Genomic DNA, 72089 nt, shown 5'->3' with positions numbered 1-72089 from the left:
AGGTTATTACATCAAGGAAACATTTCACAATATTTATTCCAATGATAAAATTTCAGATTTCTAGCAAAAATTAGAATTTTAGAAACCTTGTACATGGCACTGAGTTTGACAGCTCCTCAACAATTTAAGGCTTATATGATGAAATTAGTAGGTGGTATTAATAAACATGATTTTTTGATACTGTAGAATGAGGTATGTCAACATTTTGGAGGATTTGCATAACTCCAATATTTTTTACATAATAAAAACACAATGTTACAAAAATATGCATGAATAAAAGGTACCTTGAAAATGCAAGCAAGACCAATGCATTCTTTTGTAAAAGAATATGAAAATTTCATTGATAATGATTTCAGATTCCATAATGCAGCTAATGTTAAAGAACTACCATTTGTTAGCTTTTAGTGTCATGTAGTATAAAAGAAGAGCATCAGCATTTAATGTGTGAATGTTGGTTTTTCTTTTGGTTACCTGTGCTTTGGTCTTATGCCTAACACCAATATGAGGTCATAAAGAGTTACAATTAGTTTTCTTCTAAGAGCATACTAGCTTTTATATTTAAGTCTGATTCATTTTGTTTTCCTTTTTGTATATTATGTAAGGTAACTCAATAATTTTAAGGGCATAGGGATGTCCTGGGAGCTAAATGATTCAGAATTACTGATTGACATTCTCTGAGACTGTTTTTCTCATCTTTAAATTTAAGGGTGCCTGTATTTGACTTACCACCTTATATAACAAATATGAAGTCAAAAGATGAGATCTGAATGACCAGACAAAATAAATAAATTAAAGCACTATTCTAATGAAATTACCATTACTGTCTTCATCTCCTATGTGTCTGTTTTCTTTTCACTTGTTACAAAATCCTTACATTCTTTCTTTTATTCTCTACAGCAGCTGCCTCATACTAAACACATAGCAGATCCTCACTAAATACTTGTGTACTGTCTGACAGAGCATAGCTATCTTTCCTGTGCTCTTGAGGAGGCAGAAATAAAAACATTGATGTTTTTGGCAGTCACTCTCTAGCCACTTCCTTCAAGTTAAGCTGAGTTCTTGCCCATTGTATGTTTGTGAAATTGATCTTTTGGACTTATACATGGTATTAAGAGTATTCCCAATAAATTTCATTTATTTATTCATTTTTGGAACTTTTCAGAGCTTTTGAATCTTAATGCTTTCTTCAAACATGTTAACTATCCCTTCTAGGTTTGATTAAGCAAAAATAGGATAAGCATGTTTTCTATTGCTTCTTGGCTTTTTGTCTAAGATTGAGTACATGCCTTCTCTCTTACAGATAAGAGGGATGTCAAGCTGAGAGAGAAAGAGAAAATGAAATGTGTTTTGAACTAATTTGAAATTATACATTTGTCTCCAATGAGTAATGGGTGATGAATGGATGACCACACCCAATCTACCAGCATAACTCCCTTTTGTCCTCCAAACAGTTCCCTTATATATGTTATGAATCAGCCTCATACTGAGAGCCAATAGAATAGTTAGTGAAGAAAAGGGGAAAATATTCCAGGATTTGGCAGATATATGATAATACTGTATAAATTAACCACAGTCAATACTACCTCTCCCTTAAATCCCCAGGGAAGGGAAGACAGTGAGATGAAAGGTGACAAAGGGCTGTTGCCCAACTGTTAAACTTAACCCATGTGAATTCCGCCTGAGGCAGATAAACCCAGGGACTTTCCAGTCTCTAGATGAGGAGAAAACTAGAGAAAGAGAGGTTCATTGAAAATCAAGGATTTGGAACCAGCATAATCAGTAGAACATAAGGAAAAGAAAACACATGAGGATTAAGTCGGCTTACTTTTGATACTTGGGATCTTGGTACACAATCCTTAAATTCCCCAGAGAGACGTAGTCTATGGACCATGGACTAAATTTAACCCAAGGCTCCTTACACAAATCTGGTAGAGAAAACCCCAGAAGCATTCAGTGTCTCCCTTTCTTCTCCTATATAGCACTCTTGTTTTTGGGTACTGGGGTGTGGTAAGTTAGGGTTGGAGAAGGTGGTGAGATAATTTCATAAGAGACTGGGGAAGGGGTGTCCATTGGGCTGCTTTCACTTGAAAAGTCTTTGTTTTTTCTTTTTATTTTGTTCTTATTTTATACTGAAGTTATACTTATACAGAATTTAAAGAATGAAGTACTTTCATAAAGCTTATTTTGAAAAGAGTAGTATCTTTATGCTGTGCCCCTTACCATCTTCTGTTCCTTAGAGGTATCCATTTTTAATTCTCTTCAGCTGACTCTGGCATTCCCTCTGTATCTCTAAATGACATTCTTATTTTGACACTTATTAATTTAAACTTTTATATATACAATTGACTTCTCACTTGGAAGAAGAAAATTTTGTTTTTCACCATCATCACTGCTATGGCCACCACATACTCCCTCATTCACAAGGCACCCACATCCATCACTTTCTCCATCCTATCAATATATTTGTATCATAATTTTGGTTATACCAGTAGTCAGTGTTTATATTACTATTACTATTACTATTACTATTACTATGTAAATAAGGTCCACACAGTGAACAATGCTATAAACTGCATGAGTGGCTATGCTATGAAACCATGATTTCCCTCTTGCACACTCTTTGCTTCTTCAGAACTAACCACTGGGTTTTTTTGTTTAGTTTTCTAGTCAACCCAACCTCCCCACCAACTGTCTATATCTCTTCACAATCCATTTGGGCACATCATGTATTCTATCAACATACTCACTTGCTCTGACCTGAGTGAGCGTTCTCTGTTACACAGTTCTTCTCCTGGAATTCTCAGCTGCATGATTCTAGTGAAGCTGTTTTCTCCTGTTGGGCCATCTGCTCCTGAGTTCTGTGTGGTCCACTGGCTCGATCCATGCCATTGTTTTGAAATACATTCTTTATTAGTCTCATGAGAAACAGAATGTGTTTAAGATAGCTCTGTGTCTTCAGTTTTCCCACATTTCATGATGATGTGCCTTGGTATCAATCCATTTCCATGCATTATCAATGACATCAACTGACTCTCATATCTAGAAAAGCTTGTCCTTCCCTTCTAAACATTTAAAAAAAATTAATTGGTAAGTTGCTCCTCATCTTCCAAATTTTGTGTTTTCTGGAGTCTCCAAAATGGATTCTTGATTTTAAAATTTCTTTCCTCTTTTATTTTCATTTTTCTTTAAATTTGTTAAAGAACATGTGCTGGGACCGTCTTAGGCAGGATGACAACAAAAGTCCTGGACTTCTAGTCATAAATAAGTTTGCTTCCTTAATATAACAGGCTTCTTCAATTTTCAGGACAAACAAATTCTCATTAACTTTCTTTCTGGGAACCTTTGTCTATGAACCCTGTCAAGGGTCCACATTGGTGGAATTATAAGTGTGAAGCACCATACCCACTTTAAGAGAAGATTTTGAAGAACCTAAAAAGACTGATGTTGCTGAGTGTGGAATTGATGGGAACTTAAGATCACTGGTATTTGATTATATATTATGTACATACTTTTCATTCCAAACTTGAAAATATTTTCCAGAAGATATTGACTATTTATAAATTGTGTTCTTAAATAAACTTTAAAAGAGTTAATTTTAGGGCTAGGGATGTAGCTCAGTGGTTAAGTGTTTGACTAGCATGCACAAAGCCCTAGGTTCAATCCCCAGTACCATGAAAAAATAAATAAATAAAAGAGCTCATTTTAATGTTCCAGAGATTGAACTTATAAATTAGAGAATAAAATTGAACCTGGAACTGAAACACAGAGAGAATGAGAAAGAGAGAGAGAGAGAAAGAGAGATTGAAAGCAAAACCTTGCTCCTTGCTCCTTGCTCCTTGCCCATGTGAAGACAAAGAAAAAGATGACTGTCCATGAACCAGGAGGTAGGTCCTCATCAGACCAAATCTATTGGTGCTTTGATCCATACTTCCAGCCTCAAGAACTGTGACTAATAAATTTCTATACATTTCTATTGTAAATGCCCCACAATCTATAGTAGTTTCTGTAGCATACCAAATGGCCTAGGATGAAGAAGAAACTTATAATTGGAAAAGGAATTAAGCAGAACAGACACTGAAAAGATTAACCTAAGACTAGCCATATATAAAGACCTGTTTTCCACAAAAGGCCCTCCTGAACAATAGTCAGGTAAGCTGTCCTATGACAACATCTAGTCTCACTCAGCACTTTTGCACTGGCTGGAGAGCCAGAGTTGGAATTTCCAGTCACTGGCAAACTTCTGTCATCCTCCAATGTAGTACCAAGTATCTCTGTTCCTGAGCAGCTAGTCATTTCCCAGAACTCCTTATCGTTTCCTCTTCCCAGATCAGGATGGGGGCATGGAAACTGATTGAGTAAGTACATAGCCTGCCTGGCTCCAACAATCCTGCTGGGCTAGCACAGGCCCAGACATAATGGGGTCATGAAGAATAGGATCCTTAGTTCAGCTCAGTTCATGGTCCTAAGCCATAAAAGTTAAAGCAAAATGGACATTCTAATTATGCTGTCTCAGGTATATTAGAATCTCAGGTTTCCAAAAGAAAGTGTTCTGTTTGGAGATCTATCTGCTTCCTTAAAGTCTCTGTTTGACTATGTGGCTTTGAGCATGAGTGACTCCATTTTGGCTTGTTCTGGTCTGTTGGGGACTAGTGAAGGAGCTCAGCCCAAAGCAATGGCTTCCCATAACTTTTGTTTAACAATTCTCTTCTTTTGAGTAGGCTCACACAAACTGAGAATGTAATGAAAATTTGGGGCACTAGCACCTCTGTCATTTGGGGTTTCTGGTTTCTACATCACATTCATAGGTCATGGTACCCTCGTGATCATGCATTTCTTTGAATGTTTGTTCATCTTTTATAGCAGATTTTGGAACCCAGGCCCAAACTTCCAGGTTTTATAGGTCATGCCCAAGTCACTTCCCCCAATCTGCCAAATAAAGACACAAAACATGGTAAAGGGCAGAGAAGGTTTTTTATATGGCATGGGCTACTGTGGGAAGAGGCAACAAAGCATTTCAACCCAACTTCCCCATACAGACATTTGCTTTAGGTTTAGATAAAAGAGAGAATTGAGGTAGGGAAAGGTATGCATAATTATTGAATTGTCCCAATAACAACTGAATAATAAGCAATAACAACAAAAAAGACATGTAGCAAAAGGGCGGGGCACCCTGAGTGCTGAAGAGGGGGGGAGGGGAAATCCCTCACAACAAGCCAGCTGAAGAAGGCAGGAGTGGCAGCACACGCCCAGCAACCAGGAGCAGGAAAGCTTGTAAAAGTGGCGGTGGAAGGAAAACTCCACTGGAGAGGGGGGAAGGCCCACTTCCCACGTGACCTGTAAATAAACACACAGGCCTGAGAAAGCGGGTGCAGTGTCATCTCCCCCAGTGTGCTTGGAAAGGGGAAAGCTTGTACCAGTGGCTCGCGCCAAGGAGAACTCTAAGTAAACAAAGCCTGTGGGGCTAGGTGGGTGTTAAGCTCACTCTGAGATCTGCATTAAATAAACCCTCCAGCAACAGCAGGCTGACAGCAGCAGGCAGGCAAGCCACAGTCTCAGATAGCCATTCACAGAACTGTCTCCAGACTCTTTCTTTCTCCCTACCTTTGATGAGACAACAACCAAACTACACCTGCATGCTAAAAAACTTACCAAAATTGTATTGCATTTGAACTTGGAACACTTTGTGGGTTTTTTTGGTTTTGTTTTGTTTTGGTTTGGTTTGGTTTGGTTTTTTTTCCCCTTTGATGAGCCAATGACACAACGACTTCTGAGACACCATCTCCAGGATTGGAGGCTGGGGGGACTAACACCAAAATTATTAAGACTGAAACTTTATTGCACTTGAACTTGGAGATTTATTTATTTTATTTCATTTTTTTATTTTTTATTTTTATTTTTTCTCAATCCTCTCTCTGTCTTTCTAATGCCTGTTCAGCTTACTGTTGACTAGTACACTATCTCTCCCTGTTTATATCTTTGAAACTTTTGTTTGTTTGGTTTGGTTTTTTTGTTTGTTTACTTGTTTTTCCCTGTTTCTTTAACTTCTTTGCTTTCCCTCTCCTCTCACCCTTCCATTCTAAATATCACCATTGTTATTATTACAAGCTAGAAAATACTTAATTGCACACAGTACAGGGACAATAACAACACCAAGGGCAATGACGAGAAGACAGAAAAAACAGGGAAACCAGTTTCCCCACAGGAAAAATATTAGAACAGGAACCAGAGGGAAATGAAGAAAACAGATACTCAGATCCAGACTCCAAGAAAATGAAGATAAACTATGCCAAAGAACCAATGAATCCCACGAGAAAAATCTAAAAGAAGAAATACCACAGATAATCAATGAGAATTTTATAGAGATGATACTGGATATGGTCAACCAAAATGTACAGGAGACACTCAAGAAATTCCAAGACAACAAAAATAGAGAATTTGAAGAAGCACAAGAAGAAATAAAAGAAACCATAGAAGCACTGTATAAACACCAAGTGAAACAAAGAATACGTTCAATAAAGAGATAAATGAACTCAGGACAAAAATAGACACATTAAGAAGAAATGACTCAAGATATGGAAAACCTCAGAAAAAAGAATGAAACAGAATTGCAAAACAAAATGGAAGGCCAATCCAGCAGAATAGAACAAACACAAGACAGAATCTCAGAACTCGAAGATGAAATGGTAATTAAAGGAAAAACCAAAGAACAATTAGTTAAACAACTCAAGACCTGTGAAAAGAAAATGCAAGAACTCACTGACTCCATCAAAAGACCAAACCTGAGAATCATGGGCATTGAAGAAGGAGAAGAGGTGCAAGCAAAGGGAATGCATAATATACTCAACAAAATAATAACAGAAAATTTCATAAATCTAGAGAAAGTTATTCCCATACAGATGGAAGAGGCCTCCAGAACACCAAACAGACCAGACCAAAATAGATCTACCCCATATTATCATTAAAACAACAAATACAGAGACCCAAGAAAGAATATTGAAGGCTGTAAGAGAGAAAAAATAAATAACATACAAAGGTAAACCCATCAAAATCACAGCAGACTTCTCAACAGAAACATTAAAAGCAAGAAGAGCTTGTGGTGAGATCTTCCAGTCACTGAATGAAAATAACATCAACCCCAGATACTCTACCCAGCAAAACTATCATTCAAAATAGATGGAGCAATAAAAGTCTTCCTGATAAGCAGAAACTAAAACAATATGTGACCACAAAGCCACCAACACAAAAGATTCTTCAAGGAATTCTGCACACAGAAAGGGAAACCCAACATAACCATGAAAAGGCAGGCAGCCCTTTTCCTACAGGAAAAGAAAAAGCAAGAAAGTAGAGAGTAACCTCAACTTAAGTACACACAATCAAACCTTCAAACAACTAAAACAACTAAATGACAGGAATCACCACATACCTATCAGTACTAACACTTAATGTTAATGGACTTAATTCCCCCATCAAAAGGCACTGTTTGACCAAATGGATTAAAAAGGAAGATCCAACAATTTGTTGCTTACAGGAGACCCATCTCACCAACAGAAATAAGCATACACTTAGGATGAAAGACTGGAAGAAGATTTACCAAGCCAATGGCCCCTGAAAACAGGCAGGAGTAGCAATACTTATCTCTGACAAAGTACACTTCAAACTGACATTGATCAAATGAGATAAAGAAGGACATTCCATACTAATAAAAGGGGAAATAGACCAAAAGGAAATAACAATTATCAACATATATGCACCCAATGTCAACACACCCGATTTCATCAAACATACCCTGAAGGACCTAAAAGCATATATTAACTCCAACACAATGGTTGTGGGAGACTTTAACACCCCATTATCATCAATAGATAGGTCATCCAAACAAAAAATTAATAAAGAAATCCTAGATCTAAAATACAATAGATCAAATGAACCTACTTGATGTCTATAGAACATTTCATCCAACTTCTACACAATATACATTCTTCTCAGCAGCCCATGCAACCTTCTCCAAAATAGATCATATCCTAGGGCACAAAGCAAGCCTCAACAAATATAAGAAAATAGAAATTATACCATGCATTCTATCTGATCACAATGCAATAAAACTAGAACTCAACAATAAAAGTAACGACAAAAAACATGCAAACAGCTAGAAACTGAATAACTCATTGCTTAATGAACAATGGGTCCTGATGAAATAAAAGAGGAAATTAAAAAGTTCCTGGAAGTCAATGAAAATGAAAACACAACCTACCAGAACCTGTGGGACACAGCAAAGGCAGTCCTGAGAGAAAAGTTTATAGCCATGAGTGCATATATTAAAAGACTGAAAGATCCCAAATAAATGACCTAATGATACATCTCAAACTCCTAGAAAAACAAGAACAAGCAAATCCAAAAACAAATAGAAGGAGAGAAATAATAAAAATAAGAGCTGAAATCAATGGAATAGAAACCAAAAAAACCATACAAAGAATTAATGACATGAAAAGTTGGTTTTTTGAAAAAATAAACAAGATTGACAGACCCCTGGCAAACCTGACTAAAACAAGGAGAGAAAAAAACAAAATTAGTAGAATCAGGAATGCAAAAGGGGAGGTAACAACAAACACCATGGAAGTCCAGGAAATCATCAGAGACTACTTTGAGAACCTATATTCAAACAAATTCAAAAATCTTAAAGAAATGGACAGATTTCTAGATACATATGATCATCCAAAACTGAACCAAGAGGAAATTAATCACCTGAATAGATCTATAACACGAAATGAAATTGAAGCAGCAATCAAAGGTCTCCCCAAAAAGAAAAGTCCAGGACCTGATGGATTCTCTGCTGAATTCTATCAGACCGTTAAAGAAGAACTGATACCAACTGTCCTTAAACTGTTCCACAAAATAGAAAGGGAAGGAAAACTGCCTAATACATTTTATGAAGCCGGAATTACACTTATCCCAAAACCAGGCAAAGACACCTCCTAAAAGGAGAACTATAGGCCAATCTCCTTAATGAACATTGATGCAAAAATCCTCAATAAAATAATGGCAAACCGAATTCAACAATACATCAAAAAGATCATTCAGCACGACCAAGTAGGCTTCATCCCAGGGATGCAGGGGTGGTTCAACATACGAAAATCAATAAATGTAATAAACCACATTAACAGAAGCAAAGACAAAAACCACGTGATCATCTCAATAGATGCAGAAAAAGCCTTTGATAAGATCCAACACCATTTCATAATAAAAGCTCTAAGAAAACTAGGAATAGAAGGAAAGTACCTCAACAGTATAAAAGCTATATATGACAAACCTACAGCCAGCATTATACTCAACGGAGAAAAACTGAAACCATTCCCTCTAAAATCAGGAACTAGACAAGGATGCCCGCTATCTCCACTCCTATTCAATGTAGTACTGGAATTCCTAGCCAGAGCAATTAGGCAAGAAGAAGGAACAAAAGGAATGCAAATAGGTAAAGAAACTGTCAAAATATCCCTATTTTCAGATGACATGATCCTATACCTTAAAGACCCAAAAAACTCTACTCAAAAGCTCCTAGACACCATCAATAGCTATAGCAAGGTAGCAGGATATAAAATTAACATAGAAAAATCACTAGCATTTCTATACACTAATAATGAACAAACTGAGAAAGAATGTATGAAGGGCTGGCAGAGTGACTCAAGTGGTAGAGCACTTGACTTGCAAGTATGAGGCCCTGAGTTCAAACCCTGGTACCATCACCACCAAAAAAAAATCAAAAAAGAATATATGAAAACAATTCCATTTACAATAGCCTAAAAAAAAAATCAAATACCTAGGTGTAACCCTAACAAAGGATGTGAATGACCTCTACAAGGAAAACTATAAACTTCTGAAGAAAGAGATTGAGGAAGACTATAGAAAGTGGAGAGATCTCCCATGCTCATGGATTGGTAGAATCAACATAGTAAAAATGTTTATATTCCCAAAAGTAATCTACATGTTTAATGTAATTTCCATCAAAATTCCAATCACACTCATTAAAGAGATTGAAAAATCTGCTGTTAAATTTATATGGAAACACAAGAGGCCACGAATAGCCATGGCAATACTCAGTCAAAAGAACAATGCTGGAGGTATCATGATACCCGACTTCAAACTATATTACAAAGCAATAACAAGAAAAACAGCATGGTACTGGCACAAAAACAGACACGAAGACCAGTGGAACAGAATAGAGGACCCAGATATGAAGCCACACAACTATAACCAACTTGTCTTTGACAAAGGTGCTAAAAATACACAATGGAAAAAAGACAGCTTCTTCAACAAAAACTGCTGGGAAAACTGATTAGCAGTCTGCAAAAAACTGAAACTAGATCCATGTATATTACCCTATACCAATATTAACTCAAAGTGGATAAAGGTTCTTAATATCAGACTCCAAACTCTAAAGTTGGTACAGGAAAGAGTAGGAAATACTCTGGTATTAATAGGTATAGGCAAGAACTTTCTCAATGGAACCCCAGCAGCACAGCAACTAAGAGATACCATAGATAAATGGGACTTCATAAAACTAAAAAGCTTCTGCTCATCAAAAGAAATGGTCTCTAAACTGGAGAGACCACCCAAAGAGTGGGAGAAAATATTTGCCAGCTACACATCAGACAAAGGACTGATAACCAGAATATATAGGGAACTTAAAAAACTAAACTCTCTCAAAATTAATGAACCAATGAAGAAATGGGCAAGTGAACTAAACAGAACTTTCTCAAAAGAAGAAATTCAAATGGCCAAAAAAACACATGAAAAAATGTTCACCATTTCTAGCAATAAAGGAAATGCAAATTAAAACTACGCTAAGATTCCACCTCACCCGTGTTAGAATAGCCATCATTAGCAACACCACTAACAAAAGGTGTTGGCAAGGATGTGGGGAAAAGGGAACCCTCTTGCACTGCTGGTGGGAATATAAACTAGTACAACCACTCTGGAAAAAAATTTGGAGGCTACATAAAAATCTAAACATTGATCTACCATATGATCCTGCAATACCACTCTTGGGGATATACCCAAAAGACTGCCCAGAGGCACCTGCACACCCATGTTTATTGCAGCACTATTCACAATAGCCAAGTTATGGAAACAGCCAAGATGCCCCACTACTGACAAATGGATTAAGAAAATGTGGTATTTATACACAATGGAATTTTATGCAACCATGAAGAAGAACGAAATGTTATCATTAACAGGTAAATGGATGGAATTGGAGAACATCATTCTGAGTGAGGTTAGCCTTGCCCAAAAGACCAAAAATCTTATGTTCTTCCTCATATGCAGACATTAGATCAAGGGCAAACACAACAAGGGGATTGGACTGATCACACGATAAAGCGAGAACACACAAAGGAGATATGAGGATAGGTAAGACACCTAAGAAACTAGATGGCATTTGTTGCCCTCAATGCAGAGAAACTAAAGCAGATACTTTGGGGCAACTGATGCCAATGGGAGAGGGGGACCAGGAACTAGAGAAAAGGTTAGTTCAAGAAGAATTAACTTAGGAGGTAACACACACAGGAAATCAATGCGAGTCAACTCCCTATATAGCTATCCTTATCTCAACTGGCAAAAACCCTTGGTCCTTCCTATTATTGCTTATACTCTCTCTTCAACAAAATTAGAGATAAGGGCAAAATAGTTTCTGCAGGGTAGTGAGGGGGTGGAGGAGAGAAGGATGGGGTGTGGGGTTAAGGGAGGGGATGGGGGAAGGGGGGAGAAATGATCCAAACATTTATGCACATATGAATAAAATAAAAAAAATAAATTAAATAAAAATAAAGCAGAATACAAGAGGGAATAAAAATTAGAAGACATTCGATCAAATTAATTGTGTGGAGGATCCCCTTTTAAATAACTCCATGAGCATGGGCTACTAAAAAGATATGTTTGGGAGTCCTTACTCTCATTTCCTACATGGGGAACAGGAAATGTTTCTCCCTTCCACCTCCCCATGCCCACTCATTAATTTATTCTGTCACACTAAAAATAAATAAATAAATAAATAAATCCTTGCTTTAAAAAATGCAAAAAAAATAGACAATGATATGTTTGGAGTCAGTAGAAAGTCAATTTTGTCCCTACTTAAGTAGAAGACCTTGGCCAAAAATATGGAGGCTTTGTCCAAAAACATATCAAAGGTGCCTGGAAAGGCTTCAGTGTCAGAGGTAGGCATGCTTAGAAACCCATTCTTCACAACCTCTCATTATTTTTGGAAGTGTTAGCACAAGTGACTCCATTTAGAGTCTGAAAACTCCTCTTCTGAGCATTTTTTTCAAACTGTTTCTGAGCAGATTTCTCTGAAAAATACCTGGCAATAAACCACTTTGTGGTTTGGTTTTAATGATCCCTCATCATCAGGATGAGCTTTTCCCCACATGGTTTGGTCTGATCCCATGTCAAAGGGGAAGTAACAGATAGGTCAATTGGGAATAGGTTCCAATAAGATCAAATTTAAGCAACTAAGATGTTTAGAGGGAGTAGCTCTTAAGCTGGGCTTACCTGGAGTATGATCTTTACTCTACTTCTATCTGTTCTGTAGGGGATGTTATAGTATTAAGAAGTTGTACTTTTACAGAATGTTAACAGACAATAGGTATAAAATTTTGCAAGGAAAATACAAAGCAAAACCAACAAAATCAAATACTTAAAAAGCTAACTCATAACAGGTCACTTCATTAGCAACTTCTGGGTGGTTTTTAACAAGACTATGTACATTTTTAATTATTCCCATAGTGACAGAAGGGAACAGGACCAAACTACTGACTCTGTGGATTTACAAATTCCTTTAAAGGGAAGATAAAAGCCAAGTTCATAAAGTAGAAGACTGTTTAGCATCTGAGAAGAATGCTTTTCTAGGCCTGTACATTTTGGGGGATTTATTTAATTTTGGTTTTTTATTATTTGTTGTACTAAGGGTATGCTGTGACATTTACAAAAGTTGTCACAATATATCATAGCTGAATTCATCCCCTCCCTCCTATTCCTGCAATAGTTTCAACAAGTCTCATTTTTCCATTTACATACCTGCATGCATAATATTTCCACTATATTCATCCTCCTACATCCTTTTCTTATATCTTTCCCCCATATACACTGGTACTGAAGAGGAAGATAGCCTTGAAACAGGGTTGTAAAACATGGTAAGCTGTCAATTAAAAGCTGTAACCTTGGACAGAGCTGTGAGGAATTGCCCATTAGAGCCATGCAAAACTTTGGGACTGAGATGAAAGGCACCATGCAGAGATAAGCACCCATTCCTGCCTTCCTTTTTCTCCACTTGTAAATAAACTTTCCAAAGCAAGACTCCCCTGCTGTTCTTATCTAAGCCTTAGGTCTCTAACCCCCTACTGGCCCTACTTTATGGGAGAGCACATTCCTTGTAAGCTGATACCCTGCACTGCCTTTCAAATATCCTGTGAATCCTTTGTTAGGGCTCAGACACAGGTACATGTCTGGGCCCACTAGCGTAAAAATTAAAATCTGAGTTCTCCACTCTTCTGAGAGTCACTTGGTTTCTCTTCTGACTATATTGCCACAACAAATGGAGGCCCCAGCAAGATTCCAACCGACTGGCCCCTTGTGCCACCAGCTGGCGGCTGGGCTGCATCAGAGTAGGGAGGGACACGGGACTGAACGAGGTGCACCCGATGGTATTCCAGGTCCTCCTTCACCCTGGTGCCCCAACTCTCTGAGCAGTCTTGACCCAGCTTGGACTCCAAGGAGAAGTGGACCAACTCATCTGGCAGTCTCATCCGGACTCGGTAAGCACCACCCCCGGAAAATCAGTCCTAAATCAGGTCCCGTCCCACTGGACAGAAGGGGAGCTTGATCCACTCCCAGGAACCTCCGAGAGGAGTTCCACAGGTCAGGCACTTCTCCCAGAGGGGGAAAGGAAAGTGTCATAACTTCCGTGTGAATGTGTGTGTGTGTGTGTGTGTGTGAATTTGTTTAAAGCATGGGCAAAATTTAATCTGCTCCTGGAATTCCAGCTTATTTTATGTGCACTTAAGTTGACATTTGTTCTGGCATGCTTAATTTATAAAACTTTTTAGTGTGTGTATGTAAATATCTTTAAAATGGTTCTTAAATTGCTATTATAAGGTTAATATGATACTCAAGGTAACAAAACCAGGATATTTGTTTTAAAGATCTTTGTTATAAACTGCTTAGGCTTTTACATTTAAATATGTAAACATCTTAAGGACAATTCTTATTATAGAGTAAATGTAAAAGTTATTACTCTGTTCTACTGCTACCTTAAACAACAACAACAACAAAAACAGGTTTTCAAACTTATTTCAGTCAGGCCTCACTAGGATGTAGACACTCAAGGGTTAACACTCTGGCTTAGCCAGGAAGGAAAAAAAAGGAGGCTACAGTCTGCAACAAAATCTTGGAATTTAGGTAGTTAAAATGACCTTAGCCTGTTTCATTCTGTCATAAATAAAATCTGGGATTTAATTCTCTCTTATAATATATGGGTCTATTAATAAATGAGCTTTCTATAAATTGTTTTTATACAAAAAAATAATTTCAGGGTTGCTTTCTTTCTTTTTTTCATGAAAATGTAAGGCTCTAAGTTAAAAGATTTTATGAGTTATTTTCAACAAGTAACAAAATATATAAAAGGTATTAAGGATGTGGTTTTTTTTTAAATAAATAAAGGGTTAAAAGAATACTTTTAGATAAAGAGGAGGATAAAGACCAGCTCCCCAGAGGATATGAAATAAATTGTCACAAAGATACAGAGTAAATTGTCATAAAATGATACAGCTTATAGATGGTATATAACTAGTTAAAGTTAACTAAAATCCAGTTACATTAAAGGTTTTATAACTTCAAAATTTAATGTACTGATGTTAAACTAAAACTTAAGTCTCTAAGCTCATAACAACAAGGCTACCTTAAAAATATTATATTGGTCTAGATAACATTTACAAAAATTGTCTTATAATGGTTTTGTTTTGTCAAGATAACTCAGAAATTTTTGATACTACAGGTTAATCCATAAATTTGTCAAGATAACAAGAGTTTATTAAAACAAAGAGACAAGAGGCAGCTGAACACAGGTAGTACTGCTGCACTGATATGAGGGTTAAGACAGATTTACTTATGTAAAGCCAAAGGGCACCCTCCAGATAGGAGAAAAGTAAATAAATAAATAAATAAATACTCCAAAAGGAGCACTACAGTGGAAGTCAAGATCTCCAGTTTTTATTAGACATAAAAGAGTAGAGGTATTAGTCCTACTCCTTCCACATGGCAGGTGGAGGGAATTTTTCCCTGAGATGACCAGATTGGGGCTGTTATTTTAGGAGGGGTTCCATTGACTGCAGGTTGATGGGATTCTGCTATATGTCAAGAGCCATCTGTTAATGTCAGCAATCTGGGATGTGATCGCTTATCAACATCTGAGCCATGGTTCTTGGCCACTATGTTTCCTAACTTCACACTTAGTTCCCATAAATATTTACCTGTGTTCTCTGGTGGTTTTTGTCAGGGTTTTAACTATTAAGGTAACTGAGTCATGTTCATTTAAGAGTTGGGTTATGTTGGGGTTAACAATGAGGACAGCCATGTTAGGACTAGACCCCTCCCCCTTGCAGCTGGCTCACCTTTGTCATCCTGGATATATACCAGGGACAGCTGGGCAGACAGTGACTTTCCTGGTACTTTTCCACTAGCCCCCTATGTCTAGCCCAAGCCTATATATGGCAATGGGCTCTTGCTGTCTTGCTGGTGTCCCCCTCCACAGGGCTCCTGCCTAAATAATAAACCCTGTACCAGTGTTTCAGCTGTCTCTGTGCCTATTCCATGCCTCTTATTTTGTAACAATTATATAAAACTTTCTAGATGTCCTCATGGTTAAACAACTGTTGTCTTGGATGAGTCTAATACAGTTTGTACCCTATGCTAGTTTGTGACTGGGCTGTTTGGGTTTGCTAAAATTGTTCTTTCCCCTACAACTGATAAAAATCTAAAGTTTTACTTCAAGAGCAATAACTAAATTAATATGTGTATTAACTTCTATAGAGTTGTGATGCTATTGCTGGTTCCTGTGTATTAAATATGTGTATTTTTTTCAGTATATCAAGCCTCCTACAATACAAAATTTAGATAAACATGGTAACATAAAGTTAGTGGTACTCACGTACTGCTCTGTTAGTTGCTAAATTGTACATCAAAATTTTAACCATGGCTCTTTTAAGTTTTTGTCATTTCAGTTCTGATCCTCCTGGGACATTTATAATCAAGTCCATAAAAATGACTCTAATAAGTGCTTATGTGTCAACCAAGCTAACTACTTTGACATCTGCTTTTGTTAGATTTTGTTTTGTGTTGTCCTTGTCTAAAAGACCACTGCCTAAGAGCCATTCCTTCTAAGCCTCTTTGTTGCTTAAATTTGGCCAAAAGGTTCTAGTTGGCACTGACTCCCACCTGATCTGCTCGTTATTCCCTCCCAACGTGGGACTGAAACCAAACAAACAGAATCCAGGAAAAAGCAGCCAATCAAGAAAGATCTTCAGTCTGCAGCCATACCACCCTGAATGCACCCGATCTAGTCTGATCTTGGAAGCTAAACAGGGTCAGGCCTGGTTAGTACTTGGATAGAAGACAGATCTTCAGAAGAGACTGTTCGGAGACTAACAATTTGGAGACAAAGGGGGGAATGCCATCAAAGTTCCAATGGAGTCATTGGTGCCAGACCTCTCAAAGATAACCAAGGCCAAGAGGATTAAAGAAATGGTTCTTATGCATGTGTGGCTATCTGACATTAAAGCTTTTCCAGACACAAACTCACATTTTTAGACAGGGTCTTCTACTTAAATAGAGACAAAATAACTATTTTTACTGGATCTAAACATGTCCTTTAATACTTAAAGATGGTTTTTTTAACTTTAAAGAAAAAAGGTTTTCTTGGATATATATACTGACAGTATATTGTTGCCAAGGTAATTCTACTCAGTTAAAAAAAAGAGAGATATGATACACAAAAAATTAAAAAGAAACTACTCCAACCCAGTTGTACGGGTCCCCATCTAGTAATGTTGGCAGCTCTTAGGGCTGTTGAAGTTACAGGTGTCACTCCCGGGACTCATCACTCCTGGATAAAAGGACAGCCGCCCCTGCAGAGCCCAACGTCTGACAAGCTCTCCGTGATTCAACTAACACCCCTCAGATTAAGGTTCCAGAGAACTTTACAACAGCATGCCATCACTGGAGAGATCTCCACCCTACCCCAGCCACATCCCGGAAGCTGGTTGGTCAACGCACAGCAGAAGCCTGAGGATTCATTCACCAGGACACAGATGTATCCTCTTCTCTGTCACCCATACCTTATCCTGCTGATTAGCATTGTGCAATCTGTTTGCACTAGGACTGGCTGTCACTGCTCCCCAAGATTGGAATATAAACCAGAGATTACTGCTGGCCTCCTGTAATCTCCTCATAGTAGGAAGCCTTACTGCTGTTTGGTGTCATCTGTAGCCCAGACTCCAGTCTCAGGCATGAGGTCTCTGATGTGTTATTGCCTTCTGACTCTGCTACATTTTGAGGTTGTCCAATTGGGAGGCTGGGATGACTGCTCAGCCTGCATAAGGCTGCTTTCCTTCCAGGGAAAACTGAAGTATGCCTTCACCTTTTATCAGTATCTGTCACTCGTGTGCAGCATATCAATCTCTGAATGCACCAGGAGAGGGACAATTTACTATAAAGAAAGCTGATAGGCCTAACTGGATTACAAAAACAAAGGCACTATAGGGCAGATGGTTTGATGGTAGAAAGACAGGGACTCCTTAAAGTCATAAAACAGTGGAGGAAATAAACCTCCTTGTGTCACCCTACCCTTCATATCATTTTACTAATCACCCCACTCCCATATCAGTTTACTAAAGGGAGAGCTGCAGATCTAGAGAGGCTACCCAGAGGTGATTACCTAGGTGGACCTGGGCCAGTAAAAGACATTGATCTGCCACCACCATGACCTCCATTAAGGCTTCCTTCTAGGACAGGAAACCTTAACTTGGAATCTCAACTGTACAGCTACTGCCATTAGATGTACAGTTGACAGGCTATGGTGCACCAGCCTGGGAATCTTCCTTGTCTGAGGGACCCTTGCTTATCAGTACTTGCCAGCTGACTGGAAGGGCATTTGCACATTAGCATTCCTCACCCTAGATAAACATAGTGCCTAACAATCAGACGCCCCCACCTTTAATGGCTCATATGCGGTTGAAGAGAGCTATCCAATTCATACCTTTAAATCGGACTGGGGATAATGACTGGGAAAGGAACAGGCATAGGAGGGACTGCCTTATCAGTCACCTACTATAATCAATTATCTGTGGACCTAACAAATGACATAGAACAAGTAGCTTGGTCTATAGTGACCATGCAGGACCAGCTGAACTCTCTAGCATCAGTGGTCCTCCAGAACCAGACAGGGTTGAATTTACTCACTACCAGAAAGGAGGGCTTTGACTTTTCTTAAACACTGAGTGTTGTTTTATGTAAAGCAGATGGCAATAGGCAGAGATACAGCTGACTTTATCTGGCCCTCTCCTTATGCTTCCATTGGCACTTGTGTTTGTATGTGCCTTCTTAACGCCATAACTAACTTCATCAGCTCGCAAATGGAGGTGATAAAGTTACAGCTCCTGGTAACACAATATAGGTCTTTGGGACAAGAAAAACCTTATAAGATTTCTAAGTCTAGTGTTGATGCTTGTCCACAAGTGGAAAAAGCATCAAAAGGGGGGAATGAAGAGGAAGATAGCCTTGAAACAGGGTTGTAAAACATGGTAAACTGTCAATTAAAAGCTGTAACCTTGGACAGAGCTGTGAGGAATTGCCCATTAGAGCCATGCAAAACTTTGGGACCGAGATGAGATGAAAGGCACCATGCAGAGATAAGCACCCATTCCTGCCTTCCTTTGTCTCCACTTGTAAATAAACTTTCCAAAGCTGGACTCCCCTGCTTTCTTATCTAAGATAAGACCTAAGGTTCTTATCTAAACCTTAGGTCTCTAACCCCCTACTGGCCCTACTTTATGGGAGAGCACATTCCTTGTAACCTGATACCCTGCACTGCCTTTTAAATATCCTGTGAATCCTTTGTTCAGGGCTCAGACACAAGTACACGTCTGGGCCCACTAGCGTAAAAATTAAAATCTGAGTTCTCCACTCCTTTGAGACTCGCTTGGTTTCTCCTCTGACTATATTGCCACAACAGTACCAGCCCCCCAGACAGGAATTGCTTTGCCTTTCTGCTGGGCACTCCCTGTAGCCCTCGTTCAGTTCCAAGGTTGACCAGACTGCTCTGCAGCTACACTCAGAAATGTGCAGATGCCAAAATGCCACCCCAGAGCCAAGGATATGCTCAATATGGTGCACTACCTTTGGGGGTGTACTGTGACTTTGAAAGAAATGTGATACACAGCTCCTGGATGGTGAGTTATTTTACTCCTGTCCTCGGCTATTTGACAGGAGGCCAGGCTGACAGAATGACCATTGTGCAATATGGATTTCCATACTATTCTGTCTTAAGGAACAAGAAGGGCACAGGTCTCAGCTTGGGCATCTCCTCCCACCTGTAGACTTTCTGAACTTTTCTTGTTTCATCCCAAAGTAAAGTACAAGATTTGCAACTAGTTATGATAGCATCATTTTCTTGACTTGGCAATTTTTAGAAGGTTCTCTCTCAGTTTGGAGCTTCACAGGAGAGCCTCCAGGCAAGGCCTAAGAGATACTTCTGGCGTCATTGCAAGCAGCACACTTGTCAGGTCAAAACTATGAGGTGTTTAATCCTTCTGTGGGGGAATGATAACAAGCCTTTTCTGGGGGATGGAGAATGAATCTAAGTAACCAGCCTTGTAGCTGACAGACTACAGGTACAGATAGAACAGGCACCAAGAATGCCTGGGTTCTTCTTTCAATTTCCATTAAAATGGGATTGAATATGCTTTCAGAGCCAATACCATCAAGAAACAAATGCAGATAGTTCTGTGGTTCTCTTCTGAGAACTTCAGCTTTGCCCAGAGCCCTTTTTTTCCTTTTGGTGAGCTGAGGCTGGGGGCGGGGCATACTAACTCCATTGTGGTTTTTTTAGGTACAGGTGTAGTCAGATGCTGTCTGTAGGAAGAGCTTAATCACCACTTGGCCATAGGCCAAAAATTACCTGGACTCTAAATCCCGGCTCTGAAGACATGTGGGAACTAAGAATACTGATGGAGGAACAGTAGAGAAGTGGGTGAGGGGAGAGGAAGAGACTGTTTAGTAGTCTGTTTCTCTGGCTGCAGAAGAGCACAGGACAGCTTAAACATGGCGTTGCCTCCCACTGCAAGTAAGTTCTAACCACTGAGAAGCCATTGTTTCCAGCTGCCCCCTGGGACTAAGACATAATTAACATTTTCTCCCAAGGTCTCAGCCGCTCCCTCCTAGTACTGCTTAACTGAAGAAAAGATGGGTATACCCGGGACTCTTTTCTCCATTAGAGATGATGTGTGGCATTTCCTTAGCCTACAGGCCTTCAGCAGGGTGAGGCAGGAAGATAGCAAGGTGTTTCATTACCAGGAAGTGGATGGTAGAGCTTGAATCTGAACTGATCCTTGACAGACAATCTAGCTGCAAACCATGGCTGCACCTTTACTAGACCTGTGTCTTTGGATAAACACAGCCTCTCACTTCATATAGTTCCTCACCTATTCATGTAGTATTAATATCACTGCCTTGTTCAAGGTTTATAGTAGATATGACAATATCTACTATATATAATACAAATACAAATTTAATTATATTTAATTTAATATAATACAAATTATTTTTTGTAGCTAAAAGTCATGAAGGACTTTAATCGTTGAACAAACAAACCTTTAATAGCGGCTGCACCAACATCGAGGTCGTAAACCCTATTGTCGATATGAACTCTAGAATAGGATTGCGCTGTTATCTCTAGGGTAACTTGGTCCATTGCTCAAGTGATGGGTCAATTTATGATTTTTTTTCTGTATTTTGACTTGTTAGTCTAGATTTAAATCATTCGGAGGTTGTTTTGTGCTCCGAGGTCACCACAACCAAAATTATTAAACCAGAAATTATAAGGTTAGGCCAATTAGGGGTAGGTGTGTTTTGTATAATTGTGGTTGAAAAATTAAAGCTCCATAGGGTCTTCTCGTCTTATTGGTTTATTCCCGCCTCTTCACAGGAAGGTCAATTTCACTGATCAAAAGTAAGAGACAGATAAACCCTCGTCAAGCCATTCATACAAGTCCCTATTTAGGGAACAAATGATTATGCTACCTTTGCACGGTCAGGATACCGTGGCCGCTTAACGATTGTCACTGGGCAGGCGGTGCCTCTAATAGTTGTAATGCTAGAGTTGATGTTTTTGGTAAACAGGCGGGGTTTTTGTTTGCCGAGTTCCTTTTACTTTTTTTAATCTTTCCTTACAGCACTCCTGTGTCAGGTTAACATTATGTTTTATAGGTTGGGCCTGTGTTTGTTTTTTTCTATATATGTTAACTATCAGTGATTCATTCGGTCTGATATAAGTTTGTGCTCGGAGAATTTTTTCTTGTTACTAATATTAACATTAGCTCATCTATTGGGGAATAGATTAACCCAGTTTGTAGTATAGGAGGTCATGTTGGTTCTTGTAATTTAGGGGTGGATGTGGTTGAGCTTGAACGCTTTCTTAATTGGTGGCTGCTTTTAGGCCAATATGGCTGTGTAGGTGATTTTACTCTCTATATAAGGTTGTAACCGTATCTAAAGGGCTGTCCCTCTTTAGACTAACATTAAAATTTACATTTTGGAGTATTATTTCTTGTGGTAAATTTTAAGTGGAACTGAAATTTGGTTCTGAGTAACCAGCTATCATCAGGCTCGGTAGGCTTTTCACCTCTACCTAGAGATCTCACTATTTTGCCACATAGATGAGTGTGTTCATAGATAACTGTCTTTAGGTAGCTCGTCTGATTTCGGGGTGCTTAGCGAAGTTCTCTGTGTTAAGCTCTTTCTAGTTAAATCATTATGCAAAAGGTACAAGGTGCAATCTTTGCTTTTTAGTGCTTTGAATTAGTCTTTCATCTTTCCCTTGCGGTACTGGCTCTATAGCTCCTGGTGCGTATTTCTATCACCTATACTTTACGGATTAGTGAATGGTTTATTTTACAGGTTTGGTGTAGTTGTGGTTGTTGGTTTTTGGGCTAGAATCAGCTCAAAATGTTCATTGTGTGAAATCTTCTGGTATAAGCCAGATGCTTTATAGTTAAGCTACATTGTGATGTTCCAAGCACACTTTCCAGTATGCTTACCTTGTTACGACTTATCTCCTCTTAATTTTTGTGGCAGTAGTTTATGTAAGTTTTGTAATAAAAATGTTGAGGAGGGTGATGGGTGGTGTGTGCATGCTTCATTGCTCGGTTCAATTGAGCTTTCTAAATTCAATTTACTGCTAAATCCTCCTTATCCTCTTCAGTTTCATAAGAGCTTCCGTTGATTTTCTTAAGGTAAGAAAATGTAGCCCATTTCTTCCCATCTCATTGGCTACACCTTGACCTAACGTTTTTATGTTGTATGTTTTAGCTTACTTTAAGTGCCTTAAGTAGGGTTTGCTGAAGATGGTGGTATATAGGCTGATTTAGCAAGAGATGGTGAGGTGAATCGGGGTTTATCGATTATAGAACAGGCTCCTCTTGATGGCTATAAAGCACCGCCAAGTCCTTTGAGTTTTAAGCTGTTGCTAGTAGTTCTCTGGCGAATATGTTTGTTGGGTTTGCATATTTAGGTTTATGGCTAAGCATAGTGGGGTATCTAATCCCAGTTTGGGTCTTAGCTGTCGTGTTATCAGATTTGTTAAGATTACTTTCGTAAGTTATTTTTTCTCTAGCTGTAACTTTTTACGGCCTAGGTAAAGTTTATTCTTATTGAGGATTAGAAATTCTTAAACACGCTTTATGCCGGGGTTTATTAGTTTGGGTCTATCGTGTGACCGCGGTGGCTGGCACGAGATTTACCAACCCTTATAGTCAGCGTAACTTAGTCAAACTTTCGTTTATTGCTTAATTGTTATCACTGCTGTGTCCCGTGGGCGTGTGGTGAAGCAAAGCGTCTTTAGCTACAAATTTTGTGGCTTGAGCCACTGTGTAGATACATCAGTGTGCAGAGCTAACTGTTCCTCATATGTCCTCTCTGTCTTCAACAATACTGAAGTATTGGTGTACCAGTTGGCAGATAGTCACTCCTCTGTGTCCTATAAGTGTTCTCTGCCACTTGAGACTCCTTCAATTGAACAGTGCTAGACTTCTCTGGCTGCTATTTTCAGAACACCTTCACCTATGGATCCTAATCTCTGGGCAGAGGAAGGTAGTATGCTGTCCTAAACACCTTAGAGAATGTCAGACAAAGGTCAACAAAGATAGGCCCTGGAATAAGGCCTCTGCAGAGTGACAATAACAAATGGCCCAATGATGAGAGCCTATTCTGACTTTCCCGTCCTCAGTTCCTTGGACCCTATTCCTGGGAAAGACTAGGTTGTATCAGTATTTTTTTTCAAGAAATAAAAGTTATGAGGCCTCAGAGACCAAGGCATCTCAAAAACAGATAGGACCCAATGCAAGAAGACAGAAGCAAATTAACTCATGCACCCTTAGCCTGATATCAGCTAAAAGCATGTTTGCATCCACATCACCTGCGTGCTCTTCCAGCAGCTGCTGCAGCTTAAGCTCCTGAAGTCCTTCAGACAAGATGATGGGGACCCCACTGTTAGCCACCCCCAGAAAATCCATAAAAGCTTGCCTCTGCATTTGATCAGAGTACAGGCTGGTCCTCTCCCTGGTCAGTGTTAACTTCTGTCCACTTGTAGGCGAAAGCCCCATGCAAACCTTGCCTGTGTTCCTACACAGTTGATTCAGGCTCATTTCTATCCTTTCCATGTCCAAAGATCCCACCTTCAGTAACATTCCTAAGGGTCAGGGGACAGCTGACCCTCACCCCAGGCCTAAAAAAAGACAGAGACTATGGTCAGGAAAGTGACCTGGACATGCTTTCCCAAACGGAACTTGTCTCTTGGAGACTCCCCCACTGTTGTGTCCTGCAGTATATTTGTGCTATTTATTCAGTGGCCTGGGCATCACAGCAGGGGCTCATCGCATGTGGAGCCACCGGACTTACAAAGGATGGCTGCCCCTGCGGGTCTTCCTCGTCATCGCCAACACCATGGCATCCAGGTAAGAAGTTGGCACAACCCAGCTCTTGTTTCTCCACCTTATCAATGATATAGAGTAGACTGGAGATGATTGGCACCTAGAGCAGAACAGCCCTGGATCTTTCCAGTCTCTGTGGTCATCTCAAGTGGAGGCTCAGAACTAAGGCTTATTAAGCCTGGGGATTTCAGCCACTGGAAAGGGAAGCAGGAGGTAAATGGGAAAAGGTCTCCAGGTATGTGGTAATTTTTCATCACAAGGTCCCTGTGGTATCACACAGTATAGTTGTTGTGGTCCTTCACCATAGAGGGCCATGATGCAAAAGCCAGGTACTGACCTGGTTTCCTGAACAGATAGTGGACATTAAACTCATGCATTAATGTGGTTATTGTGGCTCCAACAAATGACATTAAAGTGATGTGGCACAGACTCAGAAACTCTGTTGTTTCAGATAATAAGAGCAAAAGTTTCTACAGAGTGAGTATGAGATGAGGACTATGATAAGCAGTTGACATAGATTAATTCATTAAGTCTTCATACCAAGAAGTAGATATTATCCCCATTATACATATGAGGAACTGAGTCAATGAGAGGTTGGAATAGGCCAATGATGTAGTCATATTATCTGGGATGGCCTATACTGTTAAAGTCAGCTATTCAGGTTTGAGGCACAAGTTTATAATAGTGACAGAATGAAGAATTGGAGAAGGGAACTCTCATAGCTATTGAGTTGTAGCAGTGAGCACCCAATAGTTGTAGTCTGGAGCTAATCATGGAGAAAGAGGAAAAGAGGACCCTTAAATTACTCCCCTCTGGATGGTAATATCAGATGTGCATAATCATCTCTAGCAACATATGCCCAAAGACATCTGATGCTGTGCTTGTAGGGCAAAGGGAAAGAAGAAAATTATTAATACATTTTGGATGGGATAGATAGAGTCCCAAACAAGTGTAAAGCTCCTTGCAAATGTGCTGATGGTCATGACTGCCTTGCTGACATTGGTATTGGGTTTGGTGGCCTGTCACTAGGGGAGGCATCAGGATAGAGCTCCTGAAGCTTTATCTACAGACAAGCACCCTAGGGCCAAGGCCGCCTACTTCATACTCCACTGTACAGGGATTTCAAACATCAGGAGGACCTTGTCCCACATTCCCTGATGAAGAGCACTGTGCTTTACTCCCTTCTCCCCACCATACAACCTTCAGGAAGCAGCAGTTATTCCTGTGCTCTGGGACTACAAGTTGCTTTTCCACATATGATCAAGGCCAAGTGCTCAGAAAAAGGCAGGTACCCATTCCTCCTTTAGAGACAGAGTTCTGGGGACTGTGAGGTTGGACTGAGACCCCTGGACCCTTGCAAATACCCATCTGGGCATTGGACTCCTCCCTAGATGGAATCTCTACTTGGGCCTGAGTTCCTCTTCTCTTTCCCTCCAGAACGATGTGTATGAATGGGCCAGAGACTGCCCACCATAAGTTCTCAGAAACACATGCTGATCCTCACAACTCCAGTCGTGGCTTTTTCTTTTGTCACGTGGGTTGGCTGCTGGTGCGCAAACACCCAGCTCTCAAGGAGAAGGGTGGTTTGCTGGACATGTCTGACCTCAAAGCTGAGAAACTGATGATGTTCCAGAGGAGGTGAGTGAAGGGAAAATGGAGCTGAGGATGAGACACTGAGAATGTAGGATTGGGGACCCTGCTTCTCTCAGAACTTATAAAATAATTCTTCAGGAAGTTATTGAATTCTCATGTTGAAAATCATAATTTCAAACACCATTTTTTAATGGTTTGGAGAGTGGCAGGCAATTCTATTGTTTTGTTCCTTTCTGTCTGAGCTATTTTAATGAAACCAATTAAATGCAACAAATGTTATCTGACCTGGCACTGTGATAGACACAAAAACCAAAGTGGCTGAGTTGTTCCCTTATGAGGAGTTTTAGCCTATTTAGGTGGAGGGATAGGGCAAATACCTAAATAAACATCATATAAGTCAGAATATGGTCTATGTCACAGAGGTAGAAAGAGGAGGGAGATGGCTTAGTGAGGATATCCATAGAAGGGCTGAAAACAAAGTATCATTGGAATTCACCCATGTATAGAGCCTCTTGCAAGTATGAGTGGGCAGGGACCATGCAAACAGAAAGCATGGAGTGAGCTAAAGCATGCAGCATATTCCTGAAACACAGTCCTTCTGCTTGAAGTACACGGTGTGATTGGAGGATGGACTGCAAAGATAGACTGATGTGGTTCCTGTGGAATCCTCGATGTAGACTCAGGGGTAATTCAGTAGACAACAGGGAACCACTAAGTGTTTCTCTAGCACCATCTGGCACAGTCAAAGGTATACTTCAGAGAAGCCACTCTCAGGACAGGTGAAAACAATCATGCAGTCAGAGATGAGAGGCAGGGACACAAGTTAGATGGTAGGAAATGCACCAGCTAAGAAGCAGTGGCAGGAATGGGAAGGAGTTGGATGCATGGAATGTCAGTGACTGAAGAGCTGACGATGTAACTGCTGAGGGGTGAAGGTGACAATCCCTTAGAATGTCAATGTCCTGGTGTACATGGAAATGAAGAGAGGGACAGGATATCCAGATAGACATGAAGATTGTCAAAGACACTGGGTGTGCCTCCTAAAGGAAGGGCAGAATCAAAGAACTAGGGTGTAGTAGCAGGAAATGGAGGCATGAAACTTAGCACACTCTGAGGCAAAGCCCAGATGGGCAAGAGAAAGGAGCTCAAAGGCAGAAGAACAAGAGCACAGGAAGCCAACCTCAAATGATGAGGTTCTGATTTAACCCTAACATTTGTGACCAACATGGCCTTATGCCAATGTGAAAAAGAACCATGTATTTAGAATCAGGAGATCGTGTTTTGATGCTTGCTCCACTTATTGCTAGCGGGTGAACCCAGGAAAGACATTTAATGTGTCCATATTGCCTCATTTGAAAGTTGATATAACAACAGTATGTGCCCATATGAATTTCCACTCCATTCCCTCCTGCTTCTTTTTGTCTTGTGAGAGTGGGCAGTCCAGGTGCCTGTGAATGTCCTCTTTCCACAGTCTCAGTGTGTCATCTCTCATGTAGGTACTACACACCTGCTACACAGTTGATATGCTTCATCCTGCCCACATTGGTGCCCTGGTATTTTGGGATGAAACTTTTCTACACAACTTGTATGTTGGTGCTTTCCTGAGATATGCCATAGTGCTCAATGCCACCTGGCTGGTGAACAGTGCTGCCTACTTCTATGGATATTGCCTTTATGACAAGAATATTGACCCCTGAGAGAACATGCTGGTTTCACAGGAGCTTTGAGTAAGTCAGCAGCATGCAGCATGACCACATCTAGGGATTTGCTGATTAAGGTATTTAACTAGGAGCTAAGAGAACAGGTAAGTCTGTTTTTAGGATCACTTTGTCTCAGTTTTTCTACCTTGAACCTTGGGCTACTATATTAGAACAAAATTTGAACTATATTAGAGAGCAGGTAATATGTAATAGGAATGAGTGAAAAAAAATAACACTGCATTTAATGCCAGTATCCCAAACCATCTACAAATGCTATGTACATTGAGCCCCTTTAAGTTTCCTTTCTCCAGTCACTGCTAGGCTGAGCTGCAGTCTTCCTTGGGCCAGAAGAAGCATAAATAAAATAGTGGGATCAATAGAGAGGACAGTAGCCTAGTGTTTTATAATTAACTATGCTGTACAAGATTTGGAAAAAATAACTATGCCTTGATCAATTAACTTCAAGTATTTTTTTTATCACCCTACTGTGGTTTCATTTATTGCACCCCTCCACACCTCTCAGGGACCTTTCACCATTGTGCATGTACTTACGTGGCCCATGTTTGAAATAAATCACCTACATTCCACAATTCTGAAATTTTCACCAAAGTACAATAATCTGGACTGAAATATGTCCTGTAATTAAATGAAACTATGATTAGCTTTCTCCATTCTAACTAACCTCTTTACACTACAGTTCAAAGTGTTTGCTACCCTCTTACTCTGTCCCTGTTGTCATTCTCTTCATCTTACCTGCTCTTTCCTCCCACCACCTTGCCATTTGCTCTCCTCCAGCTGTTTCTCGCCAGTCTAAACTTTTTTGCTTCTTGAATTACCTTCCCCACAGTCATATGCTCATCTTCTGTCTGATCACCATGACCTTCCCCTAAGCCTGCCTCACGATATCTTTTGCTGCACCAGTTGTCACATATAAGCCTTGTCTTCATTCTTCTCTCCCTTACCTATTTCTGTGTCTCATTCCATTTTCAATCTGACACCTATAGGTCTGGTGAATGCTCACTCAGAACCTCACTGTAAAAGCCTGAGTAGAAATTAGCAACCTCTATCAACACCCTTAGCCTTGCTTTTATCCCATCACCTTCTGAGTTCACACTGTGAACAACCCAGTGTGCAGATGAGAAGGCTCAGTTGTAGTCATATCCTTGGCAGAAAATTCTTCCTGTGCTTGTATTCATATAATTTAGGCTCTGTCTGGGGGAGGGGGGGCAGGGTAATTTTATCCTTAAAGGTGGAATGGATTCACTTATTTGTTGTTCTTTACACTAACCAGATAATGTTCAGTATTAAAACTGTGGGAAGAATTAGAAAGAAGAGTCCTGCCAAGAGTTAGCAAACAGCAGAGTTTCCAAACATTTACCTACTATCATATTGTCCTGAATCCAGGATAGGTTTAATTTTCTTTCACTCAAAGTGAAATGCCCATCCCAAGAGTTCTCAGAATCTCAGAGGTTAGAGGAAATCTCTAAGCCTTTTCAGAAGGGCTCCTCTCCACCCTCATGGTCAAAGCTAAGAGAATTAGAAGCCAGAGTGTTGCAGGAGGTTGCTAGCTGAGATACGGGACTCTGAGGCAATTAGCAGAAAACAATGTTTTATTGTGCCAGCACAGACCCAGCGGACTCATGTCCAAAGGCTGAGCCCCGAGAACACAGGGGTCTCACCTTATACACCCTTGCAAGCAGGTTACAGAATTAAAATGCAAGGTCTAATCCATATATGGTTATATTTAATTTTATTGGCTACTTTACCCTAGTGCTATGTGACTTTTCCCCTCCTCAGTGCTACGTGACCTTCCTCATGTTCAGATTTCTCAGGTTTTATCTCTCTGCTATGCCATCCCTACCTCCTTGCTACTTTCTCAGGACTCAGGCCTAGTCTGTTTTCTTCTGATCCTCCTCCCCACTACATTGTTCCCCCCTTTGATGCTCGGACCCACCTAGGGTCAAAGAGCATCATCTTGATCTAGGGGTTTGCATTTTCATAGCATCATTACATGTGTGGCTGTTTTTGTTTTTATAACAGCCTTTATGATAGTTTTGATAAACCACACCACCAGGGGAACCAGACAGGGTAATGCATGTTTTTAGAATAAGGCCCATTGCCCCTATCAGGGTTTTGAATCCACCTAAGGCAGAAAACCATCTTTTAAACAGGTCATTGGGATCCCATCCTCTCCAAGTCTGGATGGGGATATGGGCAAGCTTTTATATTTTGTCTGTGATCTCTTTTATAACCTTTTTTTAAATCATTAATTTGTAAGCAGCAGTTGTTTAGGTTAAATTTGTTACAAACTTTTTTCTTTTTTTTGTTAGAAGCAAGCAAATAGTCTAAAGCCGAGCAGTTTTGATAGCTGGCACTGCACATCTTAGTGCTTTGTTTTGCCAGCAAATTGAGGGCTCTTGCAGTTTCATTAGTTATAATTTCAACAACAGCCTGCAGCCTGATGATGCAGTTGAGCATATATTTAGGGGTGCGAGAGCCCCAGGACCATCTTTTGCCCAGGTGGCAGGACCATGGTAGTGGATGATTTACTCAGGAGGCCATTTGTCATCTTTTTTTCCAAGCCCAATGGTCTTCCATGTTGGCCCCCCCACAAACAGATCATGAAGTGACATCTAGTGTCTGGGCTACAGATTCAGCTAGTGAGAGGAACAAGTTTTTAGCTTTCACAGTGATGGAAAATTCCCTCTTTATCGCCTTATAAAAGAAGTGAAAAACTTGGTATGAGGAACTCTTATGGGTAATAGTTACTAATTTGAGGAGTATCAGACTCTCAGGGTGAAGACCCTTTTTATCTCTTTTTATACTAATTATTTTTCCCATGTTTAATCAGATGGCTTAAGTACAGTGAAATTTACAGGGTTACAGGTGCAACAGGTGCAGTTAGGGGCAGTTTTTCCCTTGTGAAAGAGGGCTGCATATTTAGCCCTCTGTTAAAGCAGATCAGTAGCACTAAATAGTAATTATGCATCCTAGAAGAGAGTTCTCTTAAAAGAGAGCAAATAAAAACCTTTCACCATGAGACCAATTAGTGGGGGCAGTTTCTGCCAAGCCCATGGTGAAGACTAGGGTGAGAACTACAGCAACAGATACAGACAAGGGGTGACAATGCATTACAGTGAAATAACTGGTGTGAAAAAACAGCCCATTTGTCCTGTTGGAGAATTGATTCCTCAAGCTTCTGCCATGCATAAACTAGTCAGCTTCCAGGATGACTAGAGCAGGGCTGTCGTCCCTTCATTCTTGGTCCACTGTTGTTTCCTAGGAAGTGGAGTCCTGCTGAGGGAGGGCACGTAGGTTCCAAAGGGTGATCCTACAGGGTGAAGCCAGATCAGGAATGCATTCCCACTAAGGAGAAGCTGGCTTGACTTGACTGTGGTGGATCCAAGGAGCAATCACAATTACTTTAACTGCAGTGAGAGTATTAGACAAGATAACAACAAAATGGCCCCTCCAATGGGGTTTTAATGGTTTTATTTTTTAATAGTTTTATTTTTATCCAATTTTTTTTAACTGATTAGAATTACCATGGCAACAATATATTATCAGTATATATGTCCAAGAAAACACATCATTTTTTTTTTCATTTTTCTTTTATTATTCATATGTGCATACAAGGCTTGGTTTATTTCTCCCCCCTGCCCCCACCCACTCCCTTACCACCCACTCCACCCCCTCCCGCTCCCCCCCTCAATACCCAGCAGAAACTATTTTGCCCTTATCTCTAATTTTGTTGTAGAGAGAGTATAAGCAATAATTGGAAGGAACAAGGGGTTTTGCTGGTTGAGATAAGGATAGCTATACAGGGCATTGACTCACATTGATTTCCTGTGCGTGGGTGTTACCTTCTAGGGTAATTCTTTTTAATCTAACCTTTTCTCTAGTTCCTGGTCTCCTTTTCCTATTGGCCTCAGTTGCTTTAAGGTATCTGCTTTAGTTTCTCTGCATTAAGGGCAACAAAAGCTAGCTAGTTTTTTAGGTGTCTTACCTATCCTCACCCCTCCCTTGTGTGCTCTCTCTTTTATCATGTGCTCATAGTCCAATCCCCTTGTTGTGTTTGCCCTTGATCTAATGTCCACATATGAGGGAGAACATACGATTTTTGGTCTTTTGAGCCAGGCTAACCTCACTCAGAATGATGTTCTCCAATTCCATCCATTTACCAGCGAATGATAACATTTCGTTCTTCTTCATGGCTGCATAAAATTCCATTGTGTATAGATACCACATTTTCTTAATCCATTCATCACTGCTGGGGCATCTTGGCTGTTTCCATAACTTGGCTATTGTGAATAGTGCCGCAATAAACATGGATGTGCAGGTGCCTCTGGAGTAACAGTCTTTTGGGTATATCCCCAAGAGTGGTATTGCTGGATCAAATGGTAGATCGATGTCCAGCTTTTTAAGTAGCCTCCAAATTTTTTTCCAGAGGGGTTGTACTAGTCTACATTCCCACCAACAGTGTAAGAGGGTTCCTTTTTCCCCGCATCCTCGCCAACACCTGTTGTTGGTGGTGTTGCTGATGATGGCTATTCTAACAGGGGTGAGGTGGAATCTTAGTGTGGTTTTAATTTGCATTTCCTTTATTGCTAGAGATGGTGAGCATTTTTTCATGTGTTTTCTGGCCATTTGAATTTCTTCTTTTGAGAAAGTTCTGTTTAGTTCACCTGCCCATTTCTTTATTGGTTCATTAGTTTTGGGAGAATTTAGTTTTTTAAGTTCCCTGTATATTCTGGTTATCAGTCCTTTGTCTGATGTATAGTTGGTAAATATTTTCTCCCACTCTGTGGGTGTTCTCTTCAGTTTAGAGACCATTTCTTTTGATGAACAGAAGCTTTTTAGTTTTATGAGGTCCCATTTATTTATGCTATCTCTTAGTTGCTGTGCTGCTGGGGTTTCATTGAGAAAGTTCTTACCTATACCTACTAACTCCAGAGTATTTCCTACTCTTTCTTGTATCAACTTAAGAGTTTGGGGTCTGATATTCAGATCCTTGATCCATTTTGAGTTAATCTTGGTATAGGGTGATATACATGGATCTAGTTTCAGTTTTTTGCAGACTGCTAACCAGTTTTCCCAGCAGTTTTTGTTGAAGAGGCTGCTATTTCTCCATCGTATATTTTTAGCTCCTTTGTCAAAGATAAGTTGCTTATAGTTGTGTGGCTTCATATCTGGATCCTCTATTCTGTTCCACTGGTCTTCATGTCTGTTTTTGTGCCAGTACCATGCTGTTTTTATTATTATTGCTTTGTAATATAGTTTGAAGTCAGGTATTGTGATACCTCCTGCATTGTTCTTTTGACTGAGTATTGCCTTGGCTATTCGTGGCCTCTTGTGTTTCCATATAAATTTAACAGTAGATTTTTCAATCTCTTTGATGAAAGTCGTTGGAATTTTGATGGGAATTGCATTAAACATGTAGATTACTTTTGGGAGTATAGACATTTTTACTATGTTGATTCTACCAATCCATGAGCATGGGAGATCTCTCCACTTTCTATAGTCTTCCTCAATCTCTTTCTTCAGAAGTGTATAGTTTTCCTTGTAGAGGTCTTTCACATCTTTTGTTAGGTTTACACCTAGGTATTTGATTTTTTTTGAGGCTATTGTAAATGGAATTGTTTTCATACATTCTTTTTCCGTTTGCTCATTGTTAGTGTATAGAAATGCTAATGATTTTTCTATGTTGATTTTATATCCTGCTACCTTGCTATAGCTACTGATGATGTCTAGAAGCTTCTGAGTAGAGTTTTTTGGGTCTTTAAGGTATAGGATCATGTCGTCTGCAAATAGGGATATTTTGACAGTTTCTTTACCTATTTGTATTCCTTTTATTCCTTCTTCTTGCCTAATTGCTCTGGCTAGGAATTCCAGTACTATGTTGAATAGGAGTGGAGATAGTGGGCATCCTTGTCTGGTTCCTGATTTTAGAGGGAATGGTTTTAATTTTTCTCCGTTAAGTATAATGCTGGCTGTAGGTTTGTCATATATAGCTTTTATAATGTTGAGGAACTTTCCTTCTATTGCTAGTTTTCTTAGAGCTTTTATCATGAAATGGTGTTGGATCTTATCAAAGGCTTTTTCTGCATCTATTGAGATGATCAAGTGGTTTTTGTCTTTGCTTCTGTTAATGTGGTTTATTACGTTTATTGATTTTCGTATGTTGAACCACCCCTGCATCCCTGGGATGAAGCCTACCTGGTCGTGGTGAATAATCTTTTTGATGTGTTGCTGAATTCGATTTGCCATTATTTTGTTGAGGATTTTTGCATCAATGTTCATTAAGGAGATTGGCCTATAGTTCTCCTTTTTGGAGGTGTCTTTGCCTGGTTTTGGGATAAGTGTAATAGTGGCTTCATAAAATGTGTTTGGCAGTTTTCCTTCCCTTTCTATTTCATGGAACAGTTTAAGGAGGGTTGGTATCAGTTCTTCTTTAAAGGTCTGATAGAATTCAGCAGAGAATCCATCAGGTCCTGGACTTTTCTTTTTTGGGAGACTCTTGATTGCTGCTTCAATTTCATTTTGTGTTATAGGTCTATTCAGGTGATTAATTTCCTCTTGGTTCAGTTTTGGATGATCATATGTATCTAGAAATCTGTCCATTTCTTTTAGATTTTCAAATTTATTTGAATATAGGTTCTCAAAGTAGTCTCTGATGATTTCCTGGACTTCCATGGTGTTTGTTGTTATCTCCCCTTTTGCATTCCTGATTCTACTAATTTGGGTTTTTTCTCTCCTCATTTTAGTCAGGTTTGCCAGGGGTCTATCGATCTTGTTTATTTTTTCAAAGAACCAACTTTTTGTTTCATTAATTCTTTGTATGGTTTTTTTGGTTTCTATTTCGTTGATTTCAGCTCTTATTTTTATTATTTCTCTCCTTCTATTTGTTTTGGGATTTGCTTGTTCTTGTTTTTCTAGGAGTTTGAGATGTATCATTAGGTCATTGATTTGGGATCTTTCAATCTTTTTAATATATGCACTCATGGCTATAAACTTTCCTCTCAAGACTGCCTTAGCTGTGTCCCATAGGTTCTGGTAGGTTGTGTTTTCATTTTCATTGACTTCTAGGAACTTTTTAATTTCCTCTTTTATTGCATCGATGATCCATTCTTCATTAAGTAATGAGTTATTTAGTTTCCAGCTGTTTGCATGTTTTTTGTCTTTACTTTTGTTGTTGAGTTCTACTTTTACTGCATTGTGGTCAGATAGTATGCATGGTATTATTTCTATTTTCTTATATTTGCTGAGGCTTGCTTTGTGCCCTAGGATATGATCTATTTTGGAGAAGGTTCCATGGGCTGCTGAGAAGAATGTATATTGTGTAGAGGTTGGATGAAATGTTCTGTAGACATCTACTAGGTCCACTTGATCTATTGCATATTTTAGATCTTGGATTTCTTTATTGAGTTTTTGTTTGGATGACCTATCTATTGATGATAATGGAGTGTTAAAGTCTCCCACAACCACTGTGTTGGCGTTTATATATGCTTTTAGGTCTTTCAGGGTATGTTTGATGAAATTGGGTGCGTTGACATTGGGTGCATACAGATTGATGATTATTATTTCCTTTTGGTCTATTTCCCCTTTTATTAGTATGGAATGTCCTTCTTTATCTCGTTTGATCAATGTAGGTTTGAAGTCTACTTTGTCAGAGATAAGTATTGCTACTCCTGCTTGTTTTCGGGGGCCATTGGCTTGGTAAATCTTCTTCCAGCCTTTCATCCTAAGCATATGCTTATTTCTGTCGGTGAGATGAGTCTCCTGTAAGCAACAAATTGTTGGATCTTCTTTTTTAATCCATTTTGTCAAACGGTGTCTTTTGATGGGTGAATTAAGTCCATTAACATTAAGTGTTAGTACTGATAGGTATGTGGTGATTCCTGCCATTTAGTTGTCTTAGTTGTTTGAAGGTTTGATTGTGTGTACCTAACTTGATGTTACTCTCTACTGTCTTGCTTTTTCTTATCCTGTGGTTTGGTGCTGCCTGCCTTTTCATGGTTAAGTTGGGTGTCACTTTCTGTGTGCAGGATCCCTTGCAGAATCTTTTGTAATGGTGGCTTTGTGGTCACATATTGTTTTAGTTTCTGCTTATCATGGAAGACTTTTATTGCTCCATCTATTTTGAATGATAGCTTTGCTGGGTAGAGTATCCTGGGGTTGAAGTTATTTTCATTCAGTGCCCGGAAGATCTCACCCCACGCTCTTCTTGCTTTTAATGTTTCTGTTGAGAAGTCTGCTGTGATTTTGATGGGTTTACCTTTGTATGTTACTTGTTTTTTCTCTCTTGCAGCCTTCAATATTCTTTCCTTAGTTTCTGAACTTGTTGTTTTAATGATGATATGTCGTGGAGTAGTTCTATTTTGATCTGGTCTGTTTGGTGTCCTGGAGGCCTCTTGCATTTGTATGGGAATATCTTTCTCTAGATTTGGGAAATTTTCCGTTATTATTTTGTTGAATATATTACGCATTCCCTTCACTTGCACCTCTTCTCCTTCTTCGATGCCCATGATTCTCAAGTTTGGTCTTTTGATGGAGTCGGTGAGTTCTTGCATTTTCTTTTCACAGGTCTTGAGTTGTTTAATTAGTAGTTCTTCAGTTTTTCCTTTAATTACCATTTCATCTTCAAGTTCTGAGATTCTGTCTTCTGTTTGTTCTATTCTGCTGGATTGGCCTTCCATTTTGTTTTGCAGTTCTGTTTCGTTCTTTTTTCTGAGGTTTTCCATATCCTGGCTGTTTTCTTCTTTATTGTTGTCTATTTTTGTCCTGAGTTCATTTATCCATTTATTCATTGTGTTCTCTCTTTCATTTTGGTGTTTATACAGTGCTTCTATGGTTTCCTTTATTTCTTCTTTTGCTTTTTCAAATTCTCTATTTTTATTGTCTTGGAATTTCTTGAGTGTCTCCTGTACATTTTGGTTGACCCTATCCAGTATCATCTCTATAAAATTCTCATTGAGTACTTGTAGTATGTCTTCTTTTAAATTATTCTTGTGGGCTTCATTGGGTCCTTTGGCATAGTTTATCTTCATTTTGTTGGAGTCTGGCTCTGAGTTTCTGTTCTCTTCATTCCCCTCTGGTTCCTGTACTAATTTTTTGCTGTGGGGAAACTGGTTTCCTTGTTTTTTCTGTCTTCCTGTCATTGTCCTTGGTGTTGTTACTGTCCCTGTACTGTGTGTAATTAAGTATTTTCTAGCTTGTAATAATAACAATGGTAATATTGAGAATGGAAGAGTGAGCTGTGATGGAAAGCAAGAAGTTAAAGAAAAGGGGAAAACAAATATACAGACAAGAGGGAGAAAGCAGAACAAGGTATCAGACAAGAGAGTTTCAAAGGTATAAACACGGAGTATTAGTGTACTAATCGACAGTAAGCTGAACAGACAATAGAGTGACAGAGAGAGGATTGAAAATCAAAGATAAAAAAAATAAAAAATAAGTATATGAAAGTAATATCTATTTATAAAAATGAATTAAAATAAAATGGAAAATAGAAAATTAAAAAAAACAAAAAAAAACCAAAAAACCAAAAAACTTCCAAGTTTATATGCAATGCAATTTCAGTCTTAATAATTTGGATGTCCGTCTCAATCTCCAGTCCTGGAGTTGGTGCCTCAGATGTTGTTCTGTAGTTGTCTCATCAAAGGGGATGCATAAAGTAGAACAAAACTGCACTCACACACACACAGAAGAAAAAAAAAAAGCCCCACCAAGTGTCCCCAGTTCAAATGCAATACAGTTTCAGTAAGTTTTTCAGCTTGCAGGTGTAATTCGGTTGTTCTCTCATCAAAGGTAGGGAGAAAAAGAAAAAAAAAGCGTCTGGAGGCAGTTCTGAGAGTGGTATCTGCAACTGTGGCTTGCCTGCCTGCTGCTCTCAGCCTGTAGCTGGCGGCGTTATTTATGCAGATCTCTGGGGTGAGCTAGCACTCACCTGGTCCCACAGGCTTTGTTTGCTCAGAGTTCTCCTGTGCGGGGGAGGGGGGCCTCTGCTACAGGCTTTTCCCTTTCCAAGCACTGGGAAAGGCGACACTGCCCCGCATTGTCAGGCCTGAGTGTTTATTTACAGTTCACGTGGGAAGTGGGTCTTCCCTCCTCTCACAAGCGTCCCCGCTCCTGGTTGCTGGCGCGCCCCGCTCCCACCAGAGCCTCTCCGGCCCGCCCGTCTCGTTTATTTACAGTCCCGGGAAGGATTCCCTTCCCCCAATCTTCAGCGCTCAGGGCGCCCCACCCTCTTTCCAGCGTGTCTTAACTGTTCTTATTGCTTAGTACTCAGTTTCTCTTTTTTTCCCGGGTGGAGGTCAGTCTGTCCAGGGGGCTATGCTGCTCTGGCCCAGGCTTGTCTGTGGGGCTACCGCGGTACTGCGAAGCTCACCTGGTCCGCGTCTTCCCAAGCCGTATGGGCGCCGGCCACTGGCGGCCCGGGGGCCTCCTTGGTTCTCCGTTTAACGTGAAGTGGAGATTCTCTGCGCCGGCTGGAGATGTGGAGGAGTCAAAGTTATGCCTTTTCTCGGTGATTATGCCTGCAAAGTGTGTCTCCAGCGTCTCTCCAAGACTTCACTATAGGAGGGTCGCTTTCTGCTTCCTACCTCTAGCCGCCATCTTGGAATTCTCAAAACACATCATTTTAAAAAAAAGTTAAAACTGCCATCTTTTAGTATCAAAGGATGTGTTTAGAGCAAGTAAAAATAGTTATTTTACCTCTAAGTAGAAGACCCTATCTAAAAATATGAATTTGTGTCTGGAAGGGCTATAATACCATATAGCCACATATGCATAAGAATCATTTCTTTAATCCCCTCAGTCTTGGTTATTTTTAAGAGGTCTGGCACCAATGACTCCATTTGAACTTTGATGACATTCCTCCCTTGTCTCCAAACTGCTTGTCTCTGAGCAGTCTCTTCTGAAGATCTGTCTTCCATCCAAGTACTAACCAGGCCCAGCCCTGCTTAGCTTTCAAGATCAGATGAGATTTGGTGCATTCAGGGTGATATGGCCTTAGACTGAAGATCTTTCTTCATTGGTTGCTCTTTCCTGGATTTTGTTTGTTTGGTTGGTTTTGGTCCCATATTGTGGGGGGAATTAATGAGCAGATCAAGTAGAGTCAATGCCAACTACACCCTTTTGGCCAAATTTAAGCAACAAAAAGGCTTAGAAGGAGTGGCTCTTAGGCAGTGGGCTTCTAGACAAGGACAATACAAAACAAAATCTAAAAAGCTAACCTGGTTGACACATAAGTAGTTATTAGAGTCATTTTTTCATGGATTTGATTGTAAATGCCCCAGAAGGATCAGAACTGTAATGACAAAAACTTAAGAGTCATGGTTAAAATTTTGATGGACAATTTAGCAATTAACAGAACAGTATATCGGTACCACTAAACTTTTGTTACCGTGTTTATCTAAATTTTGTACTTTGGAAGGCTTGATATACGTGTAAAACATAAATATATTTAATATACAGGAACCAGCAATAGCATCACAGCTCTATAGAGGTTATATATACATATTAGTTTGGTTGTTGCTCTTGTAGTAAAACCTTAGATTTTTATCAGTTGTAGGGGGTAAGAACAGTTTTAGAAAACCCAAATAGCCCAGTCACAGACACATATATAGTTATATGTATACATATATATAACTAAATATGTATAGTTATATATAGTTAGGGTACCAACTATATTAGAATCACACAAGACAACAGTTGTTTAACCATGAGGTCATCTAGAAAGTTTTATATAAACTGTTAGAAAATAAGAGGCATGGAAGAGGCAGAGAGATGGCTCAAACACCAGTATAGAGTTTATTGTTTAGGCAGGATCCCTGTGGAGGGGGACCCCAGCAAAAGAGCTAGAGCCCACTACCATATACAGGCTTGGGCTAGATATAGGGGACTAGTGAAAAAGTACCAGGAAGGTCACCAAGGGATATTGTTGCTGGGCAACCAAGAAAGATAAGTTGTAGTTAGGTCACTGTCTGCCCAACTGTCCTTGGCATCTATCCAGGGAGATAAAGGTAAGCCATCTGCAAGGGGGAGGGGTCTAGTCCTAACATGGCTGTCCTCATTGTTAATCCCAACATAAACCAACTCTTAAATGAACATGACTCAGTTACCTTAGTAGTTAAAACTCCAACAAAAATCACCAGAGAACACAAGTAAATGTTTATGGGGACTAAGTGTGGAGTTAGGAAACATAGTGGCCAATAATCATGACTCAAATGTTGATAAGGGATCACATCCCAGATTGTTGACATTAACACATGGCTCATGACACACAGCAGAATCCCACCAACCTGTGGTCAATGGAGCCCCCACTAAAATAACAGGCCCAATCTGGTCATCCCAGGCCAAAAATTCCTTCCACCTGTCATGTGGAAGGAGTAGGACTAACATCTCCACTCTGTTGAGTGTAATAAAAACTGGAGGTCTTGACTTCCAGTGTAGTGCTCCTTTTTGAGTTATTTATTTATTTATTTATTTATCTATCATTTTTTTATCCTATCTGGAGGGTGTACTTTGGCTTTACATAAGTAAATCTGTCTCAACCCTTATGTCAGTGCAGCAGTACTCCCTGTGCTCAGCTGCCTTTTGTTTTTCTGTGTTTTAATAAACTTGTTGTCTTGACAAATTTGTGGATTAACCTGTAGCACCAAAAATTCCTGACAGTTATCTTGATAAAATAAAAACCAGTTTAAGACAATTGTTTTGTTAATGTTATCAAGAACAATATAATATTTTAAAGATAGCCTTGCTGTTATGAGCTTAGAGAATTTTTAGTTTAACATCAGTACATTAAATTTTGACCTTACAAAACCTTTAATGTAATTCTTAGATTTTAGTTAACTTAATCACTTACATAGCATCTATATTTTTGTGACAACTTAGTATGTACCCTCTGGGGGAGCTTGTCTTTATCCTTTGTTTATCCAAGAGTATTTTTTTTACCTTTTATTTTTTAAAAACTATATCCTTAATATATTTCATATATTTTTGTTATTTGTTGAAAATAACTCATAAAATCTTTTAACTTAGAGCCTTACATTTGCATGAAAAAACAAGAAAGAAAGCAACCCTGAAATTATTTTTGTATAAAAGCAATTTATAGAAAGCCCTTTTATTAATAGACCCATGTATTATAAGAGAGAATTAAATTCCAGATTGTGTTTAGGACAGAATGAAACATGTGAAGGTCATTTCTTTAACTACCTAAATTCCAAGATTCCTGCTGCAGGCTGTGGCCTCTTTTTCTTCTTCTTCTTCTTCTTTTTTTTTTCTCTCCTCTGGTCTGAGCTGGAGTGTTAACCCCTGAATGCCTGCATCTAAGTGAGACCTGACTGAAATAGGTTTAATGACCTGTTTTCTTAAAAGTAGCAATAGAACAGAGTAATAATTTTTACATTGACTCTATAATAAAAACTGTTCTCAAGATGTTTACATATTTATGTGTAAAAAGCCTAAGCAGTTTTATAACAGAGCTCTTGAAAATAAATACCTGTTTTTTTGTTAACTTGAGTATCATATTAACCTTATAGCAGCAGTTTAAGAACCATTTTGAAGATATTTACATATATACACACACTGTGAATGCACCACTGGATGGATGCATAATCTGACCAGCCATTAGCAAGGGACACATAAGCATCTCATGACTGTCTCAATATCAGACAAAGCTTACTGTACCAACCTTTTGGAACAGTTTTTTTTTTTACCAGCAACAGTCAAATTTTTTTTTCACACTTTTAGGTAAGTTTTCCCTGTTTATGCTCCCTAGAAGTAAAGGTGCCAGCAAATTCAGTATTTCTGGCATTATTTTAATAATCCTAAACTGTTTTCTCTTTACTTTTTATTTTTAAGACATAAAAACTCAACTGAAGGAGTGTATTAAACCTTTCATCATTTTCTGTCTCCAAACATTTTATGACATTTCACTTTTTCTTTCTCTTCCCTCTCTCACTCTCCCTTCTCTGTCTTTCCTTTCTCTCTCTTTCTCTCTCTCCTCACTTCATCCATGAAGACCTCATCCCAATTTTGTTTCCATCCCTCCACTTCCCTCTCTCTACATTCACAACCCTTCTGAAACATTCCTTTTCTTTCAAGTCTGACCAGATCTTATGTTTCAGTGCAAGTCCATCCTTCATGTGTTAATTTTTGTAAGAGCTCAGTTAGTGCTGAGCCTCAGTCCTCCTTCAGGATGCTCACTTTGGGTAAAAACATGCAAACTGGGGCACCATAGCTACCCATCAAGACTGAAAGATTCTAATTTCTCCTCAGTCCACCCAATAAATTGCTACATGAATTTAAGTAAACAACAAAATTTGGTTTTTGAAGATCAGTTTAGCCTCTTGGCTTTGCCTATTCTCCTGGGTGTTAGGGGTTTTTTACAATTACTCTGTAAACTTCATTAATTACAGTTTTATCTAGTGACCCTTCTGGGGACCATCCTACACCAAAAGCAGGCCAATCTACTTTACAAAGGACATTTACCTTGTTAGGAGTTAACTTAACTCCATAATTGTCATTAAATCCCTTTTTAAAGTTATTAATCATACACTCCAAGGGAGTGTTTTACTCTGATTTCCACCCATCTCCTCCAGTTACCAGAATGTCAGACAGACACAGAGGGGGAGGGGTTATGGAAAAGCAGCCGCTTGGTCCCTGCCACTCCCCTCACAGGGACTTAGATGACTCTTTCACCCTAGTGAGTCTGTATAAACCCCAGACCCTATGTGGGGTCTGAGCATCAAAGGCGGGGAATAGTGTAGCAGGGAAGAGGATCAGAAGAAAACAGACTAGGCCTGAGTCCTGAGAAGGTAGCAGGGAGGAAGGGATGGCATAGTAGAGAGATAAAACCTGAGAAATCTGAACATGAGGAAGGTCACATAGCACTGAGGAAGGGAAAAGTCACATAGCACTGAGGAAGGGAAAAGTCACATAGCACTAGGATAAAGTAGCCAATAAAATTAAATATAACCATATATGGATTAGACCTTGCATTTTGCTTCTGTAACCTGCTTGCAAGGATATATAAGGGGAGACCCCTCTGTTCTCAGGGCTCAGCCTTTGGACATGAGTCTGCTGAGTCTGTGCTGGCACAATAAAACATTGTTTTCTGCTAATTGCCTCAGAGTCCCGTATCTCAGCTAGCAACCTCCCGCAACAAGAGCAATCCACTGTGAACAAGAAGTGGCTGAAGGAACTCTTGCCCTTGGCTGGCTCTTCTTCCCTCTGATTTTTGGCTGCTGTTCCCCATTCTTTTGGAACCACAAATCTTTACAGATAGCACCAGTGCAATGGTGGAACACATATTACTTGTTAACCCACATAAAAAGCACAGCTACTGGTGTTCCTCTGGACCCTCTGCTCTACAAGGTAATTAGTATACACAGTCACAGACCTTATGGGAGCTTATGCCAGCCTTTATTGAGCTCTGACATTTTCTAATATAAAGGATTCCCCCAGCAGAATCAGCTTCTCACATTCTGTTATCCTGAAAGAGACTTTTCTTCCCAAAAGGCTCCTGGATACCATGGGTGAGCAGAATCTCTGGGCTCATTGCTTAAGATGCCTCTGAGGCCATCTATTCACTTCACAGTAGAAGACACTGGGTTCATCCAATCATTTCTGAGGTTCAGGGTACCTGCTAGGTAATGTGTGCAGCGATGAGGAAGCAGCAATCCACCAAGCAAACTAAATGCTCTCCCTGCTTTTGTTCCAGGGGAGGGATTCCACAACTACTCCACAACTCCTACTTCTATTTCCCCTATGACTTCTCCACTAGTGAGTACCCTGGAGCCTTAACTTCACCACATTCTTCATCAATTTCATGGTCTGGCTTATGACCGGAAGAAAGTATCTAAGGCTGACATCTTGGCCAGGATTAAAAGAACTGGAGATGGAAGCTACAAGAGTGACTGAGTTTGGGTTGTCCAAGTTCCTGTTCCAAAAGTCAAAGGCTTAATGTTCTACTGACTACTGGGTTATGCTACCAAGATAGTAAAGATGATGACCTTAACCCATTCCAACAGAGCACTTCATAAAATGCTCAAGTACTGAAAGACAACAACTTTCCTTTATGATGCTAAGCTAATGTTCTTATCTTTTCTTTCTTCAGTTCTCATTGTTTTTTTAATTTCTCTGTTCTTGTCACCTTTCCCTGTATCTTCCTCCTTGTATCTCATTAAATCAGCTGGTCATTCATATGTCTGTATTCACCTTTGAAAACATAGCAACTTTCTAGATCCCAAAGGTTGAGGTTTTTGCCCCAGGTAACTTTCTTTGAGCTCTCCTGAGCTTTAGATATAGTTGGCTCAAGTTACAGATGCAATAAAAGCATCTTTAAACTCCCTGTTATTTTCATGAGCCCATGCTTTGCTAGATGGAAGAGGAAAACAATTTTATTTGGTACAGAGTTGCAAAGCAGGTAAATGATGAGGGGAGAAATCAACATGCAGGGTATGATTCCTAAATAATTCCTAAATAAGGATTGTGGTGAGATGGAAATAAATCACAAGGAAGCTCTTTCTGACATCAGAACCAGAGGCCTGCCAAGCGAAGACATGGAGCCCTTCCACACACGAGACTTCCTTTCTTCCAACTGAGCAGATGATGGCCATGGAGCTTGGTGATGTTAGAACACAATGGCAGGTGTCAACATGTCAATATACTTTGGGTAGAGATATAAAAATATAATTTCGTTAGGAGAAGTGTCTCTATTAGTGAAGACCCCATTTCAAAAAATAAACTGGGCATGGTGGCTCAGTCCTATAATCCTAGCAACAGGGGAAAAGTAGACTGGAAGATTATAGTGCAGATTATAGACCAGGACAAAAGTCAGATCCCACCTCAAAAATAATTAAAGCAAAACAAGCCTGAGGGTATGGCTCAGGTGTTAGAACACTTACCTAATACACATGAGGACCTGAGTTCACACCCAAATACTGCCAAAAAAAAAAAAAAGTAGGTTTTTAGAATACAGAGTTGGATTAACCAGAATATATGAATAAATATAGACATATATACTTTGCTTGGATCTTAAAAATGTTACAGAGTACTTAGCTTTGAACCCTGTTTCCTGAAGGAATGTGCAGTAGAGAAGGAACTAGAATATTACTTATTGACCCCACTACCAGGTAGGATATAGAGAAAGATAAGCAGGGTCTTAAAACCTGAGTTGCTAATTCATCCCTCCTCCTTGCTAATTCATCTCCCTCCAGGAGAGGGAGAGGTTGAGAGGCCATGTCTGTTTGCAGATCTGAAGAGGTATCTTTTCAAGAGAAAGGCTCTCAAACACAACCAGGGGATTCAGAAGTTATTTAGTAACCTATCCGGTGTCCTAAGCTATCTCACTTTATTAGTCCCAATTGCTCCTTGGTTTGAGTAAAATCTAGTTCTCTCTCCATGGTGCTGTGGCCCCTCCACTCTTTCCTTCCTCCGTTTCCATCCAGCCTATGTGTAAGAATGCCAAGGGAGTGGAATAGGAATCTCTTAAGCCCCCTGCTTCTGGATTCCTGGCTCTCCCCCATCGGTCTCTCTTCTTCTACCTGTTCTTTCTATTCCTGACTTTTCTGTTCTCCCTGGACAGACCTCCTGCTATGTATATCAGGACAGTGATGACCTGCTGTCCCTCCAACTCCTCTCCTGCAGACGCATTGCTCACGGGCACTGACTGAACCACTGAGACTCTTTAGCAAGAGTGACCTGTGACCTCCAGGTCCTCTCCACCTCTACCCTTCAGGCCTCTGCCACACTGATGACCTCAACAAATACTGTCAAACTCTTAGAAATGTTGCTGGCCCATAGAGCTTCTCTCTCATAACTCATAGCCAATGTAAATGCTGGTGTTGTGCCACTGAGCTGGCCACAGAGAAGAAGAGCTTACTGTTAGTATCCTCTGTGTGGATCAAACAGAGAGCATGCTGAGTGCCCCCTGAGGGTTCAGAAAAGCTTTCATCTTGTTCCAGTCACCCTATCAGACAGACATTTTCAGACCTAAGTAAGGAGTTGGTGTTTTTGGCAAAAGGGGCTATTGGGTCCCTAAGGAACTTAGACAATTGTTACCATCAAAATTCATACAGAGGAACAACTACAGATAATAGCAAAGCTAGTAGAAGACTAATAATGTTTTGTCTAGCTTCATGACCACCAAAATTAATGATTTTAACTCAATAAAAAGCAAATATGAAGCCAGAGGTTTACTTAGGTTTTTCTTTGTTTATAATCTGAGGTTGTGTTAGTTTCATAATAAAAGCAAAGTGAATCTGATTGCAAGTAGGTCTGTGAGCTTTTTGTCTGTGATATAGTCTCCTGAGACTTGTTTCTGTGGTTCACAACCCCAGTTATGTTCTGCACCTTTAAAAGTAAAAAAGAAGTAGAAGCTTCAAGGCTTGAGTCATACTCCAGTAACCTTCCTTGTCCTTCCTAAGGGTATACTTATACTATGGCAGCAGGAAACCAGAGTCTGCTGACATTAAATCAGACATGTACCACAAGCTGCCTGGGGAAATGCCAGGTCTCCATGTATCCAGTGGTCACATGGACACAAGTCCTGGAAGAGGCTGAGGGTAGCAGCAGGAGACCTGCCTGGGAAAACTGTTCTTTACCTTGCAGCCCAAGCTGGGCAGTCCAGCTCATTCCTGTCCCTGTAATGTACTGCCTCCAGGGAACATGTGACTTCCTGAGAACACTGATACAAAACAGCAGGAAGACAGAATCACAGTCCCAAGGAGGGTCTGCAAGTTCCTGGAGTAGAGGGTAATTTAAGTTTTGCTTTGTTTTGTTTTGTTTTTACTTTTAGTCTTTTCTACTCTACCTGGTGTCCCTCATTGGCAAAGAAAAAGACAGACTTTATAGCTTGTAGATGATTCGTATTCCTGAAGGCACCTCCTTGACAACACCTAAGCTTCTGAGAGCTCTGAGAACCTGCTCTGCCATTCATCTCACTTTCTGATCTAAGTTAGCTCTGACCTTGGGAAATCATGACCTTCTCAGCACCAATCAAAGTAAGGACTCAGTAATTCCGAATACCCCAAATCAAAGTTCATTTACACTGAGGCTTTGTTAGAACTTGAGGACTTAAGTTGATGTCACATGATGTTTACTTCATCAATTAGTATCTGGCTTTCAAACATGAAGCTCATTTATTTTGCTTATAACAATCGAGCAGGAGTGTTTCAGTTGTTCAACAACCACACTGTTCCTTCCAGTCCTCTACCCCCATCCTCCCTTCACATACCCACAATGAACTTGCATCCAAACCAAACAACATCACTATACTGTTTGCTAGTTCTTACTTCCTCCTACCCACTACCTGACTGCCTTCCCTCAGATTAAATATGATATAATCCTTTCTCTAGGTGATCTGTATTATGAATGGTAGTTATTTCATGCTGGGGCTGTTTTCTTCTTCCTATCTTCAAATGTCCCAAGAAAGATGAAGAGCCAGGAAGTGGTGACTTCTGCCTGTAATCCAAGTTATTTGGGAGGCTGAGGCAGGACGATCACCTGCACAAGAATTAGAGATCAGCCTGGGCAACATAGTAAGACCCCCCATCTCAAGAAGCAATAATAAAAACAATAGTACTAACCAACAAATAGATAAATAAGTAAATAAATAAGGAAAAAGAAAAGGGAGACATCCAGAGCAAGAAAAAGGAATAAGTGATGAGCTGTAATGTAAGGGAGAGTTGTAGAATAAGAGCTCACAAGAGGAAAGGCATAGTACTCTGTTTTTCACATATTTTGCAGGGGAGGATATATAGAGATTAAAGTCCTATTTAAGTGTCAAGATTTAACCACAAACAAAAAGGGATAAAAATGTTTGAAGATAATCCTAAAGAAGAGTGTAGAAATCAAATTCCTAATGTCCAATGTCTACCCGCTTTGTTAAACTTTCCTAGAACAAGAACCTGGTTAGTTTTCAGAAATGTCTTCTGTCCAGGGTAGAAAAAGAAATAAGAGTCATTCAGATTAGAAAGAAGTAAATAAAGCTGTCACTGTATACAATGAAGCTCCAGGGAGGTCCTCAAAAGGGAGGAGGCACCACCTGGCTCCTGGATTCATGGTGTTGTCACCAAAAAAAAGCATTTTTGACAAGTGGTAGAGAACAAGAAAGTTTGTTAATAAAGCAAAACAAAGGGAAGGAAAGAGTAGCACATTCCTAAACTTGGGTGAGGACATATGAGAAGAAGTATGGCAAGTGTTCTAATATCAGAGGTATTTTGGGTGAAAACATGGGTTGGGGATTTGATTTAAGCTTGCCTGGTATAAGTTTTCCCTCTTTGTTTTGGACACCTGGTATGTTCAATCATTCTTGCTGTTACGTTCTTTGGACATTATTATTAATGGTCCAGAGATATTAAATCTGGTTGGTTTACTAAATTTGGGTTATTGTAACCTCTTGCATACTGTCTGACCACAACACAATAAAATTAGAACTCAACAACCAAAAGAAACACAGAAAATACTCAAACACCTAGAGACTAAACAACACATTGCTCCATGATCAGTGGGTTATTGAAGAAATAAGGGAGGAAATTTAAAAGTTCCTGGAATTTAATGAGAATGAAAGCACAACCTATCAGAACCTATGGGACATAGCAAAGGCAGTCCTAATGATGCACAGAAGACATGCAGGAATTTTCAGATGTTCAGGGTTCTTGAGTCCACTCTGAGAATGAAAGCAAAGGTGGACTCCAGCAGCAGAGGTTGGAAATATTTTATTTGTAGAGGAGAGAAAGGCTGCATAGTGGGCCCATGGGTCAGGTGGGAAATTGGGTTTTTATAGCCTTTTTTATCGCCCAAGGGTGGAGATGTCTTTCAGGTGCAAACAGAAGTTTCCTGGGAAGGAGAAGTATCTCCTTGGCCAATTATCACCTTTTGGGACCTCCTGCAGTCCATCCTTCACTAAGAGGAACGTTTATAGGCATAAGTGCATATATTAAACACATAGATCCTAAATAAGCAACTTAATGCTGCATCTCAAACTCCTAGAAAAACAAGAAGCTGAACCCAAATCTAACTAGAAGAAGGAGAGCCAAAATCAATTAAATAGATAAGGGCCAAAATCAATTAAATAGATTTTGGAATCTATTTAATCTAGAATTAAATAGAAACCAAAAAAAACCATACAAAGAATCAATGAAACAAAAAGCTGGTTCTTTGAAAAGATAAATAAGATTGACAAGCCCCTGGCAAAGCTGACCAAAATGAGGAGGGAAAAGACCCAAATTAATTAAATTTGAACACCTATATTAAAATAAATTGGAAAATCTAGAAGAAATGGACAAATTTCTGGACACATATGACCATCCAAAATTGAACCACGAGGCTATTAATCACCTAAACAGATCTATAACAAGCAATGAAATTGAAGCAGCAATAAAGAGTCTCCTAAAAAGAAAAGTCCAGCATCTGACGGATTCACTGCTGAATTCCACCAGACCTTTAAAGAAGAACTACTACTACTAACACTCTTCCAACTTTTCCACGAAACAGGAAGGGAAGGAACACTGCCAAACTCATTCTATGGATTCAGTATTATACTTATCTCAAAACTGGATAAGGACACAACAAAAAAAGAGAATTTCAGGCCAAGCTCTTTAATGAACATAGATGTAAAAATACTTAATAAAATATTGGCAAACTAATTCAACAGCACATCAAAAAGATCATATACCATGATCAAGTTGGTTTCATCCTAGAGATGCAGGGATAGTACAATATACACAAATCTTTAAATATAATACAACACATTTACAGAAGCAAAGACAAAAAAACACATGATCATCTCAATAGATGTAGAAAAAGCCTTTGACACAATTCAACATCCTTTCTTAATAAAAGCTCTTACAAAACTAGGAACAGAAGGAATGTACCTCAACATAATAAAGGCTACTTATGACAAACCTATAGCCAACATCATAAATGGGGAAAAACTGAAACCACTTCCTATAAAGTCAAGAATGAGACAAGGGTATCCACTCTCTCTACTCTTATTCAACATAGTCTTAGAATTCCTAGCCAGAGCAATAAGACAGAAAGAAGTAATAAAATGACTACAAATTAGAAAAGAAGTCAAATGATCCCTATTTGCAGACAATATGATCTTATACCTAAAACCCCAAAAAACTCAACCAAAATACTAGCTATCATAAACAGCTTCAGCAAAGTAGAATACAAAATCAATTTACAAAAATCAGTAACTTTTCTATACACCAATAATGAACAGACTGAGAAAGAATATATGAAAATAATTCCATTTACAATAGCCTCAAAAAAATATCTAGGAATAAATCTAACAAAGGATGTGAAAGGCCTTTATAAGGAAAACTATAAATCATTGAAGAAAGAAATCAAAGACTACAGAAGATGGAAAGATCTCCCATGCTCATGGATTGGCAGAATCAATATTATAAAAATGGCTATATTACCAAATGCAATCTACATGTTTAATGCATTCCCTATTAAAATTCCAATGACATTCATCACAGAGATTGATAAATCAACCCTAAAGTTCATTGAGAAGCACAAAAGACTGCAAATAGCCAAGGCAATACTGAGCAAAAAGAGCAATACTGGAGGTATCACAATACCCGACTTCAAACTGTACTACAGAGTCATAGCAATAAAAACAGCATGGTACTGGCATGAAAACAGATATGAAGACAAATAGGACAAAATAGAATATCCAGATATGAATCCATGCAGCTATGCCCACTTTATTTTTGACAAAGATGCCAAAAAACATACAATGGGGAAAAAAGACAGCCTCTTCAACAAATGTTTCTGGGAAAACTGAGTATCTGTATGCAGAAAACTGAAACTATATTCATGTCTTTCACCTTCTACAAATATCAATTCAAAGTTGTTTAATACAAGACCTGAAACTTTGAAGCTAGCTAGGAAAGAGCAGGGAATTCACTAGAATTAATAGGCATAAGCAATGACTTCCTAAATAAAACTCAAATGGCTCAGCAACTAAGAGAAAGGATTGACAAATGGGACTACTTGAAATTAAAAAGCTTCTGCACAACAAAAGAAATGGTTGCCAAATTGAGGAGGCTGCCCACAGAGTGAGAGAAAATCTTTGCCAGCTATACATCTGACAAGGGATTAATAACAAGAATATACAGCGAGCTCAAAGAACTAAATTTCCCCAAAATCAATGACCCAATGAAGAAATGGACAAATGAACTGAACAGAGATTTTACAAGGGAAGAAATCCAAATGGCCAAAAAAAACCCCAGCATTTGAAGAAACACTCAACATCCCTGGCCATAAAGGAAATGCAAATCTAAACCACATTAAGATTCCACATCACTCCTGTTAGAATGGTTACCATCAAGAACACAATCAACAAATGTTGGCGAGGATGTGGGGAAAAAAGAACCCTCATACACTGCTGGTAAGAATGTAAATTAGTACAAATACAATGGAAAACAGCATGGAGGCTCTGCTAAAAACTAAAAAATAGAACTGCCATATGATCCAGCAATTCCATTCCTAGGGATATAGCCAAAGGAATGTAAGTCATGTTACAATAAAGGCACCTGAACACCCATGTTTATTGCATCATTGTTCACAATAGCTAAGCTACAGAAACAAGATGTCCACTACTGATGAATGGATTAAGAAAATGTGGTATTTATATACAATGAAATTTTATTCTGCCACAGAGAAGAATGAAATTTTGTCCTTTGCAGGTAAATGGATGGAACTAAGAACATCATCTTAAGTGAAGTTAGCCAGGCTCAGAAGGCCAAAAACTGCATGTTCTCTCTTATATGTGGCATACAGACCTAACACAAATACAGCAATATTATGAAAAACAGGTCACACTAAGGGGCGGTCACATACAAGAGAAGGAGGGTAAAAAAGAAGGAAGTTAAGAAGGTAAATAGGGTTGATGTACTCTCTATACAAAAATTATATAGAATTTTTAAATCTGTTGAAATCACCACAAGAAGAAAACTAAGGAAAAAAAATTGAGGAGATGAACCAATTCAGGATACAATACATATATACATGGAAATGTCATGAGGAAACTCCTTGTATCTTAAATGAACAAAAATGTCATTTTTTTTCTTTTACAAAATCACAGAACAGGATAGTGGAATAGGTCCTGTAGGTGGGGGCGGGGGGAAGTAGTGGTGATACCAGTGGGAGGGGGGAAGATGTGAAAAAGGGTGTATGAGGGTGAAATAATGCAAATACTGTGTACACATGTATGCAAATAGAAAAATGATACCTTTGAAACTACTCTAGGTATGGGGGAAAGGGGAAAATACAGGAGAATGATGGAGGGGGTGAATTCAACTATGATATATTCGATATATTATAAGGTACCCCTACCCAGCACAGTGATAAAAAAAATAAAAATCACAGAGATTGGAAAAACAAAAATAAATAAATTTGGGTTATTGTGTCAATTATGTCTGCTTTCCTTGAGTATCCCTTTAAACGAAGGATGGGTTTCATAAGATGCTCATTTTAAGACAGGTGTCCTTCCTTAATATAAATACTTTTGTCCTTGAAAAACACTTCTGTGACCAAAGGAATCAAAAGTTTTATTCCTGGGATAAGTGCCTTTCTTTAAGATATTCTAGCTTAGTTCCCAGAAAATAGTAATCATTTGGGAAAGGGGGCAAGGTCAGAGGGCAAGAGCTGGTTTTTATTATTATTATTATTATGGTGGTGGTGGTGTTGTTGTTGCTGCTGTACGTCAGTGAAGAAGTGTGAGACCAACAAAAAAGGCATGTTTGCAACTAGTCAGGCTTTTCACTAATACAGCGCTTATCTCTGAATTCCCAGCTCCTCTTTCCTATGCCTGACTATCCCTGATCTATTCTACCTCAAAGCTGTCTCTGTTTGCATATGACAGCATTTCGTATATAGAAATCCCAAGGACAGAGCACATATGGGAATATAATGGAGGGAGTAAACTTGCTCAAACTATACTATAAACATCTATGGAATTATCACATTGAAGCCTCGTATTATTATTGTATAATAATAAACTAACTCAAAAAAAATAAGATTACTAAAAAAGACAAGCATAAAGAATAAATACACAGGGAAAACTATGAGATAGTAAATGCTACAGGATATAATGACAGTATACAAAATCAACTATTTCTCTAAAATAGCAATGAATTATATGAAATTAAGAAAAGAATCCCATTTATAACAGTAACAATAAAATAAAATAGGGGTGGTGTGTAGCTCAGTGGCAGATTCCATCTTTAACATGGGTGAGGCCCTGCACCCATTTTCGTATTGACTCATCACCAAAAAATAAATGAAGGCCAGGCAGTGGTAGCTTATGCCTGTAATCCTAGCTACTCAGGAGGCAGAGAACAGGAGGAAGCGGTTCAAAGCCATCCTGGGCAAATAGTTCTCGAGACCCTATGTCGAAAAAACCCTTCCCAAAAAAGGGCTGGTGGAGTGGCTCAAGGTGTAGGCCCTGAGTTCAAGCCCTAGTACTGCAAAAAATGAATAAATAAATAAATAATAAATGAAGAGACAGATTAGGAAATAAGCACAAATAAAAAAAGAACTGTGTAGGATGATACATTGAAACCAATAAAATACTACTGAAAGAAATTAAGGAATTTCTAAATATTTGTAAAGCAATTCTATTTTGACAGATTAGAAGACAATATTGTTAAGATGGTAATTCTCCCCAAATTGACCCAAAGGATTGAAGGCAATCCTTTTCAAATACCTACTCCTTTTAGAAAGGATACTGACCCAATCAATCATGGGGAAATTCAAGAGATCTAGAAGAGTCAAAATAAACTTGTGAAAGAAGCATAAATTTGGAAGACTCCAACTTCTTGATTTCAAAATATTTCAAAGGTCAGAGATAAAGTGCGAGTGTGGCTGGAGTAGAGATAGACATATGTATCAGTGGGATAGAGTGGACAGTGTGGAAATACACCTATAAATGTGGGCAATTCCAGTTTTTATTCTTTAGGGTGCTTGGAAAGAGCAGGCAGGGACTAGAGGCAAGTAGCAGAGGTTGGCGGGGGGAGCTTTGGATGCCAGCCAGTGTTGCACGGGAGTCCGGTCAATTTTTTTTTTTTTTAAGTAAGGGTACCTAGAGAATCTTTGAGGAAAGAATAGTGCTTTCAACAAATGTTACTGGGACAACTAGCTAGCTCCATGTAAAGGAATGTTGACCCTCTTTCCTCCTACCTTTTGCACATATTAACTCAAAAGCGATCAGCTCAAAATAGAAAAATACTCTTACCAGACAACATAAGAGTAAGTGTCCATCATGAGAATTACAAAAATGGTTTCCTAGAAATGATAACAAAATCCTAGGCAACAAAAAATGTTAAATGATCTGGAATCCATCAAAATTAAGAACTTTTTTTTTTTGTTTTTTGGTGGTACTAGGGAATTGAACCCAAGGCCTTGTGCATGCTAGGCAAACAGCAAACCACTAAGCTATATCCCCAGCCCCAAATTAAGAACTTTAACCAGGCATGGTGGTGCATGCCTGTAATGCCACCTACATGAAAGCCTGAGACAGAAGGTTCACAAGTTCAAAGCCACTCTGGTCAACATATCCAGAGCCTGCTTCAAAACTAATTTTAAAAGAATTAAGAACTTTTGTGCTTCAAAACATAATATCAGTGGCCACATGCAGTGGCTTATGCCTATAATTCCACCTACTTGGAGATAGAAATAAGGAAGATTACATTTTGAGGCCAGTTTAGCTCAGGATAAAAGTTAGTAAGACCCCATCTGAACAAATAAATGGGATGTGATGGTGTACTCTGTAATCTCAACTATGTGGGAGGCTTAGGTAAGAGGACTGACAGCCCATAGAAAAAGAGCTTATCTTTTTAAAAAATAACTCAAAGCAAAAAGGGCAAGAGGTGTTGCTCAAGTCACAGAGCATTTGCCTAGCAAGCTCAAGACCTGAGTTCAAACTCCAGTACTATAAATGTGTGTGTGTGTGTGTGTGTGTGTGTGTGTGTGTGTGTGTGTGTGTTTGAAACATTCAGGTTTTGAAAAGGTAAGTCAACGAATGAGAGAAAACATTTGCAAACCATACATCTCATAAGGGACTAGTAACTAGTGTTGTTTTACCTCAACAATAAGACAAATAACCCAATTCTGAAAGAAGACATACAAATGCCAATAACCACCTGAAAACATGCTCACATAAGTAGCCATCTAGGGACCACAAATACAAAGCACAGTGAGATACCATCCGAAAGGATTGCTATAATGGATAAAAGAGAGTGAATGACAAATGTTGCTGAGGATGTGGACAAAGTGGAACCAGCATCCGTTGCTGATGGGGATCAAAAATGGTACAGCTGCTTTGGGAAACAGGCTAGCCATTCCTCAAAAGATTAGAAACATAGAGACACCATATGATCCAGAAATCTGACTCTTTGATATTTCCAAATGAGTTGAAACATATGTACACAAAAAACTCATACATGAATGTTCACACCTGCATTATGTAATATCCCAAAGTAAAAACAAAACAATATGCTACAACAGATGAATAAACAACAATGTACTATATTCATACAATGGAATATTATTTATCCACAATAAAGAATGAAGTGGTACTATATAACATGGATGAACCATGAAAACATTATCTGAGACCAACAAGTCAGGTGCAAGGAGCATATGCTGTACAATTCCATTTATATGAAATGTGCACTATGCGAATCTAGAGTCAGAAAGGAGAATGGGATGTGCCAGGGGCTGTGGCATAGAATAGTGAGTGACAACCAGTGGGCAGTATTTTATGGGAGTGATAAAAATGTTCCAAAGTTAGATTATTGTGGTGGTTGCACGACTCTGTGAAATACAGAATATGGTTGAATTGTACAATTTAAAAGGCTGATTTTATGGTATACAAATGAGATCTCAATAACAAAGATAGTATAAGAAAAAAAGGTCCTGCATTTTATTGTTTTTATCATGTTTTGGCTTAGAATCAAACATAAATTAAGAAGCATTGATGAAATTCAAGTCTTAGATTAAAGGCAGCATTCTATATTCTTGTAATTCAACAGTGACATGCTCTTCAGTCTTAAACGTCACATAAAAGACTAGCCACATGACAAAGGCAACTGCTATAACCTAGAGTCTAAAATGACAATCTTGCTCTATAAAATTATAGTAGTTGGAAAAATTCAGATACTATTTCTACATTGGTGAAAGGTATAATTCATATCTAACTTTCTTTAAGGGGGAAAACAAATTCTGAATCCACCAGACTGGAGGGCTCAATGATAATACCAGTAACAGTTCTTTGATCAGCACTGTACTGCAGGCTGGAGAATGCACCATCTTACTGTTATCAGCAGCAGGTTCTGCTACTACTCAAATTTGACTCATGAGGGAGCTGGGTTCTCCCAGAGAGAAGCAGTGAGAGAGTGGGTAGTGATGCTGTGGTCTGGCTCCATACATGGTCTTGCCTCCTGGCTATCCTGGGCATGCAGTAGAAGACAAAGGAGCCATGCCCCAATCTCTACATACATAAGTACCTTACAGTAAAACCCAGTTATACTTTGAGGCAAAGCCTAGTGGCAAGATTTTCCCCTCTAATGGATAGCAATGACAGGGAACTAAATTGAGGCCCAGTCTGCACAAGCTTCCTTTCTTCTGTAAGAACCCAGTTCACATGTTAACATTCAGCCACACCTGAGTTTTAAATTCTCCTAGACCATAGAAGCTGACCTGACATTTGCTCTCATCGTTTCCAAACATACCCCACCCTCCTGTAAAGTTCTGGGCTCTTCAAGGTCATCTTCTTGTATTGGAAATGTTTCGCTGCACTTAACAATCACTACTCAAAGAAATAATGGAGAGCTCTCACACATTCATTTTAAGTTCTGTCTCTGCTGCAAACTGTGGGAAATGACGCTGGCAGGGGGACTCCTATTCTGTGACTGTAGTCTCACATCACAGACAAAGAGCAGAATTTTGAACACTGGTCTTTGGGCAAATGTCATAGCCCTCTGTTCCAGTCCCTGAACAGGTGAAACTGTCCCAGGGTTACCAAAGGTAGAACCTTCCTCCTTGGGATACTGCTTGTCCCTACTGCCCTCTGCAGGCTTCTACACCCAGGCCATAGAGGATCAAAGACGCAGGGGTACTGTGCTAACTCATGGTGGTTCTGGGCCCAGGTGAAGACCTACTCAGAAAGGTCAAAGGGGTTTTTCTCCCGCTGGGCCATTTCTCATGGGAAACATTGAGTAACGAGGCTCAGGCAAGCTGTGACAAGTTTAGTGAGCAAGAGAAAATTAAGAAAAAGTGATCCTGAAGGCAGCAAGCAGAAGACCCAGGATGGCTCGTGACTGCTATTTCCTTAGAGAATTCTGTATGGCAGACACACTACCCTTTAGTCTCTTTATTTACTTTTATTTTAAACTAAAATGGAATTGCACAATACATAAGTAGTCGCATTAAGGTGAAAATTTCTGTGGAATTTAAGACATTCACAATGATGTAACCATCACCTCTATCTCCAAAAACACTTTAATCACCCCAAAGAAAACTCCATAACCATTCACCAGTGACTCTTCATCTTCTCCCCCCAGTCACCACTTAAAAGCCTTTCCCCACTCTTGACAACAACAAACGAGCTGTCTGCAGATTTACCTATTACTAGTATCTCAAAGGGAATCTACAATATGTGACCTTCTGCATGTCCTCTCTTTCTCTCAGCTTAGTTCATCCGCCCACAGCCAATCAGCAGCCAATCAGCAGCCGCCTAGCTGTTGAGCCGACGCCCGCTCCAATCAGGAGAGCAGCCCCTGCAGCCGGGCGACGCGCGCCCCGCGCCGCAGCCGCGGTCCCGGGAACCAGAGGTGGGAACGCTGTTTTCAGACATGTCCCGGCCCGCGCCATCATAGAGAGCTGCCGCGGGAATGCAGGCCGCTCCTCCCTGCACAGGTCCCGGTGTCTGCAGAAGGAAACGGAAAGCGCTGCGGCCTCCCGCGCTGCCAGCCCCTCCCCCCAGTGACGCCTGGGTGGCCCCCGTCACCCCGCCTCGCTGCCTTGTAGGTGGAGACACTTGGCTAAGCCCGGCATGCGGTGGGCAGGCGCCTCTGTTCTCCTCCGCCGTGGTGCACACGCCCATCACGTAGGAGACAGAGCCAGCAGTCAGCAGAACGCAGATGACTGAGCCTTGGCGGGGGAGAGCGTGCGGGAAAGCAGAGAGAGAGAGAGTGTTCAGGAACATTGGCGCAGGAAGCCTGTGGGGTGGAGAGAGGGAGGGAAAAGGGAAGAAGGGGCAGTGAATGTCGGCCTGGACAGTCTGGATTCTGGATTGTTTGTTAGGCGACAAGGAATCATCGGATGTGTTCAAGGATGGATGGAGAGGCTCAGTTGCAGAGAGGCACTGTGTTGGCAAACGCAGAGCAGACTAGACATGGGCTGGAAGGTCAAATGGGGGCTTTGGAACAACTGGCGAGAAGGCATGGAACCTCCAAATCTGGGAGTGTGCTGATGGGAACGGAAAGGAAGGGCACGGCTGAGTGGTGTTTTAGAGCAGACTCAGTAAGCTCTCAGTAAATGTGATCTGTGCGATGACAGAGGAGAGGATAAGAAGATGGCTTTGTGGCTTTTAGTCTGATTTACCACAAGGTCAGCACTTGCACCCACTGGAGGGGAGGTAGTACTGATGAGAGTTTGAGATATAAAAGTACATGCATGTGGAATATTACTTAGTAGCAGAATAAAGAGATAAGGATAAGCAAGATAAGAAAAATGGAACCACATAATTGAAGTAAAAAGAATTACTCCAAGAAAAGGGAATAAGACAATATAAGTGTATAGGTATATACATATATATATACAACATGTTTATATACACATTTTTACATATAAGTGTTTATATACAAATTATGTTAAAAACTGTAATTGCCATGAAAATATGTTCAGTCATTAAGAGAAACATTACAAAGTAATATGTATACTACTGTTTTGTTTTTAAACATTACATATGTGACTTCAAAAGGCCATGAGGGAACTTTGGGGTAGGTAAGAGTTCTGTCTTGATCTAGGTGGTGGCTACACAGCTGTGTACAATGACCAAAAATCCTAAGTGGAATGCCTTAAGTAAAAACGGGAGACTGTTGATAGGATGGTGCTGACGATGAAACAGCATGGAGGAGACAGGATGGAGGTCAAGGCCTGGAAGTATGAATATAGACCACACCTGTCCCTCCAAATCATAAGCACAGGCAAATAATCAACCCTACATTGGTCTAGACCAAAAAGAAAGGGGAAGAAACTGGGTACCTTCAGACTGAAGAAGGGAAGGCTTATGAGGTCACTTGACAGCTGACTTACAGTATGCTGCAGAAGAGAAAGTAGACTTGTTTTTATTGCTCCAAAGAATTGAATAAAGCAATGAAAGTATGTATGAGTGAGAGTATGACTAGGTTAGTCACTGAGAAGGGCTGATTTAAGATAAAAATAAACTTGAGTCTCCACTGTGTCCTGAGAGGGATAAGCTGCACCTCACCAGATTTGTTCATCCTGTCCACATTGCCATCCTGGAGGTCCTACATGGGATGAGCCAACGAATGTGATTTCCTCTATGGCTCTACCTTCTTTGTTTTGAGACAGGGTCTCTGTAGTCCAGCCTGGCCTTGAACTCTCCATCCTTCTGCCTCAGGTTTGCATGTGCTGGGATACAGGCATTTGCCACAATGCTCAGCCACCACCTCATTTTAGGACTATAATTCAAAGTACATGAAAGCCCTTTAACCAAACATCACGTGATATGGTAAATTTTGTTATTGTCAGTCTATGGAACAGTTGTTAATTCCCTCTTGATATTTTAGGACTTCACATTTCTTGATTTAAGCAAATCTCTTTAGACTGTATTCCTCCTCTAGATGAATTTCAAGTGAGTCTACCTAGCTAATAACTACTAATTGCATTTCTAACTAGGCTTCTGGTAGAAATTATTTGATTTTAGTATGAGATCTCACTGGATATCTGTGTCACTCATTTTGCAAACAGTGCAATGGAAAACCTTTTAGACTAGGCATCAATATGACCTAGTTTCAAGTAGTGATTCCACATCTTACTAGATTCTTGAATTTAAGTAAGGTATTTAAAGTATAGGATTTCAGTATGTGTTTCATGTGTCCCTGAAGTCATCCACAAGAATCTTTCAAGGGTTCCATGTGGGCAAAATGATTCTCAGAATACTTTATAAGTCTTTATTTGGCTTTTTTTCACCATCATGTTTTATATGGGTTATGCAGGAACCTGGGAAACACCGGGCCTAAAACATAGCCTGTAGACAGTTATAACTGCATTTGGACCATTAATATCAACAGAACAACTTGAGGCTGATGTTTTCCTCTTGTACCTTCCTCTTGTTGGTCCACAGCCCACAAAGAATGGACAGTCCTTGTGTCCTTATAGTCCTTGTAGCCTTGACTGCTGAGAAACCTTTGGGGTATTGTTCCTTGATGTCTTTTTTTTTCCCAAAGAAAATAAAAAGAAGAAATAGGACATAGTTCTATAACATTTTTGCCAGTATATTCTACTCTTTCTTTCTTTGTTTTTTTTTTTATTTGGTGGTACTGGGGTTTGAATTCAGGGCCTTGTGCTTGCTAGGCAGGTGCTCTACCACTTGAACCACACCCCCTCAGTTTTACATTTAGTGATTACTATTGCTGCTAAGCAAAATCTTTACATGTATCCACTGACAGTTCAAATTTGATTATCTGGGATTAAAAACTCCTGGAAATGTGCTGGAGGAATTTATGATGCACAGGATAAACCACAATAGAAATCTGAAATGTATACCTTCAGGGCAGTCTCATTCTTGAGCCTGCCCACTCTCCTGTCTCAACAGTGTACTTTCAACTTTGGCTTTGTTCTAATAAACCTAACCTATTTTCCCTAAATCTCTTCTGTGTTTATCCTTGAATTCTTTTTCCAATGAGACCCAGAATGACTGGAACCTCTCTTCTGGAAACAATGTTGACATTTATACTGGTGGATGAGAGCAATGGTAGTTAAACTCATCCCACTTTGACAGGAATCAAGGTTGCAGCACCATATTGTGACGGTACTCATTGCTTCCTTCACTCCAAGGTGCTCAGAGAGGGATTCCATTTCATTTAAGATGATCTTTATAAAGACCAAAAAAGAGTTACATTAATCCTTAAACCTTTGGAAAATGTCTTTTTAAAATTCTGTGCCATGAAATGGAAGTATATTTAAAGCCCTTCTGCTATGTGTCAAAGAACAATGGTTACTGGAAGAGAAGCACAATTTTGTGATTACTTTAAAAAGCTGTGAGCATTTTAAATTGACTCTAATAATCATTTTTATGTGAAAGAATGACTGATACCCAAACAATGGTGGGAAGTTTGGACTTTGGTATTTGGCAAAGACTTCCTTAAATACTATTAAAATAAGGTTATTACCTCAAGGAATATTTATTTCAATAATAAAATTTGAGGTTTTTGAAATTTCGAAAATTAGGACTTTTAAAACCTTACACATGACACTGAGTTTGACAACTTCTTAACAATTTAAGGTACATGGGATGAAATCGGTGGTGGTACTAAAGATTGTGATTTTTTTGATACTGAAGAACAAAATATGTCAGCATTTTGAAGGATTTGCATAACTCAGTGCACCAATATTTTCTATATGATAGAAGGACAAGATTACAAAATAATGCATGAATAAAAGGTACCTTGGAAATGCAAGCAAGGCCAATGGATTCTTATGTAAATGGAAGCAAAACTTTCACTGATAATGGTTTCAGATTCTACAATGCAGCTAATGTTAAAGACCTACCATTTGTTGGCTTTAGTATAGTAGTATATCAAAGAAGAATGTCAATATTTATCGTGTAGAAGGCTATTTAAATATACTCTCTTTACTGCCATACTTCTTACTGAGATTAGATTTTCTTCATACACATCAACTAAACAACATAGAGCAATAGGTATGAGAATCCAGCAGTCACTCCTCATTTTCCCCAGTAAGCCCTCCCTCCAGCCCTAGGCAACCACTGTCCTCATTTCTCTACTTACGAATTTGCACACTGTGGACATTTCATATAGATGGAATCACAAGACGTGGTCATTTGCCTTTAGCTACATTCAATTAGAATACAGTGTTCAAGGCTCATCCATGTTTTAACATACATCAATACTTCAGTCTTTTTTTTTAATTTTCAGTACTGGGGATCAAACCCAGGGCCTTGCCCTTATTAGGCAAGCATTCTACTACTGAGATATATCACCAGCTCACTTCATTCTTTCCTATTGTTATGAATAATATTCCATCACAAGGGTTTCTCACATCTTGTTTATCACTTTGTCAGTAAATGGACATTTGGGTTATTTCCACCTTATGGCTATTGTAAATAATGCTGCTAGGAATATTCATGAATAAGTTTTTGTGTGCATATGTTTTCAGATCACTTAGATATGAATCAAGGAGAATTATTGGGTCATATGATAAATGCATAAATTTTGAAAACTACTCACAGTTTTTCAAAGCAGTTGCACCATTTTACAGTCCCATTAACAGTGGGACTGTAGGGTATCACCTACCCTTTTATATCAGTTGTCTTTTTCATTATAGCAATCCTAGAGAATGTAAAGTGCTATCTCCTGTGGGTTTCATTGGCATTTCTATAATGAATAATACCATTGAGCAACTTTTCTTGTGCTTATTAACCATTTGTCTATTTCTTTGAAGAAATATGTGTTCAGATTCTTTACCCAGCATCACAGATGTAGCAGATGTACATCACTTGTTTAGCATGTGTGATGTCCTGTGTTTGATTGCCAGTGCCACAAAAAAAAAAATCCTGTGCCCATTTAAAACTTGAGGTTTTTTTATTGCTGAGTGTTTGTCATATGTTTCAAATATCCCTTATCAGATTTATGATTTGTAAAGATTTCCTCAATTCTGTGGGCTTTGTTTTCACTGTCTTGTTCTTTTTTTTTGAGCTTTAATACTTTGTGGGGGTTGTTTGCTTGCTTGCTTGCTTGTTTCTTCTGTTTTGGGCTATACTGGTGTTTGAACTAAAGGTCTTGCTAGGCAAGCACTCTGCCACTTGAACTATGTACCCAGCTCCTACACTAGGTTTTTTTTTTTTTTTATGAACTTTAACTTGTCTATTTTTCATTTTGGTTGCTTGCACTTTTGATATTATATCTAACAAACTATGCTATTTCTGATATGAGCTCATAAAGATTTACACTTATTTTCTAAGATAGCTTTTATATTTATGTCTTTGATTCATTTTTGTGTAAGTTGTGAGGTAACTCAATAATTTTAAGAGCATAAAGGAGTCCTGGGATCTAAATGATTCAGAATCACTGATTGGCCTTCTCTGAAAATGAATTTTCTCATCTTCAAATTTGGTGACCATATATGACTTACCACCTCATAGGACAAGTATGAAGTCAAAAGAGGAGATCTGAATGACTGGACAGAATAAATTAAATCACTATTCTTAGTGTAGCTATCATTACTGCCTTCATCTCCTATGTGTCTGTTTTCTTCTCACCTGTTACAAAATCCTTACATTCTCAACAGCAGCTGCCTCATACTAAACACATAGCAAATCCTCACTAAATTCTTGTGTACTGTCTGACAGAGCATAAGCTGTGCTCTTGAGGCAGAAATAAAAGCATTGATGTTTTTGGCACTCACTCTCTAGCCACTTCCTTCAGGGAATTCGTTCAGCTTTCCTAAGTTTCAATACTCAAACTCATTTTAATGTCATTAGTTAAGCTGTCTTTACCTACTGTATGTTTGTGAAGTGAATCTTTTGGACATACGCATGGTATTAGAAGTATCCGTGATAAATTCAATTCATTTGGCTATCTTAACTTTGGAACTATTCAGGGCTTTTGAATCCTAATGCTTTCTTCCAACATGCTAAATATTGCTTCTCATTTTGATTAATTGAAGACAAGATAAGCATGCCTTCTCTCTTACAGATGAGAGGGACATCAAACTGACAGGGAAAGAAAAAATGAAATGTTGTGTTTTTTAACTAATCTGAAATAATGCACTTCACTGAATATTGGGTGATGGAACACACCTGATCTACCAGGTTCACTCCACTTTGTCCTCCATACAGTTCCCTTATTTATGTTTTGAACCAGGCTTACAATCAAAGCCAGTAAAACTTAGAGAAAAGAGGAGGAAGGGGTTCATTGAGAATAAAGGATTTGGAACCAGGATATTCAGTAAAATAGAAGGAAGGGGAAACACATAAGCATTGAGTCAGCTTAGTTTTGATACTTGTAATCTTGGTATACCATCCTTAAATTGCCCAGGGAGAAGACATCTACAGATAGTAGATTAAAGTTTACTGGGGCTCATAACATGATCCTGACAGAGCAGACTCCAGACTCACCCAACGTATCCTTTTCCTGTCCTATAATAAATACCATCATTTAAGTGTTGATGTATGTTGAGTTGGTGTGGGAAAAGAGGTGAGATACCAAAAAACAATGTTTGCACAAGAGATTGGGGGTGGGGTGCCCAATGAAATGCATTCCCTTGAATAGTCTTTGTAGGTTTTTTTTATTAGTTTGTTCTTACTTTATAGAAAAGTTATACTTGTACAGAAATTAAAGAGTGAAATACTTTCATAAGGCCTATTTTGAAAATAGCAGTCCTTATGCTGCTCTCCTCACCATTTCTGTTCCTCAAAGGTAACTTTTTGGTGGCAGTGGTTCTGGGGTTTGAACTCAGGGCTTTTTGCTTAACTAGGCAAGGCTCCTACCACTTGAGCTATGCTGCCAGCCCTTTTTGCTTTAGTTAGTTTTCAAATAGGGTCTCACATTTTTATGCCCATGCTGGCCTAGACCACGATCCTCCTATTTATATTTACTGAGTAGCTGAGATGACAGGTACATGACACCATGCGTAGCTTTTTTAATTTTTTTAGTAATTTTATTTATTTATTTTTTGCTGTTGGGGTTTGAACTCAGGACCTTGCACTTGCCAAGTAGTTGCTCTATCACTTGAGCTATTCTACCAGCCCCCATGCCTAGCTTTTTTGGTTGAGATGGGGCTCATGAACTCTTTGCCCAGGCTGAACTGGAATGACAATCCTCCTGATCTCTGCCTCCTGACTAACAAGGATTATAGGTGGTGTGAGCCACCTGTATTAGTGGCTGGCCAGAGGTGATAGTTTTTAATTCTCTTGAGCAGACTCCTTTGGCATTCCCTCTGTATCTCTACATGACATCCTTATATTATATTATAATATAAGTGATAATATACATTATCACTTCACTTATTGATTTAAACTTTTGTGTACATTATTTATTGACTTCTCACTTGGAAGAAGAAAATTTTATTTTTCACCATCACCACTACTATGGCCACCACATGCTCATTCACACAGGCACCAGCACCATTCACTTTCTCCAGCCTACCAACATACTTGTGTCATAATTTTGGTTTCATTAATAGGGTTTACATTACTATGACTGTGTAAATAGTGTTCACATGATGAACAATGCTATAAACTGCATGAATGGCCATACTATGAAACCATGATTTCTCTCTCACTGTTTGCTTCCTTAGAACTAACCACTGGTTCTTTTTGCTTAGTTTGCTATTCAACCCAGCCTCCCCACCAATGGTCTATATCTCTTCACAATACCTTTGGCCACATCATGTATTCTATCAGTGTACTGTCCTGGAGTTCTTTCACCTGCTCTGACCTGAGTGAGCATTCTCTGTTGCACAGTTCTTCTCCTGGAATTCTCAGCTTCATTATTCTAGTGAAGCCATTTTCTTCTGTTGGGCCATCTGCTCCTGGGTTCTGTGTGGTCTATTGGCTTGATCTATGCCATTGTTTTAGAGAAGCACATTCTCTATTAGTCTCATGAGAAACAGAATGTGTTTAAGATAGCTCTGTGTCTTCAGTTTTTCCCATATTTCATGATGATGTGCCTTGGTATCAATTCATTTCCATGCATTATCAATGACATTGACCCTTTATATCTAGAAAATCTTGTCCTTCCTGTCTGAGCATTTTTAAAATTTTGTTAATTGATAATTTTCTCCTCCTCTTTCAATTCTTTTGTTTTCTGAAATCTCCAAAATTGATACTTTATTTTAAAATTTTTTTACTCTTTTTATCCTCATTTTGCTTTGAACTCACGTGTGGTAAGACCCCATTAGAGATGGGATGGCATCATTAGCAACACCACCAACAACAGGTGTTGGCGAGGATGCAGGGAAAAAGGAACCCTCTTACACTGTTGGTGGGAATGTAAACTAGTACAACCACTCTGGAAAAAAATTTTGAGGCTACTTAAAAAGCTAAACATTGATCTACCATATGATCCAGCAATACCACTCTTGGCGATATACCCAAAAGAATGTGACACAGGCTACTCCAGAGGCACCTGCACACCCATGTTTATTGCAGCACTATTCACAATAGCCAAATTATGGAAACAGCCAAGATGCCCCACTACTGACAAATGGATCAAGAAAATGTGGTATCTATACACAATGGAATTTTATGCAGCCATGAAGAAGAAGAAAATGCTATCATTCGCTGGTAAATGGATGGAATTGGAGAACATCATTCTGAGTGAGGTTAGCCTGGCCCAAAAGACCAAAAATCGTATGTTATCCCTCATATGCGGACATTAGATCAAGGGCAAACACAACAAGGGGATTGAACTTTGATCACAAGATAAAAGCGAGTGCACACAAGGGAGATATGAGGATAGGTAAGACACCTAAAAAATTAGCTAGCATTTGTTGCCCTCAACGCAGAGAAGCTAAAGCAGATACCTTAAAAGCAACTAAGGCCAATAGGAGAAGGGGACCAGAAACTAGAGAAAAGGTTAGATCAAAAAGAATTAACCTAGAAGGTAACACACATGCACAGGAAATTAATGTGAGTCAACTCCCTGTATAGCTATCCTTATCTCAACTAGCAAAAGCCCTTGTTCCTTCCTATTATTGCTCATACTCTCTCTTCAACAAAATTAGAGATAAGGGCAAAATAGTTTCTTCCGGGTATTGAGGGGGTGGGGGGGGAGAGGAAGGGGGTAGAGTGGGTGGTAAGGGAGGGGGTGTGGGCAGGGGGGAGAAATGACCCAAGCATTGTATGCACATATGAATAATAAAAAAATAAAAATTAAAAAAAAAAGAGATGGGATGGCAAGCAAAAGTCCTAAACTTAAAGCCATAAATCATCTATTTCCTTCAATAACAAGCTTCTTCAATTTTCAGGACAAATTCCCATTGACATTCTTTTCAGGGAACATTTGTCTATGAGCCTTGTCAAGAAGAAAGGAGGGAAGTAAAGAGAAAAGAAGGGAAAGAGAGAGAGAATCAGAGTGGTTTCAAATTCAGTTTTCATAAAAACACAAACTTTGGCCAACTTGAAAATACAATCGATCAATAAATTGAACATGATATGTTGTTGTTGTTGTTGTTGTTTGGTAAAGCAATGTGATTCACTTGGAAGATCACTTACAAGAATGGTAAACTGAAGGCGCAGTCGCTCAAGTCTGTAGTCCTAGCTACTCTGGGGACAGAGAAATGGGAGGCTCCCAGTTCCAGGTCAGCCAGGGCAAAAAGTTTCAGAGATTCCATCTCAACCAACAGCTGGGCACAGTGAAATGTGCCTGTCATCCCAACAATATGGGATGGCACAAATAGAATCACAGTTCAGGCCTGCCTGGGCATACAGCAAGGCCATATCTCAAAAATAAATACATAAGTAAATAAATAACCAATGCAGTAAGGACTGGTATAATGGCTAAAGAGTTAGAGCCCCTGCCTAGCAAGTACAAGGCCCTGAGTTCAACTCTATAATGCTGCTGGGGGGAGAGAGAGAGAGAGAGAGAGAAATTTTGGTGAGATTCCATCTTGATAGAGCTGATTGTAGAAACATGCCCATCCTGAAATGTGGAATGGACTTGTGGCTCCTATAACAGGTCAAGCCTTCTCCAGTCATGACATTTGGCTCTGTGTTACTGTTTGGCATATTTTCCCATAGCTAAATTATTCATGTGCCAACTTGGCCTACAAAGTGTTTACTGGTAATCAATAATATTGTGATGAAAGGCACAGATTAGACCTGTGGGCTTTCTAAATTCTACTTTCCTAATTTCTAATTTTAGAATAATAAGGTAGAAAACAAAGTTATTGGGAATTTTCAATAAGCCTGCCCTAATATTTGCAAGCAAACGAAGGAGGTCCATATTCATGGGTTTATAAGGCAATATAATGAACTGTTAACTAAAATAAGATAGAGATACATGTGTTCCTCTTTCCTAACACATGTGCCTTCCTAATCTTGAAGGCTAGGTCTGGATTTAGAATACTCAAAATGCTTGGAGGTCAACAGCAGAAAGTGGAGGTGTGTGTATGTAGAGGTGGCCCCAGCCCCAGCTTCTAGACCCTTCTAGAGAGAAGATTCTTTCAAACTATTACAAGAGTCTATTCTCATCAAATGGACCCTCTCTTAGTATACTTGGGGGTGCAACACCACATACCAAACTGCCCCCATACATGGATACTCTATTTACCCCAGTTAGGCTCTAGCACCCAGTGCAGGCAGAACCTCACCTTGAATGAGACTCCCTTACCTGCTTAACTCCACCACCCCATTTGAGGCACCTCTGCCCTCCACCAAATCCAACCACCATGATGAGTTCTACCTTGCTTCCCATTGTAGTTTGAAATTGGTTATGGAAGAAAGAAAGGGAATAGAAAGGATATGGAAACTTGGGGAGGAGACAGGAAAAAAGAAGGAAGTGAAATAAGTGGAGGTGAAAAAGAGAATGACCAAAACTGATTTACTTTCACTATAGAGGGTATGAGAAGATCTGAATTAATCTTAATGCCACATTAGAGCCAGGCGCTGGTGGCTCATGCCTGTAATCCTAGCTACTCAGGAGTCAGAGATCAGGAAGATCAAATACGAAGCCAGCCCAGCAAATGAGTTCATGAGACCCTATCTCGAAAATACCTAACACTAAAAGGGGCTGGTGGAGTGACTAACGGTGTAGACCCTGAGTTCAAGCCCTGGTACCAAAAAAAATTCCACATTAGAAAATATTTATTTTGCACCTGAAAATGATAGTTAATAAGTACTTGTACTAACTTGTAATTATCATTCTTTTCCCTTGTTGTGAATATCAGCTCAAATTGTGATATTCATTAAACATGGATAAACTCAGAAAGGGGTTTCTGTAGGTCATATAGCAAATAGTTTGTTGAGCTAGGATGAAGCAATTTTAACATCAAATCAGTGGCCATCTTGTTCCTACTCACTTTGCCTGACTAGCTTCTACCTTTGGTTTAGAAAGGAGAGGCAGAAATGGTGTCTCCACACTGAATTGCAGTGTCCCTAATACCTGTTGGACAAAATATTCCACAGTGATCTGCAATATCTCCACTATCCCCTTCTACATGTTCTGTAATTCCTATTACTTGCACCCTGTATTGTTGAGTAAAGAAACAAATAAAATATACTACTGGAATACCCCTTCCTGTGAAGTCTTTGTTATAAGGCACATCTACTGCCTGAAAGACAGCAGTTTCTAAAGACAGAGTCCTTTAAACATTTCTTCAACAGTTTCCACCCCACTCCCAGTGCTGCGGATCAAACCAGTGTATGCTACGCATGTGCTCTGCCACTGAGCTACACCCCTGACTCAATTGAAGTTTTAGACTCTGAAGAGCCTAAAGTGTTCCACAGCAAACTTGATGAGATCACAGGGCTGCTCAGAGGACTCCAGAAAGTTCAGGAGAGTGGCTGGCACCTGACCCCTCCCAATATGACCTGTCTCTTGGGTTCCTTTTAAGAGAAATGCATCTCTCTGAACAACTGACCAATAATCTTAAAGAATTTGCACAGCAAATAATTCCAGGTTTGGATGGACTTTTTGCTGGATTCTACCAGACTTACAAAGAACTAACATCCATTCTCAAAATAGTCCATAAAATAAAAAGGAAGGAATGCTACTAAACTCATTCCATGAAGCCAGAATTATCCTGATAACCAAAATTAGAAAAGAAAACTTATAAAAACAGAAAACTATAGTCCAGTTTCCTTGATGAACATAGATGCAAAAATTCTCAATAAAATACAAACTAAATTAAACAACACATTAATAATATCATACACCATGATCAAGTTGACTTGATTCCAGGGATGTAAGGATGGTTCAACATATGCAAATCAATAAACATAATCCAGCATGTAAATAAACATATCATCTCAAAATATGCAGAAATGGCCTTGAAATATCCAACATCCCTTTATGATAAGAGCCTAAAGAAACTAGGAATAGAAGGAACATACCTCAACATAATGAAGGCTAAATACAACAAAACTATAGCCAATTTTATACCAAATGGGGAAAAATGAAAGCATTTATGGCAAAATCAAGAATGAGACAATGGATTCCAATCTCTCCAATATTCAATATAGTGCTGGAATCCTTAGCCAGAGCAATAATGCAAGAGAAAGAAAGAAAGAGATACAATTAGGAAAGGAAGAAGTCAAATATTCCTATTTGCAGCATATATGATCCTGTATTTTAAAAGGCCCTAGAGGGTGCAGTGGCTCACGGCTGTATTCCAGCTATTGGGGAAATCTAAATAGGGGAGCTGTGGTTTGAGGACTGCTCATGAAAAATATTAGATCCTTTCTCAAAGATAAAGCTCAGAGTGGTGGTACATGCCTATAACCCCAGCTTTATAGGAAGCATAGGTAGGAGGATCATGATCACAGGCTAGCCTGAGCAAAAAGCACCAGACCTTAGCTGACAAATAACTAAAGAAAAAGGCATGTTGGGGGTGGGGGTGGGGATGAAGAGCACATTGGTAGAGTGCTTGCTTAATAAGCAAGTACTGGAAAAAAAAAAAAGCCCAAAATACCCCAACAGAAAATACTTAGATCTGATAAACACTTTCAGTAAAGCAGCAGAATACAAAATAAATATACAAGAATCAGTAACTTTTCTGTAAACCATAAGGGACATGCTGAGAGACAAATCAGGAAAAATGATCCCATTCACAATAGACTCAATAAAATACCAAAGAATATACTTAACTATGGACAAAAAACAAAAAAAACCTCTGCAAAGAATACTATAAAATACCAAAGAAGCTGAGGAAGACACTAGAAGGTGGAAAGACTTCCCATGTTCATGTATCAGCAGAAGTCATATGAAAATAGCTGTATAACCAAAACAGATCTACAAATTTAATGCAATCCCTATCAAAATTCCAATGACATTCCTCACAGAAATAGAAAAAATAATTCAAAAACTCCCACAGGATCAGAAAAGACCCAAAAGAGTCAAAGCAAGCCTAAGCAAAAAGGGCAATGCTAGAGGTATCATACTACGTAGAAGCATAGTAACAAAACCAACGTCATACTGGCACAAAAACAGGCACATAGTCCAATAAATGGAATAGAGGACCCAGAAATAAGCCTATGCAGCTACAGCCATCTCATTCTCAACAAAGGTACACAAAACATAAGTTGAATAATACACAGTCTCTTCAACAAACTGAAAATTAGATATCCACATATAAAAGACTGAAATTAGATCCCTGTCTTTCACCCTGTACAAAAGTCAATTCAAAATGAATCAAAGACTTTAATGTAAGACCTGAAACTTAAAATTTTCTACTGCAGGAAAATAAGATATCTAGGCAAGGACTTTCTGAATAGGACTCCAACAGCCCATGAAACAAGAGCAAAAATTGACAAATGGAATTGCATCAGATGTAAAAGCTCCTGCACATCAAAAGAAACAATTATGAGAATAAAGATCCCCAGAATGAGAGAAAATCTTTTTCAGCTATTTACCTGAGAAGGGATTAATATCCAGAATATATAAAGAGTTACAAGGATTAACACCAAACAAACATCCAATTAATAAATGGGCAAAATAATTGAACAGTGTTGAAAAGAAGTAGGACAGTGGCTAATAACCATATGAAGTATTCAACATCCTTAGTGATAAAAAATGCAAATCAAAACATTGAGACTCCATCCTCCTCAGGTTGAATGATTATCATTAAGAAAACAACAATAAATGCTGGTAAGGATTGGAGGACAGGTGGGTGACCCTCATACTCTTTGTTGGTTGGAATATAAATTAGTGCAGCCGCTATGGAAATCAACAGGAAAATTTCTCAAAAAACTAAAAATGGAACTACCCAAGGTACTGCTCTGCTACTCTTACATTCCTTTGTTAGCCAATACAATAAATAGACATACCTTCACTTGTTTATTACCACACTGTTCATAATGACTAAGTTATGAAACCAGCCTAAGTGGCCAACCACTTAGGAAAAAGGATGAGTGGTAAAGAAAATGTGGTATATGTGGAGTATTATCCACTCAAAAAGAAGAATGAATTTATATTGTTTGCAGGAAAATGGATGGAATTGAAGATTCACATAGTAAACCAAATAAGTCAGTCTCAGAAAGACAAATACTGCATGTTTTCTTCATATGCAGATTCTAGATTTAAAAGAAAAAAGAACATAA

At 39.2% G+C, this 72089-nt stretch overlaps 1 pseudogene; it reads left to right on the top strand.

Moving 5' to 3' along the window:
- The first annotated feature begins 22957 nt into the window (after positions 1-22957).
- Positions 22958-43462, top strand: LOC109674172 (acyl-CoA desaturase 1-like; annotated as a pseudogene).
- Positions 43463-72089: the final 28627 nt, after the last annotated feature.

Source organism: Castor canadensis, chromosome 7, assembly GCF_047511655.1.
Source record: "Castor canadensis chromosome 7, mCasCan1.hap1v2, whole genome shotgun sequence".
NCBI lineage: Eukaryota > Metazoa > Chordata > Mammalia > Rodentia > Castoridae > Castor > Castor canadensis.
This window is presented reverse-complemented; position numbering and strand designations above follow the sequence as displayed.